Below are 72089 nucleotides of genomic sequence, written 5' to 3' on the forward strand. Positions count from 1 at the left end.
TTATGTACCAGTGTGTGGATCTCTCCAGTGTCCCAGAATGTTGAGCAATGTAGTCTTTGTTAGGTTATGGATGTTTTACTCCCTGTAGATTGAAGATACAAAGGGATCCTCTCATGCTACCATACTGAAGATGTCTCAGCCATTATTTCTTGAAATAATCTCTTTCACTTCCTCTCTCACTTCTCCTTCTGGGATTTCTGTAATGCATGTATTGGTCCCCTTTATGGTGTCCCATAAGTTGTGTAGGTTCACTTTCTTGACTCTTTTCTTCTTTTTACTGCTCAGATTTGATCATTTCAAATGATCTGTCTTCAAATTCACTGATTCTTTCTTCACCCTTTCAAGTCTGCTGTTGAACACCATTAATGAATTTTTAAATTCAGTTATTACATGGGCCAGCTGCAGTGGCCTAGTAGTTGTTTGGTGTGCTCCACTTGAGCAGCCCAGGTTTGATTCCTGGGCATGGCCCTATACCACTCATCTGTTAGCTGCTATGGTGTGATGGAGGCCCACATAAAAGAAGGAAAGAGGAAGATTGGCTCAGATGTTAGCTCAGGGCAAATCTTCCTAAGCAAAAAATAAATAAAGTGAAATCAGTTATTATAAATTTCAGTTCCAAAATTTGTGTTAGGTTGTTTTTTTAAAAAAATAATTTCTATCACTTTGTTGATATTCTCCTGTCCATATAATGTTTTTCTGATTTCCTTTAGTTCCCTGTCCATGTTTTCCTTTAATTCTTTGAGCACAGATAAGACGTTTGTTTTAAAGTTTTTGTCTGATAAGTCTGATGCCTTTGTTTCTTCAATGATTATTTTTGCAGATTTATTTTGTCTTTTTCAGTGGGCCATACTTTCCTATTTCTATGCATGCCTTGTGATTTTTGTTGGAAATTTGGCATTTGAAAAAAATGCCACCTCTGCCAGTCTGAAAATACTGGCAGAGAAAGACCCTTACTATATAGCAGTGCATGTTCTGAGACTTGGGATCATCCCAAGGTGAAAGCTTAAGGGTTTCTCAGGTCTTCTCTGGGCACACATCCTTCCTGGGCCTGTGTGTGTGCTTTATTCAATTTTCCCTCCACATGCATAGTTGTTTTTAAATGTGTTAATTATCCAAAGAATCTCATTTCAGCTTCTTCTTGGGCCCTCAGATGTTCTATTGTATTCCTTTGCACATAATCTTCAGCCCCAGGCTCCCACAGGTCTGCATTCTTCCTGCAGCTTTCATGCACTACAGCACCTGCCGATGTCTCCCATACCTTTTGCCAGCCTGGGATCTAAACTATACTGCCTTTCCCTGGGTGAGAAACAGGTGAGAACAGAAACCAGTCACTTGGGCAGCCCACAGAGAGGTTAGAATGTTTGAAATAAGTTCTACTGTGCTCCATTTGGCCTGAAGGAGGAAACTGGGAATTGGGCTGCTCATTCTAAACTGCACTACACCATCCTGTGGAGAGAGTGTGACAAAGGTGAGTAAAAAAAGGTCAAACATTTCCTACCATTTTTAATGTGAGTTTTTCTTGATTGAGTGTTTTCTTGGTTGCTATAAATCTTTGAGTGGTTTTCAGGTCTCCTACATAGTTATTTAATCAATATCTAGATTTTTTTTTCAATCTTTCCATGAGGGAACAGGCTCTGGATCTTCCTAGTTCACCATCTTGCAGATGACTTGGTCAGGATTCTTCTTTTTGAATCATAATACAAAAATTCAGAGCTAGAAATGTAGGTGAATCTGATATTTAGATGGTGTATCAGTCAGGGTTACCCAGAGAAACAGAACCAATGGGATATATAAAACATATATAGCATATTTAATATATAAGATAAGATATAATATATATAATATGTGACATATGTTTGAAAAATTTGTCTCAAGTGTCTGTGGGGGCTGGCAAGTAAAAAACCTCTGAGGTAGGCCAGCAAGCTGGAAACTTAGGCAAGAGTTTATGTTGCAGCCCTCAGTCTGAAATTTATAGGACATGCTGACTATCTGGAAAGTCAATAGAAACTGATGTCGTAGTCTTGAGGTAGAATTCTCTCTTCTCTTGGAAGCTGTGCTTTTTGCTATTAAGGCCTTCAACTGACTTGATAAGACCCACCCATAATTTTTTTTAATGGATGCATTTTTTGGGTTTTCTTTTTTTTTTTTTGCTGGGAAAGATTAGTCCTGAGGTAATATCTATTGCCAATCTTCCTCTTTTGTAAAATTTCCTCCCCAAAGCCCCAGTATGTAGTTGTATATTCTAGTTGTAAGTTCTTCTAGTTCTTCCATGTGAGCTGCCCCCACAGCACGGCTACAGATAGATGAGTGGTGTGGTTCCATGTTCAGGATCCAAACCTGGGCTGCCAAAGCAGACAGCACCAAACTTTAACCACTAGGCCACCAGGACTGTCCTGACCCACCCATATTTTTGAGTATAATCTCCTTTACTTAAAGTCAAGCAATTACAGATGTTAATCACATCTACAAAATACTTTTATAGCAACACAAATTAGTATTTGATTAAATAACTGAGTGCCATCTTCTAGTCAAATTGACAGAGAAGACAAACCCATCGTAGTCCATCTTTGTCAACGTGGCACCCATACACATCTTTGGAAACCATACATAATTTTCAAATAAAGACATAGCAAAGTCATACTTCCACCAAAGATGATACAACCATCATTCATACAACTTAAACACACTAACTTTCCCTGGTAGGAGATGCAAAGTCCTTGAGTGATGTTCACTCTACTCCTTGATATCCTGTAACCAAAACACCATGATGTAAAGTTAACTATTACTAATATACCTTATGTTATATTATAAGGGGTTAAGGATGAGAAGAAAACAAACATATGAGCTTAATATATGCATACATATACATATGCACACAAAAACAAACCTAGACAAAATAAGGAAGAAACATTCACAACAATTACAGTCTTCATTCTGCAACTGGTCACATGGTTGTAACTGGTTTTATAACAACCTTCTCCCACCAACCATTCCATATTTCCTTTGCCCTTAGCAAGCATCCCAACTGATCATGATTCTTTGTGCCTGGTTGGGTGACCCAAACCTTCATTCCTGAAGAGTCTGGGGCATTAGAAGTCCTATCTGAATTGATTGTTGTAGTTTTCCATTGACTTTAAGTACAAGACAAGGTAGTATTAAGAGATGCCCCAGGGGATCTCCTCTATTTCAGATATACACTTCCTTACCTCCATTGTGTAGCAGCAGCCCAATTTCTCATGATCAATCACACCAGTCAAGACAGTAACTCCCTTCTTTGTAAGTTGATTCAGGAGCATAAGGAACCCAAAGTGTCTGAACAGCAATATTAACTCCAGTTCAATGGAATCATTACTGTGTCTCCTGGTGAAAGCATTTTTCCCTTTGGAACTGACACCTCTAGACCAGCATAACATAAAGCCATAGGGATAGGAAGCAAAAATTTTGCTAGTGCATCACTAAGGGTAATAGCAAGTGGTGCTACTCCCATTTCTATTCCCTCAATTCCTGTACTTGTGAATCCTGGCTATGGAAGAAAAAACTATATGTTGAACGCTGATCCACAGCATATACAGCCTCCTGCAAAACATTGCATGAAACTTGCAAAAATTTGCTGGGAAATAAGTTGCTTCTTCAGGAACAATGCTGTGTGGAATACCATGACACTAGATATGGCGTTCTGTAGTATGGAATTTTTTTTTTTGCAGAAGCATTTCATGCAGGGAAGGTAAATCCATATCCAGAGAAAGTGTCTATTCCAACAAGAATCAAACAGTGCTCTTTCCATTGAAATCAACCTGTCACCAGATTGCTGGCTAATCACCACAAGGAGTGATGCCATAATGGGGATTCAGTGTTGGTCTCTGCTGCTGACGGACTGGGCACTCAGCAATTGCTGTAGCCAGGTTGAGCTTGGTGAGTAGAAATCTGTATGCTGAGCCTAAGCATAATCTTCACCCCTGCCACCACGGCCAGTGTATTCATGAGCATGTCAAGCCAGGAGGCTGACAAGTGTCCAGAGAATGAGCCATCTTATCCAAGTTATTAAAATCCACCTCTACTGAGGTCACCCTGTGGTGAGCATTCACACGGAACACAAATACCTTCACATTTTTTTGCCTCAGAGAGGTCTATCCATACACCTCTTCTCCAGATCTCCTTGCCATCAATTTTCTAATCATGTTCCTTTAGAGTCCATGATCATCCAGCCAAACTGTTGGCCATCAGCCCATGAATTGGTATACAACTACACTGCTTGTCATTTTTTCTTCCACGCAAAATGAGCAACCAGCTAAACTACTCAAAGTTCTACCCATTGAAAAGATTTTTCTTCACAACTACTTTATTTCAGGGATGTCCCAGAAATGGGCTGAAATGTTGCAGCTGTCCACTTTTGTGGTGCTTGCATAACATGCAGAACTATCTGTAAGCCAGGCCTGAGTTTTCTGTTCCTCAGTCAACTAATTGTAGAGAACTCCTTCATGAGGCCATTGGTCCAGACAGGGAAAGAGAAGTTAGTGCAGCAGGAGTTGGGGCACTGGGGATTGGAGCCATTTCCTCATGTAACTTACCAGTTTTTTCAGGGCCTGCTTGAGCCCAGTCTCATATATACCACTTTCAGTTAATGATGGAGTACTGCCATACACATCCAACTGTATGGTTTGTTGGGTTAGACAACAATCAGTTCACGATGAGCAGCTTAGATGGGAGACTAGTTCTCTGTAGGGAACAGTAGGACTTTGCTTTAAAAACCTAAGTGTCTGCACCATGATTCATCTATACGGATCTGCAAAAGGCTCCAAACAGTATCTCTACCTACCTCTGACAATTCGAGCACCATTGGAGCTAAAGGATCATATAGCACAAGTGGCAGAGAAGTATGTAACAGGCTTGGACCTGTTGTAGTGCCTTCTCTTATTCTGGGCCCCAAATAAAGCTAGAAAACTTTCAGGTCACTCAAAAAATGAATCAGAGTAGCACACACAAATGGGGAATATGTTGCGTCCAAATCTAAGGAGGTCTACCAGGCATTGAGACTCTTTTGAAGCTGTGGGAGAGGTCAGATGCAACAACTTATCCTTCTCCTTCAAAAAGATATTTCAGCATGCCCTAGAACTCTGGACCCCCAAGAAATTTCACCGAGATGGAAGAACACTGAATTTTTCTGGGATTTACTTCCACCCTTTGACAAGCAAATACTCTACTAGTAAGTCTATAGTAGTTGCTACTTATTGTTCAGTAGGTCCAATCAGCATAATGTCATCAATGTAATGGACCAGTACAATGTCTTATGGAAGGGAAATGAAATCAAGACCCCTGCAAAATATATGACATAGGGCTGGAGAGTTGACATACCCCTCAGGTAGGCCAGGGTGGCTATATCACTGGCCTTGCCAGTTGAAAGCAAATGGCTTCTGGAGCTCTTTACAAAACAGATATGGAAAGAAAGCATTTGCTAGATCAATAGTTGCTTTCCAGATAACAGAGGAAGTGTTAATTTACTCAAACAGTGAAACCACATCAGGTACAATATCTCAATTGAAATCAACACCTAGTTAAGCTTACAATAATCTAATGTCATTCTCCAAAATCCGTCTGTTTTCTGCACAGATCAAATAGGCAAATTGAACGAGCATACGGTGAGAAACACTCTCCTGCATCCCTCAATTCTTTCATGGTGGCACTAATCCCTGAAATTCCTTTAGGAATGCAGCACTGTTTTTGATTAACTATTTTCCTAAGTATGACAGTGCTAGTGGCTTTCACTTAGCCTTTTCTACCATAGTAGCCCTCTCTCCAAAGGTCAAGGAATCAATGTGGAAATTCTGCTGCTTGCTGGGTAGGTCTATTCCAATTATGTGTTTCAGAAATGGAAAAATAACCTCAGGATGGGTTTGGAGATCCACTGGGCCCACTGTGAGATGGCCTTGAGCTAAAACTCCAGAGATATCTGACCTCCATAAGCCCCTACTCTGACTGGTGGAACAAAGTGAAGTTTCAGGTCACTTGGAATAAGTGTCAGCTCAGAGCCAGAGTCCAGTTATCTCCTAAAAGTCTGACTATTTTCTTTACTCCAGTGCACAAACACTCTGGTAACAGGCCACAGTTCCCTTTAGGGAAGGCTAGGAGAAAGATTAACAGTATAAATTTTTGGCAGTGTAGCAGGATCCTTCCTCAAGCAGACCTGGTCTCCCTTTCATGCAAGGGTTTCTGAAGCTGCAAAGGGGCTCTACTCTGGAAATTCATTGAGGAGGCTCGCTGTTTTGATGATTCAAGTTAGACCTCCATTCACTTGATCTAGAATTCTTCTGCTTATACAGATCAAATAAGAATTTAGTAGATTGCCCATTTATTTCACTTCTAGGGAAGTTCTGATCAGCTAGCCAATGCCACAGGTCTCTGCAAGTTAGACTAATCTAATTACTGCTTTGGCTATGCTGTCCAGTACAGTAACCACACCCAGCTTGAATTTGGCAGTTAAGTGTCCCTTCTTGCTCTATGCCACCCAGGGTTCCCATTCTCCTCATTGCATTTAAGGATCCCAGTTTAGTGGCAGCAGTTCTCACTGTAATTCCTCACCTATAGAAAAGAATGAACCCAGAGCTCTTCAAGCATTTTGGGGCTCCCCTCACAAATTCATTTCTCACACTCATTGTGAAAGATGTGTCCTCTGGATCTTCACAGGGGTGGGTGAGCAGGTCTTACATGATAAATCCACACTAATAGTGTAACTCCCAGAGTCTTTGGACATCTTCCTCTACAGTATACCAAAGCAGTTCTGGCATTTCAATTTCCTCTTATTTCACATTTCAGCCAACCAAACAGACTCTTAAGGTCCTTTCTAACTTCTTGACTTACAACATTGAATCTAGAATCTCTGCTTAGTGAACCCATACTAATAAACCCAGCCTGATCCAACATTATGTTTCTTCCAACATTATACCATACACTTAATATCCATTCCCACAGATTTCTGTCTGCATCAATTAGAAAATTCATACAGTTCTTTGAAAATAAAGTGCACCTCCTCGTGGTTTACATTTTCTCCCTCACCTTTCAGGGCCTGCTGGCACTAGTTATAGTCTAGGAGCAAATAGGAATTGTGGGGTGGGTCCTGAGGAGGATCAGCAGTGTCTTACAAGGCAGCCACCTCAGGGGAGGCTATTGCAGTGCCCTTAAGCAGAGCAGGTTAACCTCCTCAGGTGGAGGTTGAAGGGCTGCTTCTACTGACAAAGAAGTCTCAGCAGAATTTAGGAGTTCAATGCCTCCCTCTATACCAGGATCTGCTCATATTTCCCCACTCCAATTTTCATTCTATTCCTTTCTAGTCAATGCCCTTACTATAGCAGACATGATGCAAAGTTGGGAATTCCATTTGTGTTGTAATTCAGCCACTCACAAAATGAGTCTCTGGATTTGGTTTTCAGAAGTTTCAGATCTGTGGCTACAGGAGAGAAGAGCTTCTTTTAGGGCAGATGGAGAAACTTTGAGGTGATTTATGTGAACCATGAACTGGGAAATTGAAGCCCTGAGCTCATCCTCTTCTTTCTCCAGTTTGTCCAACACAATTAGTAGCAATCCAGCCAGTCTGACTATACTCATTAGTGTTCTAAGATATCAAATACATGACCACCCAGAACCTTGTTTTTTACAAGGATTTGAGTAGGAGTATCCAGTGGTGATATTCCAGGTATCTCTAATTGCCACATCACACCACAGGCTATCCCTGCCATCTTTACTACTGGAAACAGTCACTAGTGCTTTTAAGTCAAATCAGATTAGAGAACCAATTCTAGAGACTCCAAAACCAATCCAGAAAACTCATTAAGATTCTCTTCCTTTAGAACCACTCTCAGTACAAATCCATGTCAGTAAGCATTCTCCAGAGAAACAAAACCAGTAGAATATGTATACTATGCCCAAAAGAGTTCCACTAAAAAGTGGAAATAGTTTATACAGGATCGTGCTCCCAGGGAAATGCAGGAAGGATGGACGCATGAGCAGGGAGCCTGTCTTCCCCTCGGACTAACTTTGGAACTGCATGAGGAGCTGCTGGATTGTTTCGTCACTTGGACAATATCCTATAAACAGTTCTCAACTGACCTACGAAGAGCTGCTTGGTTTATGGATGATAGTTCCAAGGTGAGCGGACAACATCCTGTTTGGAACATCGCCTCTCTGATCAAGGAAAGTAAAAACAGATCAGCTCAATGAGCTAATTCATGCAGGATTCCTACCAGTGATGGAAGAATTGAACAACTATAAAAGCCCTTATAGTTTGATTTTTACAAACTCATGGACAGGAGACAACAGCCAGGCCATATGGTTAGGCAAAGTGCAATGGAAACCTGGTCTCTTAAAGGAATGCCCATATGGGGAGCACAGTCCGATGGAAATCACTATGGGAATTTCAGGGGTGTGTAAAGTAGGACATGTTGATGCCCCATCACAAGAACCCCTCTGGGTTGGGAAGAGTCTGGAATCAATGAGCAGATAACCTGTTATCCCCCTTGATGTGGCTACCTGAATCCATGACATAAGTGGACATTGAGGGGCTGCAGCAATGCAGAGATGGGTGGAGTCTAGACATATTCTACTTGCATCCTCTGAAGCAAAATACCAAAAAGAACTGTTCTGTCTGCCAACCAGAGACTAAGGAAGGCTATGTGGCAGATTGCCTGGTGGGAATGCCTTGAGCATAGCTAGCAAATCAGACTGATGCTGGTGGCCCACGGGGGCTACAAATGGGTCTTGACAAGAGTAGATATTGACTCTGGACAGGTTTTGTTTACCCAGTGGTAGATACAAATGCTCAGAGCACTATAAAAGAACTAGAACAGAAGACAGTGCACCAATTTGCACTGCTGAGTCATAGTTCTTCGGGCCAAAGAACATGCTTTACAGCCCATAAAGTCAAACAATGGGCAGAGAGACATCCTCCTCAGAGGAATAGTGTGATAGAGAATTTGAATGCACCATTGGAACACTGGTTGTCTAAAATGGGGTGGTGGGGGATACAGAGGCACAAAAGGCTGGCTTACATAACTTCATAAGTGTCTGCTCACACTCAACGTGAGTGGGGCTAAAGGAATATCCCTACTAGAAAATTTCCTCTCTTTTTCCTGGAAGATCCGTGGAGGAAGGGTGGAGGAGAATGCTGGTATGACTGTACAATTCTTCCGAAATGGGGAGGAAGTTGGTATGACTATATCCACCTCGACTCTCTTCCTTCCTGACTGATGCAATGGTCTCAGGTCAGGGATGTTCACAAGAAACAGGAACAGGAACAGAAACAGGAATGATTCCTTAGCAAGAAACTGTAACTGTATTTTTATCCCCTGTGTCAGAATTCCTAAGGGCCCAAATGGGCAGAGGGTGCCTTCACCCCATCTGGCTGACAAATCAGGGCTGACAGTGAATGCAGCTATATTGCCTGGTGGTCAGTTAGCCCCCTAGCTCTGTACCCATGTGACTCCTCTATGAATGGGAGCGCACTGAGGAGGAGGGGCTGCTACACTAGTATTGCTGCCTGCGTCTAGACCAGCACCGCAGCCAAACCTAATGTCCCTTCCAAAGGTGGAAAGGTTAGGTATAAATGGAGAGAAGGAAAAATAGCAGCTGAAGGTAAAGCAATGAATAAATGGGATGTGTAATGAGAGAAACGCAATATTACATTAACACCTCAAAAGAGGCGTGAGCAACAGATGATATTGTCTCTTAGCTCAATTATCCAGATGTCTGAAAAGGTGTAGACATATATTGCTGAGACTATTTCTGCTTCTGGAACCTGACAACATCAAATGGAAGCCTGCAAACCTGAGTGACCTCACCCTGGGAGACATTCTCATACAAGAGGATGACGGACTGGACTAATTGTTCATGACTGAATGGGAACCAGTAGTCTGCCAGCATCTTCTAAGTGTTATGCTTCTTTTGCTATAAGGAATCTGTGGTCAAAGACCAGAGAGTAGCCTGTAGTGTAATCAAAAAATATTTAGTCTTTGTCCCTGGTTCCTGGCATAGAGCTCCTAAATCCTTGGAATCTCCTGAGTGATGAGTGACTTTCATATGCTAATGAGATGTCTGAGGTCCTAGATGGCTTCAGGATGGGGGCTGGTCACTAGAAAGACCCCAGTGATGAGGGCTGAGCACTAGCAGTGCTGTGGGGCTTCTTACAAAATACTCAGACCTCTCCCCAGACCAACCATCTCAGAATATTAGGCACAATACCAAGGAATTGCTTAATTAACAAGCCCTACATGTAAGGCTGATGCCCAGCTATTAGGGAATCCTGATCTACATTCCTTTTTTTTGGTTAAGGAAGAGTGTCCCTGAGCTAATGTCTCTGCCAATCTGCCAATCTTCCTCTATTTTATATGTGGGACACTACCACAGCATGGCTTGATGAGTGGTGTGTAGGTTCGGGTCCTGGATCCAAACCCACGAACTCCGGGCCACTGAAGCAGACCATGCAAATTTAAACACTATGACACTGGGCCTGCCCTTATGCTCCACATTCTTGCTCCTAAATGTGTGATCTGAAGACAGCATCAGTACCAACCTTGTTATAAATACAGACTTTCATGCTCTGTTCAAGATTCTCTGAATCTTAATCAGATGTCCAGGGGATTCCTGTGCACAGGAAGTTGGGACTCTTAGGTCTCCATGCCTTCTAAACACGGAACCAGAAGTGTGCAGTCTGCCCTGGGTATGTAGTCTGATAAGATCCCTTAGCACTGGGGGGTCCAGGGTTCAGTCCTTGTTCCTTTCTCTTCAATAGCCATCACTCCCTTGGCGACCTCATCTGTTCTCAAGGTTTTAGATATCATTTACATGGTATCACCTCCCAAATCTATTTCTGCAGCCCAGACATTTCTCCTAATCTCCAGACCCATCTGTCCAACTGCCAATCTGCTATCTCACTTGCATTTCTAATAGACATCTCAGCTCCACCATCTCTTAAAGTGAATGCCTGTAAATATGCTCCTTCCAGAATCTTTCTCATCTTTGCTGACAGCAACTCCATCTTTCTACTCACACAGTCCAAAATTCTGGGTGTCCTCCTTGACTCTTCTTTCTCATTCCCAGATTAATCTATTAGGAAATGTTACAAAGTCCATCTTCAGAATGTCTCCAGAATCCAATCTCTTCCCACTATTTCCACCACTCACAGCAGTGGAAGCCATGGCCTCCTCCAGCCTGGAACCCTGCCCTGGTTCCTGCTGCTTCCCTAGGGCCTCCCTCACCCTTTGCCTCCCAGTTCTGTTCTCAGCACAGCAGCCACAGTGATCCTTTAAAGGAGAAGTCATACCACGTCCCTCTCCTGCTCTAAACGGTCGTGTAACTCCCCATCTGCCTCAGAGCAAAGGTCAAACCCTTCTAACATTCTCCAGGCCTACATGGTCTGGCTGCACCTCTGTCTCATCTCAATTGCTCTCTCCTGCAGCCACACTGGCCTCCTTGCTCTTCCCAGAAAACATAGACACACTGCTGCCATAGCGCATCTGCACTGGAGGTTCCCCTGCTTGGAAAGAACTTCCCCAGACATCCTCGTGGATAATTCCTCATGTCCTTCACATCTTTCCTCAAAGGTACCTTCCCAGTGAGGGCTACAACGACCCCCCAAATTAAAACAGCCATATTCCCCGTGCCCACTGCCACCCTCTGGATCGCCTTCCCCATTGCATTTTTCCGTAGCACTTACCACCTTCTGACATAAACACTGTCCTTATTCACTATGCTCATGGTATATAGCCTGTCTCTTCCCACTACAACATATGCTCCACAGGTCCAGTAATTTTTCTGTTTTTACTTCAATGATGTTACCCAGATACAAAAATAGTATGTTACACATCCAGCACACAACCAGTATCAGTTGAATGACTGTTCAGCGTACAGCATCTCCCTTTTCTAGACACAGCATCTTTAACAATGTAACCTGTGTCCACATGTTGTTTTGTGGCAGCTACAGCAAAATGTCCACTCATCCTGACATCAATGCCACCTGTACTTTTCTCACAAGTGCTGCTCTCCCCTCTCCCTCCCTCCATCTCTCCTTCCCACAACAACCCTCCTGCACACCCCAGCACACAATTACAGTTCTCTCTTCAGAAAACAATGATCCTTAACTTGAGTCCTATTTTACAACCAAGTATGAACCTAGACTCTGCTTCATACATCGTGAGTTCAGACTGGAGCCAGCACTGGGGGAACCAGCACTAAGGGCAGGGAGAGAGAGCAGGCCGCAGAGTAGAATTCCAACAGGAACTTGCCTAGGATGAGAAATGACAGGGTCGCTCCTCTCTAATTCCAGAATCTGGCTCCTTTGAAAGGTTGGGGTCAGGTGGAAGTGACAATCAAGCCCTAGAAGAAGGACAGAGCTGGACAAGTCTGAAAATTCATCTCTGGACAGCAAAGATGTCTGTGTGCAAGGCCGCCTGGCCTTGTGGGGACAATGACAGACCAATTGACTCCTGCTGCTGTCAGAGATGGGGGACACCCAGAGGAGATCACAAGAACTTATACAGAAGAACAAGAACAGGCACAATCCGCTACAGAAACAAAGGAACAACAAAAAAACACCCAAAAGGGGGGATAAGGGCCAGACCCAGGCCTGAGCCTAGGCTGACCCGGCCACATGAAGCCCGCCCTACACGCGGTCCTGTAGACACAAGGCCCAGGTATGTCCGAATCCCTGCAGTCATAGGTCCTGCTGGGACAAGATTCTCCTGAAAGGACAAGGCCAAAGAAGCAGAGAAGATGTCCCAACCAAGGAGTCACCATGTCAAAGGCCACAATGCACTGAACATTGACTGGGCACAGGCCTCAGTCTTATGCTCAGCTCCTCACAGCCTTCTCCTGTCCCCAGCTGCAACAGACTCACCACAGCGAACAGGCAGATTCTGGAAGGTTCTCAGACCTCCATTTATTTCCCCTCTCAAATTTTAGGAATCTTCTCCTTTAATTAACCCACCAATCGCTGATGGCAAAAATCTGAAAAAATAAGTTCTTATCCAGATGCTTATTTTCAATGGGAAAGTAAGAAGTTGCAGCTCAGTGCAACATGAAGTTAAGACAAGGATGGAACCAGCCCCACCTCTGCCGGGACAGGAAAGTCAATCAGGGGACAGAACACAGGGCAGTGTGGGAGGGGGTCATGGGGGAGACTAGTCTCCTTAGCTGCTCACGTTATGCTAATAGGAACACAGACACCCTCAGATGCCCTTTGCAGATACAGAAGTCAGAGATTCCTGAAGTCACAATGGGGGTGGGACAGGAACAAATCTTGCATCACTCTGTCCCCCACAGGCAGCTGTTTCACTCTATAGAATAAAATAATTATGAACAATTTAAGTCACTCGCTGTAATTAGTGACATTCTGAACAGCCCACCACATGCCCAGAATGTCCCAATCAAAGAATCTCCATAACCTAGTCCAGGCCCCTCCGCCCCAACATCTCCCCACTTCAGGCCTCCAGGGGCTCACCTGCCTTGAGAGACACATCAGAGACCTGGGCACTGTCACTGCCTGGAGTAGAACAGAACATGATGTGGTCAGAGCCCACAGGAGATGAGACTAAAGGAGGAACTATGGGGTGGGTGAGCTCCCCCATTCGCTCCCGTCTACACCATCGCATGAGTCTCAGGGATGACACGTCCTTCATACTTACTTGCAGCCACAACATAGCTTGTTCCTTTTCCACCTGTGGGAAGAAAACATCCTGTGAGAAACCAGGGAAGAAGCAGGGCCATGAGGTCCTAAAGGAACCCCCAGTCCTGAACCCCAGAGAAGTTTCCATAACTGTGATTACAAACCCAGGGCAGGATCAGGAAACACGAGGAAAGTACATGGGTGGAGACTGGACTAACCACCCTCTTGAGCTGTGACCTATGACTTCCCCTCACCTTCTCCTCTGTCCTGTGACTGTTGAGAATCATGTCCCCATCACCAGATTCATTAAGGTGATACATTTATCCTTCATTCTCACATGTGTTTACTAAAGAGTAAGTGTTAGCAAACAGGGTCCCAGACTAGGAAAGCACATGTGCCTGTGGATGGGACTATTCATCGACCAGGCAGGACAAACTTCTACCTGGGCTTCAAACAGCCCAGTGGGACAAGAAAACTCAGACCACACCCCTTCCCTACCTGAGCACTTCTTCATCCACATCACAACTCCAGCCACCACAGCTCCAAGGAGAACCAGGCCAGCAATGAGGCAAATGATGGGAATGGTGGGCTGAGGCAGTGGCTCTGGGAAGGGAAGGGAAAGTGAGGGCCCTGATCCCCAGGCCGCAGCCCCAACCCTGCTAAAGGTCTCCAGAAGGGCTCCTGATTTCCCTGAGAAGAGGCTCTGAGCCCATGCCTCCCTCCTTACCCCATCTCAGGGTGACGGGCTCAGGTAGCCCCTCGTGCTGCACATGGCATGTGTATGTCTGCTCCTCTCCAGAAGGCACCACCGCAGCCGCCCACTTCTGGAAGGTCCCGTCCCCTGCAGGCCTGGTCTCCACAAACTCCGTGTCCTGGGTCAGGTCCTCTCCATCACGCTGCCAGGACAGGGTGATCTCCGCAGGGTAGAAGCCCAGGGCCCAGCACCTCAGGGTGACCTCATGGTCAGAGATGGGGTGGTAGGTCACCTGTGTCTTTGGGGGATCTGAGGAGAAGGACCAGAAAATTCAGGAACTTTGCATCCATTTGGGCCACTGAAGCAGCGCTCATGTGACCATCCTATGAATGGACAGGACAACAGGAGCAGGGGAAGGGATCACAAAACCTAGACACCAGTTTGAACACAGGGACCTGAAATAACTTCCACTCCTTGAAAATTTCTGGAATCAAAGTGAAACAGCCCAAGATAGATCCTGAGCTGGGTGGAGGTGAAATGACTCAGAAAACCTGGTCAGACCTCAAACACATATGGTGTGAGGACGAAGAACAAGGCCTGAGAGAAAAAGTCTCAGAGCTGCTGCCACAGTCAAAGGGGACCGCTTGTCAGTTATTTCAGAGATAGCTTCCTCCTCCATCCCCTGAGAGCCTGGACTGCTTAATGTCTCTGAGAGAAAGGCAAGCCCTCTGGGGAGTCACTCTTTGGCACTGGGTCTGAACACCCTGGGGCACTCAGTCTCCTGACCCATGGGCTGGGCACATTCATGTGTGGATCCCATTTTCCTCCTCTGTCTGCGGGATGGCAGACCCAGCCCAAGGGGAGATCAGGAGGTCGCGCAGCCCCTCCTACCCGCGCGCTGCAGCGTCTCCTTCCCGATCTCCAGGTATCTGAGGATCCGCTCCACGCACGTGCCCTCCAGGTAGTTCTTCCAGTACTTCGCCATTCCGGTCGCTTCATATTTGCGCTTGCAGATCTGAGCCACTGAGTCCGCCGCGGTCCAGGTGCCCAGGTCCTCGTTCAGGGCGAGGTAATCGGCGCCGTCGTAGGCGGATTGCCCGTACACGCGGAGGAGGCGCCCGTCCGGCCCCACGTAGCAGCCATACATCCACTGGAGGGTGTGAGACCCTGACCCGCCGCCGCCCCGCAGGGATTAGACCCAAATTAAAAATGAAACCGCGGAAAACTTACCGCCAGCTCTTCCCGGGTCGGGGGTTGGGCGGGTCCCGCAGCCTCGGGGTGAATCTCGGACCCGGACACTCGGGGAGACCCCGACCCGTCCGTGAGGATGGGGGTTCGGGACCTGGAGCCGGTCCCGTTTCGCTCACCAGCCTCGCTCTGGTTGTAGTAGCCACGGACGGCGTTCAGGCTCGTTCGCAAACGCTGTGCGTGGTCCTTGACGCTCTGCGTCTCCCGTTCCCAATATTCCGGCCCCTCCTGCTCCATCCACGGCGCCCGCGGCTCCATCCTCGGACTCGCGGCGTCGCTGTCGAACCGCACGAACTGCGTGTCGTCCACGTACCCGACGGCGATGAAGCGGGGCTCCCCGCGGCCGGGCCGGGACACGGCGGTGTAGAAATACCTCATGGAGTGGGAGCCTGGGGGCGGGGAGGGGCTGAGACCCGGCCGACCCTCCTCGTGGTGCGGGTCCCGGGTCTGAGGGTGATGAGGCTGGGAGTGAGGGAAGGGGCTCCTGAGATGGAAAAGGAGTGGCAGACGGAGAAAGCCAGGGACTTGGGGTGAGAAGCCGGCGGGGCAGACGAAAGGAGGGCTCAGGATAGCGGGGGCCGAGGTGGGGAGTCTGGGCATGGGTCTGGGGAGACGCCCCTTCCCGGGGGTCCTGCGCCCCCGGCCGCGTGGTCCCCTCGCTTCGCCCCCGGCAGAGGCCGTTTCCTCCCGACCCCGCACTCACCCGCCCAGGTCTCGGTCAGGGCCAGGGTGCCCGAGAGCAGCAGGAGGAGGGTTCAGGGCGCCGTGACCCTCATTCTTAGGGTCTGAAGAGAATCTGCGTCCCGGACGGTGGTGTAAACTTTATAACCTGGAACGATGGAAACGCTGATGGGCTTCTCTAGAAACTGGACACGAAATGGGAGTCAGAACTGAGGCTGCATCATGAGTCTCCAGGCAGGAGGCTTGACACAGATGTGAGGGAGAAGTGAGTCTCAGGGAGATGCGGATTCCCCAACACTGAGCTTCAGACAACTGCCCATACGCCGCCCTCGGGGCCTGGGACCCTGAGAACCATATTGCCCTGTCCCCTCTCCTCCTGCACCGAGAGCTCTTTGTCACATCGTCTCCCTGAGTCCTGGCCCAGCGGCTGTCTGAGGAAACCAGGGAGAGACCCCCAGGCTGGGCTCAGCCCCTTTTCCTCCTCTTACTGGAATCCCTCTCCCTGAAATAGACTCCTTACATTCCACCCCTGACCTCTCCCCTGGACTCTTCTAGAAGAAAACTCACCCCCAGAGAACTTGATGCCAGAGAGTGAGCTTGCCCTGGGAATGGAGGGGGAGGGACTGGGGTTTTCTCTTTAAACCTGGAGAAGTTGTGCCTGAAAACAACAGATAGAGGTTCTCATGGAGACCAGCTTCCTTTTTGTTTATTAACCACAGTGGGTAACAATCTTGAGAACCCTGAACATCAGGATTCTAATCTGTAAAAGCAGTGATTTAGGCCCCTTCGTACAGAAATGTCTCTGCACAGCCCCGCAGTCAGACTTGGAAAGCTCGTAAATTTTACTTTCCAGTCAGTATATCTGTGACCCCAGGTTGTTGTATTTTAAAATGATCTTCATTCCCTCGTTTGTCCCTGTGAGTCCCTGACATGTCCTCAGTACAACGAAGCACAAGGAAGCACAGTTTGTTGTTGTGGATTAATTTTCTCAAAGTTGCAAGTGCTTGTGCAGTCAGAATGCCATTCACCAGAGCCCCTGCACTGCCTCTTTTTATGAGTTCTTCACATGTGAGCAGTGTGAATATTTTATTGGGACACATTTTTTAAACTGATTAACATAAGGGGCATTAGTTTTTAGGCAGCCCCATAGGATACAGTAAACACCAAATGCAAAGGCTACCCTGCTGGGCTTGTAGATATATTTACTAAAGATCTATAAAACAATGTTTAAATCTGAGGATTTCACTGCTTTAGAATTCTTTACCTCTGCTTCTTTCCTCACCCCTGCTTCTCCAGCCCTTCTCTCTGTCCCTCTCACCCCTCAGACCCCCTTCTACCCTTCGTCTCCACCACCCTCTCAGGCCTGAACTGTGGCACAAGTGCCATGCACTCACATGCCACCCATGGACTATTGTCCCTGCAGGGGTCAGGGATCCTGCTAGCGTGAGTCAGGATGCGTCATTTCTTCACTAAAACACTCCAATGGTTCCGTCTCACTCTTTGGAAGCCTCTAGAATGTAAAGTGCATGAGCACAGGGGCTGTGGGCTATTTAGGTCAAAGTTGTATCCCCAGGAGATAAAGCTGTTCCTGGTACATAGTAGGGATTAAATTAGTTGTCACTGAATAAGTGAATGAAATATGATTGTGTTAAAGTTTAATTATGTTATTGAAATTGATAAAATGAAAAACAAAAAATTTGGAAAGATTTTATTTTATGGGACTAACATGCTTATCAGTTCATAAATTCATTCCACTGGAAAAAATGCTATGTGCTTATCTGTTGCACAGCGAGCTTGTGTATTACTTTCTGTTACTGCGTCACAAATAACCATGACTTAGTGACTCAAAACAACACCCACTTGTTTGCTTACAGTTCCTTAGTCAGAAATCCATGCATGGTGTGTGTGGGTTGTCTGTTCAGGGTTTCACAAAGCTAGGTTCTCATCTTGAGCTCAGAATCTTCCTCTAAGCTTATACAGAACTTGTTAGCAGAATTCAATTTTTTCCAGTTGTAGGACTGAGGACTCTCTTTCCTTGACAACTGTCAATGACAGGCTGTAGCAGGACTGCTCCCAACACCTACTGGTCACCAGCATTCCTTGCCATGCGGCCTCCATTTTCAAAGCCCACAATGGAGAAAACCCCTCACGTTGCATCTCTCTCACCTTTGAATCTCTTTGCTCAGGAAGAACCCAGTGCTTTTAAGGGCTCACCTGATTAGGACAGTCCCACCCAGGACAATCCCCTTGTCTTATGATCAACTGATTTGAGATCTTAGTTACATCTGCACAATCCCTTCTCAGCAGCATCTATGTTAGTGTTTGGTTGAATAACTGGGGGGAAGGTGAATAACCAGAAGGTAGTTGTTGTGGACCATCATAGAATCAGCCTAGCACAGCCTGGTTCTTCCTTTGTGTTTAATTGGGTCATGGTTAGAATGTGAATTTCAAATAAAGAGATTGTTGTGAATGGTAATAAAATGCATCCTGTTCGAATGACTCAATCTAAGGAAATAAGAGCCTAGCAGAAAATGGACTATCTCATCTATGGGACGTTTTATACAAACCACACAGTAACCACTACACAAATAACAAGAATAAAGACACAAATTCCAAACAAGAAAAAAGCCAATATAGAAAACTACCTACCTGAATTGGTAGTCCAAAAATCATGAGACGAGAATCAAAGGAAATGCAAGAGAACTGGAAAACAAGCGATAAAATGGCAGCATTAAGCCCTCACATTTCAATACTCACTCTAAATTTAAGTGGATTGAACTCTCCAATCAAAAGACACAGAGTGGCAGGATACATTAAAGAAGAAGACCCAACAATATGCTGCCTCCAGGAAACACATCTCAGCCTCAAAGACAAACACAGACTCAGAGTGAAGGGATGGAAGATGATACTCCAAGCTAATAATGAACATAAGAAAGCAGGTGTTGCCATACTTATATCAGACAAAGTAGACTTCAAAGCAAAACAGTTAAAGAGAGACAAAGAGGGGCAGTTTATAATGATAAAAGGGACACTCCACCAAGAAAACATAACACTTATAAATACATATGCACCCAACACAGGAGCACCAAAGTATGTAAAGTAACTATTAACAAAACTAAAAGGAGATATCAACAACAATACAATAATAGTAGGGGACCTCAACACCCCACTAACACCAATGGATAGATCATCCACACAGAAAATCAACAAGGAAATTGTAGAATTAAATGAAAAAGTAGACCAGATGGACTTAATAGATATATATAGAACACTCCATCTGAAAACAGCAGGTTGCACATTCTTCTCAAGTGCACATGGAATATTCTCAAGGATAGACCATATCTTGGGAAACAAAGCAAGCCTCAACAAATTCAATAGGGTTGAAATAATATCAAGAATCTTATCTGATCATAATGCTATGAAACTAGAAATCAACTACAAGAATAAAACTGGGAAAGGGGCAAAAATGTGGAGATTAAACAACATGCTACTGAACAACCAATGTATCATTGAAGAAATTAAAGAAGAAAGAAAATATTATCTGGAGACAAATGAAAATGAAAACATGCCATGCCAACTCATTTGGGATGCAGCAAAAGCAGTCCTAAGAGGGAAATTCATTGCAATACAGGCTCACCTCAGTAAACAGGAAAAATCTCAGACAAAGAATATCAAATGACACCTAACAGAATTAGAAAAAGAAGAAAAACAAAGCCCAAAGTCAGTAGAATCAGGGAAATAATAAACATTAGAGCAGAAATAAATGAAATTGAAACAAAAAAGACAATAGAGACGATCAATGAAACAAAGAGTTGGTTCTCTGAGAAAATAAACATAATTGACAAACCCTTAGCCAGGCTCACTAAGAAAAAAAGAGAGAAGAGTCAAATAAATAAAATTAGAAATGAAAGAGGAAAAGTCACAACAGATACCACAGAAATACAAAAGATCATAAGAGAATACTATGAAAAACTATATGCCAAAAAATTGGACAACCTAGAAGAAATGGATAAATTCTTAGACTCTTACAACCTCCCAAAACTGAAGCAGGAAGAAATAAAGAATCTGAATAGACCAATCACAAGTAAAGAAATTGAAACAGTAATCAAAAATCTCCCCCAAAATAAAAGTCCAGGACCAGATGGTTTCTCTGGAGAATTCTACCAAACATTCAAAGAAGACTTAATACGTATTCTTCTCAAACTATTCCAGAAAATTGAGGAAGATGGAGCACTTCCTAACGCATTCTATGAAGCCAGCATCACCCTGATTCCAAAACCAGACAAGGACAACACAAAGAAGGAAAACTACAGGCCAATATCACTGATGAACATAGATGCAAAAATCCTCAACAAAATTCTGGCAAACCGAATACAGCAATACATTAAAATGATCATACACCATGATCAAGTGGGATTTATACCGGGGACACAGGGATGGTTCAACATCTGCAAGTCAATTAACGTGATACACTCATTAGCAAAATGAGAAACAAAAACCACATTATCATCTCAATAGACACAGAGAAAGCATTTGACAAGCTCCAACATCCATTTATGATAAAAAAAAAAAAACTCTCAATAAAGTGGGTATAGAAGTAAAGTACCTCAACATGATCAAGGCCAAATATGACAGACCCACAGCCAACATCATACTCAATGGGGGAAAACTGAAAACCATCCTTCTGAGAACAGGAACAAGACAAGGGTGTCCACTCTTACCACTCTTATTCAACATAGTACTGGAGGTTTGGGCCAGACCAATTAGGCAGGAAAGAGAAATAAAAGGAATCCAAATAGGCAATGAAGAAGTGAAACTCTCGCTGTTTGCAGACGACATGATCTTATATATAGAAAACCCCAAAGAATCCATTGGAAAACTATTAGAAATATTCAACAACTACAGCAAAGTTGCAGGGTATAAAATCAACATACATAAATCAGTAGCATTTCTATACTCTAACAATGAACTAACAGAAAAAGAACTCAAGAACACAATCCCATTCACAATTGCAACAAAAAGAATAAAATACCTTGGGGTAAATTTAACCAAGGAAGTGAAAGACCTATACAATGAAAACTACAAGGCTTTCCTGAAAGAAATTGATGACGACATAAAGAGATGGAAAGATATTCCATACTCATGGATTGGAAGAACAAACATAATTAAAATGTCCATGCTACCTAAAGCAATCTACAGATTCAATGCTATCCCAATCAGAATCCCAATGATATTGTTTATAGAAATAGAACAAAGAATCCTAAAATTCATATGGGGCAACCAAAGACCCCATATTGCTAAAGCGATCCTGAGAAAAAAGAACAAAGCTGGAGGCATCACAATCCCTGACTTCAAAACACACTACAAAGCTACAGTAATCAAAACAGCATGGTACTGGTACAAAAACAGGTGCACAGATCAATGGAACAGAATTGAAAGCCCAGAAATTAAACCACACATCTATGAACAGCTAATCTTTGACAAAGGAGCTGAGGATAAAGAGAGGACTTTACAAGATGGAATAAGTAATAGGTCATTGGTATACAGATGAAAATTATTTTGTTAGTCCAGCCCTCCAGGAAGCAGACAGCAAGATGAGATTAAACTCAGCAATATTTTATGAAAGGAGAGAATATGGAGGGGGAGCCAGAAAATGCTGGGAGATGCAGCAGACTGAGATGCAAGTCTGATCCCGAGTGATGGTCAGAAGGAGAGAAAGGAGAGAGGGTTTGTTGGACTATCCTAGACCACTGGGCGATCTAAGTGGATGGAGCAAGCCCGCAGGGGCTCCTCAGCCACATTCAGCTCTCAGAGGAGCCCCATGTCTCCCAGCAGTAGCCTGCCTTAGTGTCCCTGCTGTGACTAGTCATTCTGGAAACAGCCCATGGGAAGCAGGGCCTCTGTGCAAATGCTGCCTTGGATTTCAGAGCCCAGGAGGGGGCCTTTGTGGCTTTCCTGGGGGATGTGACCTAAAACCTCCTACCTGAGGGATCTGGGCTCTTGGAACTCAAACCCTTCTCAGGCTGGGGGGCTGCACGTGTTCAGTCCAGTTACAGCAGAGGGAGAACAAGGAGGTGCCAAAGTCTGTCACTCGGGTTCCACAGGTATTCCTCCCGCCCCAATGTTTGACACAGCCCCACCCCTCCTGTGGATCAGGGTCCATTACTTCTCCCTCCAGAAGATGTGACTGCTCTCCTCACCTGCTGGTCATGTAAGTGAGCATGAGTGAGGCCATCTTGTTATGCTAAATGGCCCCAGCCCCTCCTCTGTGTGACTACATGCTGCTCTGCACCTACTCCAAACAAATTCACAGGCTCTCCTCATTCATGGCCTCCACTTACATATGCACTCCCCAATAGCTTCATAAATTAAAACTTTGTTCTGTCCTGCCTGAAGGAAACCCCTTCATTACTGTCCATTTCCCCTATATAACTGCCTCAAGATTCTGTAATCTTTGAAGATGGGTTTTTGAGACATTAGACACCATCCTGTGATTTACTGGCTAATCTAATCTAGTTAAGCTTCCTTTCTCTTCCCTTAATTCAGTGTGATTAATTGGCTCCAATGGTGGTGAGCAGAGTGAGGACATTGTTCGATATCAAATCTGGAGACCCAGATGGGACCCTAGCCTCTGCCTGTGGCTAGTCGACTTGGAGGAGGTGGTTTTGCTATTTTTCCCTGTGGCTGTCTGGTGGCTTTTGCTTTCTCTTTTTTTCCACCTGGGGAATTCCCCTTGTGGCTTCCTCACTTGCAGACTACCTCTAACGCTTCAGTGATCCGGAAACCAAGGATTGGATGGTAAACTGACGAGCTTGTGTCTGCAGCTAGGTGAGGTGTACAAAGTGCACTCCTGGGTACTATATTTTCCTTTTTCCTTGTCTTAGGGCCTTGGTCCGGCCAAGATCCATCTGGTTTAGGTGCCATTGTTTAAGAATAAAGGAAAGTACAGACTGCCTAGCATATTATCTGGAAGACTAGTCTCTGGTTTTTCTGTGGTATGCACGCCTCTATGGTCTGTTCTCCTGAGTGTGTGTGTCATTCCTCTAGTCTGTGTGCCAGTTCTTCCCTGGGTCAGAATCCCACAGCATCCTTCCAGTGCTTGTTACGTCATCTGTGGGGACGTGAAGTTTGCGAGCTTTACTGTCAAGTGTCAACACGGAATTGTACGCCTCAATGTGGGCACTGATGTTTGTGTGCTAACCCTTGGGAGGAAGTCGTGAGCGCACGACCCGACCATCCTTTCCCCTCCTTTTCTGTCTTGTCCAGTACCTTCATTGCTGTCATTGTGTGGAAGTTATGTTTGAGCTTAAAGTAAACCAGACTTGGGCTTTTTGCAAAATAGAAGATTTTAAAACTTTCTGCCAGGCACCTGACCCCCTATAACCAGTTGGGAAATTAGATCTTTAGCCCACCTTAAACCATTACCTCTTGCCTCTTTGGCTTGCTTTGCACTAGAGCAAAACTGTGCCTTTGGGTGGAGTGGGATTTGACTGTGTGCCAGTTTTTCTCCACAGGCGCCACTCCATCCATCACCCCGCATAAAAAGGCCCACTAGGGTGCATGCTGGCAAATGGGGCTGGCTTCAGTTATGAGCCCATGACAAAGAAAGGATTTTTTACTGTGATGTGGCCTGGCCCAAGTATACACTGGCCTCAGGAGAAAAGAGGCCCCCAAACGGATCACTCAATTAGGATACCGTCTTGCAGCTAGAATTGTTCTACAAGAAGGAAGGAAAGGAAGGTAAAGTCTCCTATGTTCAAACCTTTATGTTGCTATGTCTAGATCAGGGAAGGAGGGACAATGGACCGAGGAGTCCCCAGGCTCCGCCTCCTCCTCCCTCTTTTCCCAGGCCCATTGGTTGCCCGGTGGGAAATGCCTGAAGGATTGCCAGGTCTAAGAGAGGGACTCTCTCCTCAAACCCAGGAAGGGACACACTTCGCTCAGGGGCCCCTTCCCGGAGCAGGGCAATTTCCACTGTGACAACATCCCATAGGCATAAAGGGACAAGGGCAACTGGCTGGCTTTGTTGGGATGCACTCTCCTCTCTGTATCTCAGATCTTTTTAACTGAAAAAAAATTTGTATGTCTGAATGTCATGTTCTTCTCCTGGGACAAAACGTTCTATGTAAACTGAATGCTCAAGTGACTTTGGCTCCAGGCCAGCTAGAGGTGCAACTGTCACCAGAACAATCATCTTTACGGTTCCAGATGGCCCTGCTAGATGTTCAAACACGCTGCCTGACCCACTGCCACCGGAGATTCTCAAGGAGGTAAGACCAGACGTGTGGGCAGAGGGGAAGCCTGGGAAAACAAAGCATGTCCCGGCAATTCGTATAGCCTGAAACACTATCTACTAAAAACAGGAGGCTCAGAAAAGCATTCAGCCAGTTCTGCAGAAATTCCTGGTGGCAGGATTCATCAGACCTTGCCAGTCTCCATATAATACTCCTAATCTCCCGATCAAACAAAAAAAAAACAATTCAGAGAAATATCAGTTTGTTCAGGACCTTTGTGTCATAAATGAGGTAGTTTAGGACCTACACCCTGTGGTGCCCAGCCCATACACCTTGCTAACCAACATTCTGGGTGAATTTGGCTAGTTTTCACTTTTTTACTTAAAAGACGCATTCTTCTGCATACCGCTCGTGGAAGAATCACAACAACTCTTTCCCTTTGTGTGATGTGACCCAGATAATCATGCCACTCAAGAATATTGTCGGACAGTACTCCTCCAGGGCTTCAAAAACTCCCCTACACTATTTGGGGAGGCCCCAGCTAAAGACCTGAGCCACTTACAATTATAAGAAGGATTACTGTTATAGTACGTGGATGACATGCTGATAGTGAGCACCATTTGTGAGCAGTGTCTGGCCAACACAATAAAGACCTTAAATCCTTTGGCTGAATGTGGGTACAAGGTGTCACAAAGGAAAGCACAGAGCTCCAAACAAAAAGTTCCATACTTAGGGTTTGCATTATCAAAAGGCAGAGGGAACTGCTTCCAGACCAAAGACAGGGCTATGGCATGCTGAGCCCTCCCACTAACTGGAAACAGCTGCGAGGATTCTTGGTCATGGCTGGTTTCTGTGGGATTTGGATTCTGACTATGGTCTCATACTAAAATCCCTCTATGAGATTCTAAAAGGGCTAGAACAGGAGCCACTAGAATGGACAAAGGAATGTCAGGTGGCCTTTGATACCATCAACACAAAGTTACTTTCAGCCCCAGCCTTGGGGCTTCCTAACTTGGACAAGTTCTCCAGCCTATAAGTACATGGAAGGCAGGGAACAAGCTTGGGGGTTTTAACTCAAAAAGTGGCATGACACCCCCCCCCCCACCCCACCACCAATGGCTTATTTTTCCAAGCAATTGGACAAGACTGTCAAGGGATGCCTCCCCCCCACACTGCCCCCACCACCTCAGGATAATGGTTGCTACCTGTGACATCTTGCAGAAAGCTGAAAATTTTACCCTGGGCCAACCCACCACAGTATATGTGCCATATCAAGTACTGACATTATTGGAATAAAAAGGAGGATGCTGGCTCGTTTCAGGATGGATGGGCAAATACCGGGCCATGCTTTTGGACAACCCAAATGTATGGATGCAAGTATCATCCTCCCTGAACCCCGCCACCTTGCTCCCTAATGAGACATCAGAACACTTAGAACATGACTGCTTACAAGTTATGGAGACAGTGTATTCTAGCTGAGCTGATTTGTTGGACTGTCTGCCTGAAGAACCTGACTTGGAACTCTTCACAGATGGCAGCAGCTTCAGGGATCAAGGTGAGCAATGTGTGGGGTACACAATTATAACCTTACAAGAGACTTTAGAGGCAAAGCCCTGCTCACAGCGTCATCGGCTTAAAAGGTGAAAATAATCACCCTCATGCAGGCTCTACATCTATCTCAAGGAGAAAAAAATGTCATACTCTTGGGGAAATCTGAAAGGAAAGAAAGTAGCCTCAACAGCAGGAAAAAAGGAAATCAGACACGGCCCTAAAATCTTGAAACTGCTTGGTGCTGTTAATGAGCCTGCTCAGGTAGCTATCACACATTGCCCTGGCCACCAGAGGGAAAATCTAATGGGTCCAAACATACATGAGAGGGCCTCACTTACCAAGGAATATATAACAGGTGACTAAACATTATATCCTCTCTACGAAGAACAACCCCAAGACCACTTCCACATCCCACATCGGGGCACCCAGCACAAAGGACATTGGCCCGCTGGAGATTGGCAGATAGACTTTATCCAGATGTCCTGGGCATCTAGGAATTTTAGGTTTTTATTAGTCTTTGTGGACACCTTCACCAGGTGGGTAGAAACTTTTCCCACTCAGACTGAGAAAAGATCAGAAGTCACTCACATGTTGCTAAAAGAAATCATTCCTAGGTTTGGTCTGCCTGATACCTTGCAGAGTGATAATGGACCAGCTTTGTCTTCCAAATAACCCAACAAGTGTCTGGAAGCTTAGATAGATATTATACTCAATCAACTGCAAAGATGGAGAAAATAAATCACTCCTTAAAGAAGACCATTGCCAAAGTCTGTTAGGAAACACAACTAACTTGGGATAAGGCTCTGCCCCTTGCCTTGCTATGGGTTAGAGCAGCTCCCCGAAGTGAACTTACATTGAGTCCGTTGAAAATTGTATGTGAGAGACTCTTTCAGGCATCTTCCCCTGGGACTGAATCTCTGGACGTTTTAAGGAATGTCATGATTGCTAATTATGTTCAATCATTAAGCTGTGTATTAACTTCTATCCATGAGTTTGCTTCTCATAGGTCTGCATATCTGTCTCACATCCCTCTACACATCCAATATAATGATCATATTTTGCTGAAAACTTGGAGAGACCAGGGATCCGGAAAAGAGTTGTCACTCAAATGCATGGGCCCCTTTGAGATTCTTCTCACCACTCACTCGGCACTAAACTTACAGGCATAAAACCCTGGATACATCACTCCTGGATAAAGGCAGCCCCCAATGCACAGGGAAGTATCCCACCTGGATTGAGGGGAAAGTGAGTGGCAGAACCCCTTCGAGAACTAAAATATGTGTTAAAAAACAAAGCTTTGATCTCTTCTATCTAACCCTTCTTCTTACATTTGGATATTAATCTTTCTTAAATGCCTATCTTCCATAAACTCCAAATTGATCAAGTCAACGACACAATAGCTCCCCTTGAGGGACCCCTCTGATGGATTCAAAAGCAAAGTAACTCTTTTCCATGCTATGGTCCCCCTACAACATCCTCATTCAGCAGGAAGTAGCTAGAGAAAGTACGATGCCCTGTCTCTCCCTTGACCATAAGATTATGGATTACTACAGATGGGGGTGGGTGGGGATTGTAAGTGAGCATAAGTGAGGCCATCTTGTTATGCTAAATGGCCCCAGCCCGTCTTCTGTGTGACTACTCACTGCTCTGCACCTACTCCAAACAAATTCACAGGCTCTCCTCATTCATGGCCTCCACTTACATATGTACTCCCCAATAGCTTCATAAATTAAAACTTTGCTCTGTCCTGCCTGAAGGAAACCCCTACATTACTGCCCGTTTCCCCTATATAACTGCCTCAAGATTCTGTAATCTTTGAAGGTGGGTTTTTGAGACATTAGTCACCTGTCTTCTGGCTGGTGGCTGGTGGTTAGATTTGCTGGCTAATCTAATCTAGTTAAACTTCCTTTCCCTACCCCTAATTCATTGTGATTAATGGCTCAAACTGTGGTGAGCAGAGTGAGCCCATTGCTCGGTATCAATTCTGGACACTCACATGGGACCCTATTCTCTGCCAGAAGCTAGTCAACTTGGAGGAAAGGGTTTTGAGATTTTTCCCTGTGGCTGTCTGCTGGCTTTTTCTTTCTCTTTTTTTCCACCTGGGAAATTCCACTTGTGGCTTCCTCACTTGCCGACTTCCTCTAAGGCTTCAGTGATCCGGAAACCAAGGAATGGATGGTAACGTTTCTCTGCTGTGGATGGCATGGCCTTACTCCAGAATCCCAGCTGCCAGCATGGGATTCTTGCACTGGTATTTGCCTTTAGCTCCACACGGCATCTTGTCCACCACTGACACCTCCAACACCATCAGGTCTGATGGATGGTGACTGATTACACCACAGCCTGGAACTGCTGCAGTGTCCTTTCATGTCCAAGCCCCACTCAGAGCTGGCATCCTTCTACGTCACCCAGAATATGGCCAAAAAATGTACCCAGCTGTGGGATGTGTTTTCAGAATCCAAAATAGGCCTACCAGGCAGTGTGCTTCCTTCTTTGCAGTGAGGGATGCAAGATGGCACCAATTGTCTTTGACTTTGGAGGGGACATCCCTACATGCCCCTAACCACTGGACCTCTAGAACTGAACTGAGGCGGCCGCTCCCTGAGTCTCTGTCAGGTTTATCCTCCACTCTCTGGAGTGCACATGCTTTACTGAGGCCTCCAGCATACTTTCCACGTATTGCTCATCCAGCCCAATCAACACGAGGTTATCAATGAAATCAACTAACGTGATATTCTATGGGATGTCCAGGAGTCCAGATTTCTTAAGACAGTATTTGAGAGGAATGCAGAGTTAAAGGATCCCTGAGGCAAACCATAAATAAATGTTGTTCCTTCTATGTGCATGCTAATCATTCCACCTCCACATTTCCAGCAGGAATAAAAAAGAGGACACTCACCAAATCTACAGCCACATACCATGTGCCCGAGGCCTCACTAACCTGCTCTAGCAGTGACATCACATCTAGCACAGCAGCTGCATCAGGACCACTACGTGGTTGAGTCTGAAGTAGCTCATGCATTCTTTAGACCACATCAGGTTCCTGCAGGGACAGATTGCTGAATTAACTGGAGATAATACCACCACGGCCCCTGCATCCGTCAGGTCTCTAATGGTGGTGCTAACCCCTACAATACCTGCAAAACCTCTGCAATACCTGCCCTGGGACACAGTATTGTTTCTGATTTGACCAGGATGGGGCCAGTTTCAGAGGTTTCCTTGGTTTTCAGCACAAAGAGAGACCTTATTCCACAGACCAGGGACCCAGTGTGGAGGTTACTCCAACTTTCAAGCATATCAATGCCAATTATGCCCTCGTGGAAGGGGGATGATTGCCTGGTGGATCCGTGGACACAGGGGTCCCATTCTGAGCCACACTTTGTCCAGGATTCCATTTATTACCTGGTTTCTATAGGCCCCACTGGAATAGGGGGACATGATTGATGCTGTGGGTATCAATGCAATTTCTGGGGCAATATATGATAAATATATGATAAAATAATAGTATCAGTATTTCCAGACCTTAGGCCACCCTGCAAGAAGATGAGGAGGAGAAATGGACGTCAGAGAGTGGGAAGCATGAAGTGGAGACCTTGGAAGGGCTGGGTTATTGGCAATGACAAGGTCTACGGGTACAAGGGAGTGGCGGCACAGGGAGAGCAGAGTAGAAGGTCATGGAGGAGAGGAATTCAGGGAACTGAGAGGCCAGGGAGTGAGAGCGTCCTCTCTGCTGTGTGGTTTCTATCACTGCCATAAAAATTCCCACAGACCTAGTGGCTTTAAACAACACCCATTTATTATCTCATGGTTACGTACGTTACAAGTCCAGGTTCTCACTGGGCTGAGATCAAGGTGTCACAGGTTGTGTTCCTTACTGGGGGCTCTGGAAGAATCCACTTCCAAGCTGCTTTACGTTGTTCTCTCAATTCACTTCACTGCAGATGTAAGGCTGACGTCCTCATTTCCTTGCTGGCTGTCAGCTGGAGCCACTCTTAGCCCATAGAGGATCGCTTCAGTCCTCTAACATAGGCCCCTACAACACACCAGTCTTTCTCCCACTTGAGACCTCTCTGATTTCCCCTCTGCCACGTCTCCTCTAGGGCATCCCTCTGATTTCAGGCAGAGAAACTTCTCTTCCTTTAAGTATTCATGTCATTTGTTTGGGCCCACACAGATAATCCACAATAATCTCCCTACCAGGATAATCCCTCTATTTTAAGGTCCTTAAACTTAATTTGCTGTTGTTAGTGCCATCAAGCAGGTCTGACTCCTAGCAACCCTACGTACAGCAGAACAGAACCCTGCCTGGTCTTTTTGAGCAATCCTCTCACCTTCTGGCTCTGTAGTACACAATGTTCACAGTGTTATTCATAGGGATTTCATGGCCACTTCTTGTCAGAAGTGAGTGGCCATGTCCTTCTTCTTAGTCTGTCTTAGTCTGGAAGCTCCGCAGAAACCTGTCTACCATGGGTGACCCTGCTGGAGTTTGAAATACTGGTGGCATAACTCTAAGCATCACAGCAACATCCAGCTGCCACCGTGTGACAACCGACATATGGGTAGTGTGGTTCCCTGACCGGGAAATGAACTTGGGCTATCACAGAGAGCACCGAATCTTAACCACTAGACCACCAGGGCTGGCTTAGCCTTAATTACATTGCCAAAATCCCTTTTGAGATGTAAGGCAACCTATTCATAAGTTCCAAGGATTAGGGCATGGGCATCTTTGGGCAACACTATTCAGCTTACCACATCTCATGTTGAAATCACCAAGGATCAAGGCAATAGCACTGCTGGAGACGGTCACAGTGAGCCAGGACCTAAGGGTGGAGGAATGAGGGGAATGGTCTGGAAGTCCACAGGGAACACATACAGTGAGGGGATTGGGGGCGCTGATCTGATGACAGACGATTCACATCTGAAGATGTTTGGAAAAGAGGGAGGAACAAAGGTCTGAGAGCAGCAATGAAGAGCATGGGCCCCACTCATCTCCAGGTCCAGGGATGCAAGGTCTGTGGGAGAGGAAACACCTCGTGGGAGAGGACTCCAGAGGGAACCATGTCCTCAGGGAGACTTGGGTTTCTGTCGAGCTGTGAGGTGAAGGGAACATCGTGAGAGAGGTCTTCGGAGATTTTGCGGATCATGGGCTGAGAACTGCAGGGGGCGCAGTGGACAGGTTTCAGGAGTTGGCGAGTGTGTTTGAGAGGAGACAGAATAGTGGTGTGCAGAGCCTTGTGGAGCAGAGAGTGAAGGATATTTGGGGGACCAGGAGTGACTGACACAAACAGAGAAAGGGACATAGTGATATTAGTCCTCGTGGATTCAAGGCAGATGATGGGGGTGAGTCCGTGAGAGATGAAGGTGAGGAGGAGCAGCGGTTTGGGGTTCTCACTTGGACTCTGTCAAAGGAGATAAGGAGACTCGGGGTGATTGGGTCTTGGTTCTAGTGTGTGGACCATTTCTCGACCCCCTGATTATGGGATGGAGCACCTGAAGGAGAGCAAGGGCCTATAGGATGTGCATATGTTCACTCTTCCCACCCTGAGGGAGGCGAGTGTGCTCACACCTGGTCTCAGGTCTGCCTGACACCTGCTGTTGGAGATGTGACTTCTGGGGCACCACGTGTGACCCCTGGCACAGGGGTCCCTCTTCTGTCCTACTGGGGGGACAGAAAGCCTAGGGCAACTGTGCTCCTAGTCTCAATAGTCCCAATGTGCATGTCCACACTATGGAATATTATGTAGACACTGAGATGTTGTTCCCAAGTAAGAGATGATTTTATTCACAAAACTGAGAAATAGGCAGCAGAAGAAAATCTTTCCACTTTCCAGAGTTCTGGAGTGTTGACATCAAGGGGCTGGAGAGGGGTTGCAGGGAGGAGAAGGAAACCTCAGAGACAGCACAGGCGACCCTGAGCTCTCCTCTTCTCCAAATGAAAGACATTCGGAGGACAATTAAAAGAATTTTATATTATTTGACATTTTTCTGTATTAGGGAAATATAGTTATTTTCTTCAGTGTAATAATAATATTGTATGAATAAAAAGGTTATTTTTTAATAGATTAATATCGAACTCTTTAGGGATGAGAGTCATGATGTTGGCAACTGATTTTCAAGTATTTCAGTAATGAGTATAGCAATATTATTTATTACATACATAAAGAAAATACTGGAAAACATTAAGATGATTAAAACTAGAGTGATCATTGTACTATACTTTCAAACTTGAAATATGTTTTAAATTTTTTACAATAACTTGGAGAAAATTTTTAAAATGACAATGGATAATGACATGAAAAATGCTCACAAAATAATATTGAATGAAAATTAGGCTTCAAGAGTATGCATGTGTGAGAATGTGTGTCAGTGTGTGCCAATGTGTGTGTATGTGTGTTCTGTGTATGAATATGTCAGTGTGTGTGACATTATCTGTGTGTTGCGTCTGGCAGTGTGTGTGAGTGTGTCAGTCTGCGTGTGCATTCTCACATTCATCCAGTCAGTCATTCAACAAATATTTTTAAAATCAACAACCAGGCACTTCCAGGGCAGTGCAAACACAGCCATGAACAGTCAAATCCCCATCCTTGTCCTCAGGAAGCTCATTTCCTAGAGGAGGGACAGACGATAAACAATTAAATAAGCACATGTAAAAACGTGTGATAGTGAACAGGGTGTGAACAAAGGCAAAGCAGGGCAGGGGTGGAGGGAGGCTGAAGGTGCCACGTGCGGGGGCGGTGCAGGGAGGGCCTCTGAGTGAGGACGTTTGGAGAGAATGTCAGGGAGGGAAGAGCTGCCTGGGAGACACGTTTTCAGGCTGGGGAACAGCAGTGAAGGCTCTGAGTGTGAACACCCTGGGCGTGCTGGAGGAACCATACAGTGGAGGGCCTGCATCTCGGCCTGATGCTGGCCCTGATATCATTTCCCCTACACTAAACCCAGCATATATGGGGTTAAAACCAAAGCACTTTTTCCCTGCTTACTCCCTGGCTCCCTGGCTCCAGAATCACTATCTGCCCTGGAGACAAACAGCCATGGTCGCCCACCTGAATTCCTTATCATCTCTTCTTCCTCCCTACAAGCAGCGCTGAAGGTCTAATGCAGGCTAGTGAAGAGCTCTGACCAGCAAGGCCAGGGACTCCCCCTGCCTGTCTACAAGCAGCCACATCCTCACAGCCCTTTAAAACCCCTCATCTCCCCTCTTTCGGGAAGATGAGACTAAAAGAGACAAATATGAGGGCTCACTGTCGTCTCCCGGCTGACGTCACCTGAAATAAAAGCCCTTCCTTGCCATAAGCCTGGCGTTTCAGTTTTTCTTGGGCCCCTCTTGTGTGGTGGGTAAAGAACCAGTGTTTGTAGGCGGGAACAGGCTCATCACACGGCCGCATCTGTGTAAATTGGACGTTAACTGGAAAGTGTCGGGGAAATGAAAGAGATTCCTAGTGTAACATATTTTGAAAAGATCATTCAAGACATTCCAAAGGGTTTATGGTGGGAAATTTTCACCGCTCCCCATGCTCCCCCAGGTTCCCTGCCAGAGATGACCATGTTACCACTTTCTCCTATATCCTCCTAGAAAAATTTATACACATATTGTTATTGTTGCTACATCAAGGAGGAGTACTGAAAAGAAATAGAGTAGAAGAAAATGTTTCCACTTTTCAGTGTCCCAGGTGTTGTCATCAAGAGCTGGGAGAGGGGAGGCAGGTAGGAGATGGAAACCTCAGAGAGGGCACAGGGCTCCTGAGCTCTCTTCTCCTTCAATCCGTGTCCATCCCTGACCTTGACACCTGTGGAGTCCAGGGCTGCTCAGAAGCTTCTTCCCCCCATTGATGCCCAGACTCGCGGTCATCCATGTCTGACCAACTTAAAGCCCAGATCCTCCCAGGCAGGTCAGTCACAATCTGAGAGCAGAACAGTGGCGTCCCCATGCGGCCACGATGCTGAGGACAGAGACCCAGCTCCCTTGTCTCCTGCTCAGCCAGGACCTCTGCAGGGTCTCCCTGGGCCCCCAGTAGCACAACAGGACTCTTCACACATGGGGGTGCCCCTGTCCCGTGTTGGGTTCAGGGTGTGAAGTGTTTTGCAATATCCACACTGACATAGATGTTCCTCCCCCAATGAGTCACTGTAGACTCTGCCTCAGGGCACAGGGAGGTCTCCAGGCCATAACAGATGGTTCCCAGGCGCAGAACGTACGCCCAAAACAAACTGGGTGCCCTCAGTCTCCCAGGATGAGACCCAGGACTCCTGAGTCCTTATCACTTGTTCCTGCAGCTGCCTCTGGGGCTGGACTCTGTCCAGTGAGTCTCATAATATGGGATGGGGAGGGGGAGAGAAGGCGTTAGGTCCAGGAATGAGAGGATGTTCCTGGGGAAGTGAGGACAGGGCAGAAATAAGGACATCAGAGGGGTAGAGGTTACAAGGAGGAGAGACGAAGGAGCCAGGGAAGGGAGGGGCGTGGGAAGGACTGGCCTAGGGGACACCTGTGGGCTTGTGTTTGGAGAGGGTTTTCTGGGTACTGGACCATAGAGAGCAAAGGGCAAGTGCCTGTGCTGCCGTTGTAGGGACCAGCCCTGATCCCAAATTCCCAGAATTTCCAGGCTCTCACTCCCCGCACTAGGACATCACAGCCAGGTCTGAACTCAGCCCAGAGCAGCCAGTGGTTCTAGCCTTCAGTGGTCCCTTCCTCCTCTTTGAGAACCAGGCCAAGGGGCCCCTGAGCACCAGCTGATGAACATGTGGTGGGGCTACAAGGATCTCAGCAAAAGGACCCAGGCAACCAGCTACCCATTTCCAGTAGTGGTCCCTACACCTTCTACAGCTCGCTGCCCAAGGACTCTGGGGATACCATCCCTTTCCTCTCTGGTGACACTAGACCCCGCATCTCTAGACTGGACTCCTCTGGCCCTGCTCTCTGCTGCCCCAAATCCTGAACTTAGGAGCTCTGCAGCCCCAGCACTAAATCTCATTTCTACCCTGACAACTTACCAAGGAATTTGGGGGTGCTATAGACTGAATGTGTTCCCCCCACAATTTTATATTGAAACGTAATCCCTAATTTCATTGTGTTGGGATGTGGGGCCTCTGGGAGGTGATTAGATCATGAATGGAGCCCTCATGAGTAGGATTAACATCCTTATAAAAGAGACCCCACAGTCCCTTTCACCATGTGAGGACACAGTGAGAAGACGGCCATCTATGTACCAATAAGAGGGTTCTCACCAGACACCCAGGCTGCTAGCACCTTGATCTTGGTCTTTTCAGCCTCCAGAACTGTGAGAGATAATTTTCTGTTGTTTATAAGCTGCTCAATTTATGGTATTCTGTTAGAGCAGCTGACAGACATGGGCTCCACAAGCCAGGGGAGGGTGTCCCAGAGCCCCACATGTCGCAGCTAAGCCATAGCTGTGATCTGGGCAGCAGTCACCCATGACCCCACAACCTACACAGACCCCTTCTGGCCCAAGAGACATCTGGAGCAGTTGGTGGCCAGGCACCTCCCATCTGCTGTGCTCTTGGTGAGACATGAGTTTGGGCAGTGTTGAGAACTGTGTTGTCCAGGGGTTCCAGAAACCAAGACCAAATGGTAGGATCCAAACACACACACATCACAGGAGACCCCAGTTATGGACTGAGTTGTGTCCCCCAAAATTTGTATGTCAAAGCCCTACCCCCAAATGTGATTGTATTTAGAGATAAGCCTTTAGGGAGAGAATTAAGGTTAAATGAGGTCATAAGAGTGGGGCCATGTCTTACAGGACTGGTGGTTATGAGAAAGAGACACCAGAGATCTCTCTCTGCACACAGAGGAAAGGCCATGTGAGGACACAGCAAGAAGACAGCCATCCACAATCCAACAGGGAGCCCTCATCAGAAACCAAATCTCCTGGCACTTGGGTCTTAGATTTCTAGCCTACAGAACTGTGAGAAAATAAACTTCTGCTGCTTAAGCTCCCAGTCTGTGGTATTTTGTTACGGCAGCCGGAGCAGAGGAAGACAACCTCCAAACCAACACCATAAACTCTCCCTTTCAGTCTCAGACTCAGCTCTAAGGAACGTGGGCCCAGCATTTACTCATTCACTCGCAAATATTCCATGAGAGCCTCTGTACCAGGCATTGTTCCAGGCCTGGGGATCATTTAATCAGAACAGACAAAACACCTGCTCTCCGGATGCTTACAGTCTGACAGGACAGACAGACCATAAATGAAAACATCATAATAGTAATACATTATATGGGATGTGTTCCCATTATCTATTGCTGGGTAACAAACAATCCTAAATACACAAATAACCTTTTTGTTCTCTCTCATTCTGTGGGTTGACAGGGCTGAGTCAGGCAGCTCTTCTGCTCCATGTGACATGGGCTGGGACCGCAGTCATCTGGAGGCCCAGCAGATCCAGAACATTCAAGAGGGCTCCGTCATGGGGCTGCAGGTGGTGCTGTCTGTTGGCTGGGAGCTCAGTGGGGCTGTTAATAGGGAGACCTACGCTCTCCTCGCTTGCTTCTCCATGTGGCTTAGCTGCTCCCAGCTCAGCACCTGGGTCCAGGAGGGAGTGTTTCAAGTGGACAAGTCAGAAACCACAAGGCTTCTTACATCAGAACCTCAGAACTCAAGCTATGTCACCATTCCATGTTCTAGTCGTCCAAGCTGGACATTGATTCAAGAAGAAGGGAATTAGGCCCCACCTCTAGAGAGCAGATTCCAGGTCACATTGCAAAGGAGCATGTGGGATGGGGGATAATGCTGTGGCCATCCTTGGAAAAAGAAATCTTCATCGTGTGTTAGAAAGTGATAAAGAGAGAGGGAGAAAAAAAAACAATGCGAAGTCGACAGTCAATGCAAGGTGATGGGAGAGGTGGCACTTTTAAATGATGCCATCAGGATGGGCCTCATTGAGACGACAGACACTTGTGCAGACTTGCAGCAGGTGAGGAACTGAGCCATGCAGACATTTGAAGGAAGAATATTTCTGGATCGCCTTCTGCGAGTACCCGGGCTCTGCACGGAGCAGGCCCTACAACTGCAGTGGGAGTGGAAGTGCGCACACTGTGGAGAGACTCCTGGCACAGAAGTGGGCTTCCCCCCTCCCTGCCTGGGCTTTCAGAAGTCCTGGGGCTGGGGGGAGGGAGGAGGCGCTGCTGGGAGGGAAGATGAGGAGAGAGGGAGGAAGCGAAGGTGGGGCCCAACCTCACTCCATCTCTCTACTGTCTCTCACCAGTGTCCTCCAAGGTGGTGACTGACAAGGAGGACCATCACACTGTGAGAGGCTGAGCATTTGACTCTTTCCCTGCCAACACCATGCGGACCTGGCTGCAGGAAGGGAAGGAGATGACTGTGGACTCAGGACCCAGGGGAAGCTGACATGGGGCGGGGCTGGGGGGAAACAAGACACACCAGAGCTGGGGAGCTGTGGGGGTCCTCCCCAGAGAGGAGCTGAGATACACCTGTCTGATGGATGACCTGGGCCTAAAGGGCCCCCTGGTGTGACCTGGGGTTTGAGAGGACAGAGGGTGATGGTGGTGGTGAATCTCATCCAGGTCCTGCCCATGCTCTCTGCCCCTGTACCCCATGCTTCCCTCCTAAATTGAGATGCCAGCAATGTCCCTCAGTTCCCCTCTGATCACTCACATCTCACCGTCATGAGGAAGTCCTTCTTACTCTAACCTCCTTCTTTCCTGCTGTTCCGTCCCTCCCCGCACTCCCAGGCTCTGACCTCTCTCTCTCCTCCTCTGCCCTCCTGCGGTAGGAATGGCTCACTTCCCACTAAGGGGCAGCTCTAGGGGATAGGCTGGGCTCAGAGGTGAGGCTGAAGGCAGGAAGGGCTCCTGGGCCAGGGGTGGGGGAGGAGGATGGGCACAGCCAGAGGAAGAGCTGAAGAGCTGGGGGAGGCAATGAAGGAAGATGTTTCCACATCATCATTTTCTTCATGGTCCAAGGCAGCCATCCTTCCCCCAGGCCCAGGGACATGGAAACAGCAGCAGGAAGAGGAAAATATTCCACATGGAAGAAAAATACAAGAGATTTCTCCAGATGCTCTTTATTTCTCTTGCCTATTCTAGTCAATTTTCTATGACCAAAGTTTTTGTTTTAGGAAAGTCTCCAAATATTAAGAAATTAAATTATTAATGTCTCAGCACTTGAGACTGAAAAAACAGCAGCTTTAACAAAGAAAGGTATGTATGGAGAACTGGCCATAGTGTGTTGGGTCCTTAGGCTGTACTGAACAAACTCGAACGTGGTGCTGAAGTGAGAGCCACCTGTTTGCCTGTGTGAGCTTGGACGGCTCTAGAACCTCTGTGTCCTCTTTAGAAAGTGAAATCACCTGAAAGAGCTCCCTATGAACAAAGCTGGAAAAATTTGGGCAGTAAAATAACAATAGTCTTGGATTATAACCAAAAATATAAAATAAATATTGATTCACACTGAAATAGATAAGCGATTGAAAATTTTTAAATGGGGGAGAAGGGACAAATCTTCCTTACAGAAGAATTCCAAATAATGTCTCTCATGAACATAGATGCAAGAGGATCCCCTGCCAGGAGGTGGAGCTTACTTTCTCTCCCCTTGAACGTGGGCTGGACATGGCGACTCACTTTTAAAGAATAGAATATGGAGAGGGAAAAGTTACAGAAACTTGGCAGACGTAATTTAATCAGAGGTAAATGTCATGTTGACATCATGTTCCCCCTGACATGAGGTGATGAGAAGGGCACTTCACTTCTATGGTGTTCTTCCCCCAAACCCAGAACCCCAATCTAATCACGAGAAAACATCAGACAAACCCAAACTGAGTGACATTCTACAAATTATCTCCCCAATAATTTTCAAAACTTTCAAGGTTACGAAAACAGGTAAAGACCAAGAAACTCAACAGATCAGAAGAGACTAACAAGACATGATAACTTCATGCGTATTAAGCTATCCTGGATGGATCCCGGAACAAAAAATAAAAAGGACAATAGTGGACAAATTGGTAAAATCCAAATAAATTCTATAGTTTACTTAGTAGTATTACACCGATGTTAGTTTCTTACTTTCTTAGTCTTGACATGGTTTTGTAAGATATTAACATTAAGGGAAGCTGGGTGAAGGGTATATGGGAAATCTGTGTTCTAGCTTTATAACTCTTCTGCAAACTAATATTATTCAAAACATAATTTTAAAAACTGAAATGAAATAGACAATCCAAATAGATCTAGATCTACATAAGAAATTGAATCAGTAATTAATAACATTCCAAAACACCAGGCCCAGATAGGTTCACTGGTGAATTCTACCAAACATTTAGGGAAGAAATTATAACAATTCTCGACAATCTCTTCCAGAAGATAGATGCAGAAGGAACACTTGCTAACTCATTCTAAAGGCCAATATTACCCTAATACCAAACCCAGACAAAGACATTGCGAAAAAAGAAAACTATGGACCAATATCTCATGAACATAGACGCAAAAATCCTCAACAAAATATTAGCAAATATAACTCACAAGGTATAAAAACAACGATATGCCATAACCGAGAGGGATTTCTCCCAAGTATACAATGCTAGTTCAACATTAGAAAATCAATTAATGTAACCCATCACATCAACAAGCTAAAAAGGAAAATTCACAGGACCATCTCAATAGATGCCGAGAAAGCATCTGACAAAATCAAACACTCATTCATGATAAAACCTCCAAGCAAACCAGGAATAGAGAGGGAACTTCCTCAATCTGATAAAAAAAATCTACCAAAAACCCACAGCTAACATCAGACTAGATAGTGAGAAGTGGAGCGAGAAGCTTTCCTGCTAAGATCAGGAACAAGGCAAGAATGTCCCCTCTCACCACTACAAAGAGATAGTAACGAAAACACTACAGGACTGGCATAAAAACAGACACGTAGACCAATGGAATAGAATCACGAGCCCCAAAATAAACCCTCACATATGTATACAGTCAACTAATTTTTGAAAAGAAAGCTAAGAATGCTCTATGGGAAAAGCTTAGTCTGTCTAATAAATAATGTTGGAAACAGTGGATAGTCACATGCAGAAGAGTAAAATTGGATCCCCACATGACACTATCCACAAAAATCAACTCAAAATGGATTAAATACTTAAATGTAAGACCTGAAATTGTAAAATTCCTGGAAGAAAACAGAGAGAAAAATCTCCTTGACTTTAGTATTGGCAATAATTTTTAGATATGACACCAAAAGCAAGAAAAGCAAAAACAAATAAGTAGACTTTCTCAAACTAAAAAGATTCTGCAATGCACAAGAAACAATCATCAAAATGAAAAAGCAGCCTACAGAATGGGGGAACCTATTTGCAAACTGTCAATCTGAAAACGCGTTAACATCCAAAATATATAAAGAACTCATACAACTCAATAGAAAAAAGGAAAAAAAAAACCATCAAATTAGAAAATGAGCAGAGAATGTGTATAGACATTTTTCCAAAGAGGACTTACAAATAGCCAACAGGTACATGAAAAGATGCTCAACACCATAATTGTCAGGGAAATGCAGATCAAAACCACAATGACATATCACCTCACACCCGTTAGAACAGCTATTATCAAAAAGACAAGAGATAACTCTTGGTCAAGATGTGGAGAAAAGGGAAATCTTGTGCACTGCTGATGAGATTGCAAACTGCTACAGCCACTATGGAAAACAGTATGGAGCTTCCTCAAAAAATTAAAAATAGAGCTACCATATGATCCAGCAGACACACATCAGCGCATATCCAAAGGAAATCAAGTCAGGATCTCAAAGAGCTATCCACACTGCCATGTTCATTGCGACATTATTCACAATAGCCAACACATGGAAACAGTCTAAATGTCCCTCGATGGAGAATGGATAAAGAAGATGTGGTATACATATAAAATGGAATATTCTTCAGCTATGAGAAAGAAGGACATCCTGTCATTTGTAACAACATGGATGGACTTTGAGGGCATTATGCTAAATGAAATCAGTCGGGCAAAGACAAATACAGTATGATCTCACTTACATGTGGAATCTAAAGAGGCTAAACTCATAGAAACAGAGAGTAGAATGGTGGTTGCCAGGGCATGGGCGAAGGAGGAAATGGGGAGATGTTGGTGAAAGGGTACAAACTTCCAGTTATAAGATAAGTAAGTTCTGAGGATCTAATATGCAGCATGGTGACTATAGGTAACAATAGTATAGTATATATTTGAAAATTGCTAAGAGAGCAAACTAAATGTTCTCAATACCAAAAAATAGATATATATAATTACATCAGGTGATGGAGGTGTTAAGTAACTCTATCATGATAACCATTTTGGAATACAGACATGTATCAAAACATCACGTCGTACACGTTAAACTCACGCAATGTTACATGTCAAATTTCAACAAAGCTGGGGAAGAAAAGATCTCCTTTCTAAGATGAAGGAGAAGTTTTTGCATCTCGCCCATCCTACAGCCATTAACATGGCACAATGCCTAGTGGGCCTCTTTGCATTTGGAGGCAACATATTTCTCATTTAGGTGAGTTATTCTGGCCCATTTGTGGAATGACCTGAAAGGCTGCTAGTTTTGTGTGGGGCCCAGAAGAAGAGAAGGCTCTGCAACAGGTCCAGGCTGCTGTGACGGATGCTCTGCTGCTTGGACCATATGAGTGAGCAGATCCAGTGGTGCTTGATGTGTCAGTAGCAGATACAGATGCTGTCTGGAGCCTTTGGCAGGCCCCTATGGGTGAAGCACAGTGCAGGCTCTTAGGATTTTGGAGCAAAGCCCTGCCATCCTCTACAAATAACTACCCTCCTTTTGAGAAACAGCTCTTGGTCTGCTACTGTGCCTCAGTAGAGACTGAACACAGAATCATGGGCCACCAAGTTACCGTGCAACCTGAGTTACCCATCATGAAATGGGTGTTATTTGATTCACACAAGCCATAAAGTTGGGCATGCACAGTAGCACTCTATCATCAAATGGAAGTGGTATATACACAATTAGGCATGAGAAGGCCCTGGGGCCACAAGTTCCATGAAAAATTGGTCCAAATGGCCACGGTTCCGCCTATCTTCTGTACTCCTGCTACAATACCTTCTCTCTCCCAGCCCACACCTAGGGCTCACTGGGGAGTTCCCTACACTCAGTTCACACAGGAAGAGATGGCTCAGGCCTCGTCCATAGATGATTCTGCACCATAGGCAGACACCACCTGAAGGTGGACAGCTGCGACACTACAGCCCCTTCTGTACTCACCCTTGAATAACAGCAGTGAAGGAAAATCTTCCCAGTGAGCAGGACTGACAAAAGTCACCTGGTCATTCGCTTTGCTTTGAAGTAGAAATGGTCACATACACAACTGTATACAGATTCACCGACTGCAGTCAGTGGTTTGCCTGGATGGGATGTGGAAGGAACATGATTGGGAAATTGATAACAAGGAAAATTGAGGAAGAGGTATGAAGATATACCTCTCCGAATGGGTAAATAATGTGAAGATATTTGTGTGCCATGTGAATGCTTACCAAAGGGTCACGTCAGCAGAGGAGAATTTTAATAATCAGGTGAGGAAACCTGTCAACCTCTTTCCCTAGTCACTCCCATAACCGTAAAATGGACTCGTGAACAAAGTGGCCATGGTGGTAGGGGCAGAGGTTATGAGTGGGGTCAGCATCATGGACTTCCACTCACCAAGGTTGAGGTGGCTAGTACCAATTCTGAGTACCCAATCTGCCAGCAGCAGAGACCAAGACTGAGTCCCTGATATGGCACAATTCCCTGGGGTGTCACCAAGCTTCCTGGTGGCAGGTTAATTCCATTGAACTGCTTTCATCATTGAATGGGAAGCATTTTCCTTACTAGAATAGACAATTACTCTTCATACAGGTATGCTTTCCCAGCAGGCAATGCGTCTGACAAAACTACTATGTGTGCACTTACAGAATGCCTTATTCACCATCATGGCATTCCACACAGCATTGCTTCTGATCAAGGAACTAATTTCACAGCAAAAGAAGTGTGGTAATGGGCCAATGCTCATGGAATTCAAGGGGCTTATTACATTTTCCTCCGTCCAGAAGTAACTGGCTACAAAGAATGGTGGAATGGCATTTTGAAGACTCAGTTATACCACCAGCTGGGTCGCAATACCTTGCAGGGCTGGGGCAAAGTTCTCCAGATGGCTTATATGCTCTGAATCAGGATCCAATATCTGCTGCTGTTTCTCCCATAGCTAGGATTCCTGGGTCCAGGAATTGAGCATTGGAAATGGGAATGGCAACACTACGACCCCTAGTGAGCCACTAGCAAACTTTTTGCTTCCTGTTCCTACAACTTTGTGCTCTACTGGCCTAGAGGTCTTAGCTCCAGAACGGGGAATGCTTCCACCAGGAGACACAACAAGGATACCATTGAACTGGAAGCTGAGACTTGCATCTGGCCACTTTGGGCTCCTTGTGCCTCTGAATCAACAGGCAAAGAAGGGAGTTACCGTGCTGGGTGAGGTGATTGATCCTCACGACAAGGGGAAATTGGACTACTGTTCCACAACGGAGGTCAGAAAGGGTATGTCTGGAACACAGGAGAACACTTAGGGCATCTTTTAGTATTATCATGCCCTGTGATTAAGGTCAATGGAAAATTACAACAACCCAGTGCAAGCAGGACTACTAATGACCCAGACTCTACAGGAATGAAGGTTTGGGTCACCCTACCAGGCAAAAGACAGTGACCAGCTGAGATGCTCGCTGAAGGCAAAGGAAACACAGAGTGGATGGTGAAAAAGGTAGTTACAATTAGTAACTATAACCAAGTGATCAGTTAAAGAAACAAGGACTAGTATTTCCTGTTCATTTGTTACGAATAATGAAAAGGTTATGTGTGTGTGTGTATAATATCTTTGTTTTCTTTCCTCTCCTTCCCTTATCATGTAGCATAAGATGCATTGACTTTATATCATAGTATTTAAGTACTGTTAATTTTACATCACGGTATTTACAAAGAGAAGAATAAACATCACTCAAGCACTTTACCTTCTCTTCTGGGGAAGAAGTTAATGCATTTTCAGTTGTATGCAGCATAGCTGAATCATGGTAAGTGAAATGATAACCTTGTCATTATCATTATTTGGAGATTAAGTGCAGATTAAGGAGATGCATATCAGTACCAGATTGACAGGGGGTGGGTAATTTTATATGTCAGCTTGATGGGGTCACAGCGTGCCCAGATGTTTGGCTAAACATTATTTCTGCATGTGTCTAGAGGGAGTTTCTAGATGACATTAGTATTTGAATTGGTGGGCTCAGCAAAGGAGATTGCCCTGCCCAATGGGGGTAGGCATCATCCAATCCATTGAGGACCTGAATGGAACAAAAAGTGGAGGGAGGGAGAATTCACCCCTTTTTCTGCCTCATTGCAGGAGATGGGGCATCAGTCTTCTGCGGTCAGAATGGGATTTAGACCCCCAGCTCCCCTGTTCTCAGGACTACTGACTCAAACTGAATTACAGCACTGGCTTTCTTTGGTCTTCAGCTTACAGATGGTAGATCATGGGGCTTCTCATTCTCCGTAATTCCATGAGCCAAGTCTTTATATCATATTATATATATCCTATTGGTTATGTTTCTCTGGAGAACACTAATACATATGATACTTAAACAATGGAATGAAGAAAACAAACATTGATGAGGTTAAAACAAAGGTCTATTATAGCACAACTGAAGGTTGGTTGAACCAAGGGGACTCTTGCTGGTTCCCCAACATCAAAAGGACCCCAAATAAGATGGCTCCATTTGTCCCAGTTTAGAGAACTTTTAAAAGCAGGAAGGCAAAGATCACAATGAGAACCCTGACCTTCAGTAGTCAGGCAGATTAATCAAGGTAAAGATGACAAAAGAGCCAAGGCTATCTGGCTTGATGCCTCGCTGGGATCCAGAGCCTTCTACACAAGAGTGGGTCAAAGGGTCAGGGGTGGAGAGAGAAGTTTCCAGGACTCCTTTACACAGGAGCCCCATGCACTGTGGCACCAAAACCCATTGGTGAAGCCCTAACGTGGGCTACAGTGAGATTGAGAGAATACACAAATGTAAGAGTTGATAAGATAAAGGTGAAAATTTGGATGAAATTGGAATGTTTAAACAGGCTTTAAGTGAACAAGTTGTGTCTCCCTTACCTGACTGTTTTATGGGAATGGAAATTCTGTCTGACTGGGAACACTTTCTCCACTTAGTATTGTAACACAGAAGGCATGTAAACCCACCCTTCAAGCCATATTAACTGGACATGCTCTGTGGAAACCCAACAGTGTAGAACAGAAGCTGGAGTGCAGTGCAGACACACTCTCTGCACAAGAGCCCTGGGTGGAGCGGGCACTGGAGCTTCTGGCAAAAGCCCCTGAGCATCTCCCAGTGATGACTAATGGGACTTGGAAGTAGAGAGTTTCCATTTGAGGGGCAGTTACTAGCTTGCTATTGGACATTAATTGAAACTACCCTTATGACTAAAAGATGTAAAATAATCTTAAAACTGAAATACCCATGTTGTGTTCGACAAAATCAGAGAAACACACTGATGAAGGGGACACTGCCCAACAGAGTTCCACTAAAAAGTGGAGACAGGTTATACAGGATCGTGCTCCCAGGGAAATACAGGAAGGATGCACGCATGAGCAAGGAGCCTGTCTTCCCCTTGGACTAACTTTGGAATGCATGAGGAGCTGCTGGATTGTTTCATCACTTGGACAATATCCTAAAAACAGTTCTCAACTGACCTAAGAGAAGCTGCCTGGTTTATGGATGGCAGTTCCAAAACCCAGTTTGGAACATCATCTTTCTGATCAAGTAAAAACAGATCAGCTCAATGAGCTGAATTGCATGCAGTTTTCCTAGCAGTGATGGAAGAATTGAACAATGATAAAAGCCCTTAATGTTTGATTTTTACAAACTCATAGACGGTAGTCAACAGCCAGGCCATATGGTTAGGCAAAGGGCAAGGGAAACCTGGTCTATTAAAGGAACGCCCATACGGAGCACAGTCCTATGGAAATCACTATGGGAATTTCAGGGGTGTGTAAAGTACGACATGTTGATGCCCATCACAAGAAGGCCCTCCTGGGTTGGGAAGAGTCTGGAATCAATGAGCAAATAACCTGTTATCCCCCTTGATGTGGCTACCTGGATCCATGACATAAGTAGACATTGAGGGGCTGCAGCAAAGTAGAGATGGACTGAGTCTAGACATATTCCACTTGCATCCTCTGAAGCAAAATACCAAAAAGAACCGTTCTGTCTGCCAACCAGAGAAAATAGATGGCTATGTGGCAGATTGCCTGGTGGGAATGTCTTGAACATAGCTGGCAAATCAGACTGATGCTGGTGGCCCAGGGGGCTACAAATGGGTCTTGACAGGAGTAGATATTGACCCTGGATTGGGCTTTGCTTATCCAGTGGGAGATATAAATGCTCAGAGTGCTATAAAAGAACCAGAACAGAAGACAGTACACCAATTTGCACTGCTGGGTCACATTTCTTCAGGCCAAAGAACACACTTTACAGCCCATAAAGTCCAACAATGGGCAGAGAGACATCCTCCTCAGAGGAATAGTGTGATAGAGAAATTTGAATGCACAATTGGAATATTGGTTGTCTAAAATGGGGTGGTGGGGGATACAGAGGCACAAAAGGCTGGCTTACACACCTTCACAAGTGTCTGCTCACACTCAACATGAGTGGGGCTAAAGGAATGTCCCTACTAGAAAGTTTCCTCTCTTTTTCCTGGAAGATCTGGGGAGGAGGGGTGGAGGAAGATGCTGGTATTGATGAGGATTATTTTAGGCTGGTTACTTTTAAAACTGCAGATGAGAAGGGGGCTGGTTACTTTTAATAAAAGCAGCTCTGAGGAGCTGAGTTTGCTTGCCCTTTCTTGGGAAACATTTACATTTGTAAGGGAAATCTCCATCTGTAAAGATGCCTCCCTCTCTGTGCCAGGAAGAAGGGGGATGACCTTATCTCTAGAAACCCTTAATCAATGCCAAAGGCAAGAACTTAAGTCGTTTACTGTCTGGCAACTTCATGTAACTGACCTCCCCCCCACCCCAACATCCTTCTTTGTCTTTAGCTGAAGATAATATTTAAGTGGGCAGCTTCTGGCATTTACTTAATCCGGTTTGATTCTTATCTAAAAGTTATAGGACCACCCAATAACCAGACCCCACCTGTCCTGATACCATTTTAACAACTCTTTTTACATATTCTTTCCTTTGTCTTGTAAAGAGAAAACTGACATACCTATGCCTTAAATTTAGCCCTACCCTCAACTCATGTTTGCAGCAATGTCAGCAGCAGCAGCAGTGGCAGCAACTCTGCCCATGGGTCCTGTTCCCATGCAGCAACTCTGACTGCCCATGGGTCCTGTCTCCATGCAGCAACTCTGACTGCCCATGGGTCCTGTCTCCATGCTATTCCACACTCTTCTCTAAATAAACGAGCACTACTGCCAGATCTTGAGAGTCCAAGAAATCTTTCTTTCGACTCCTCAGCTCACCAACCCCATGTTAGTATGACTCCATAATTCTTCCAAAATGTGGAGGAAGGTGGTATGACTATATCCACCTCAACTCTCTTTCTTCCTGCCTGATGCAGTGGTCTTGATGCGGGGTCGGTGAGCCGAGGAGTCAAAAGAAAGATTTCTTAGACTCTTAAGATCTAGCAGTAGTGCTCTTTTATTTACAGAATAGTATAGAATAGCATGGGGACAGGACCCTTGAGCAGGCAGAGCTTCTGCGTGGGGACAGGGCCCATGGGCAGTCAGAGATGATGCTGGCATGTTGCTGCTGCTGCTTCTGCTGCAAAGTTGGGTAGAGATTAAGGCTAAATTTAAGGCATAGGTATGTGAGTTATTTCTTTACAAGACAAAGAATATGTAAAAAAGTTGAAATGGTGTCAGTGCCCCTAGGGTCCAGCCATTTGGCAGTCCCACAAATTTTAGATAAGAATCAAACCGGATTGAGTAAATGGCAGAAGTCACCACTTGAATTTTATCCTCAGCTAAAGATAAAGGAGGATTTGGGGGGGGGGGGGGGCGGTCAGTTACATGAGGTTGCCAGACAATAAACAACTTAAATTCTTCCCTCTGGCATTAAGAGTTTCTAGAGATAAGGCCATCCTCCTTCTTCCTGGCACAGAGAGGGAGGCATCTTTACAGATAGAGGTTTCCCTTAGAAATGTAAATGTTTCCCAACAAAGGGGCAAGCAAATTCCACTCGCCTGAGCCTGCTTCTCATCTATAGTTTTAAAATTAAGCAGCCTAAAAATCCTCATCAGTCTCAGGTCAGGGATGCTCACAAGTGCCAAAAACAGGAATGATTCCTAAGCAAGAAACTGTAACTATATTTTTAAACCCCTGTGTCAGAATTCCTAAGGGCCTGAAGGGGCAGAGAGTGCCTTCACCCCATCTGGCAAAATCAGGGCTGACAGTGAATGCAGCTATATTGCCTGGTGGTCAGTTAGCCCACTGGCTCTGTACCTATGTGACTCCTCTATGAATGGGAGCGCACTGAGGAGGAGGGACTGCTACACTATTATTGCTGCCTGCGTCTAGCCCAGCACCGCAGCCAAACCTAATGTCCCTTCCAAAGGTGGAAAGGTTAGGTATAAACGGAGAGAAGGAAAAATAGCAGCTGAGGTAAAGCAATGAATAAATGTGTTCTGTAATGAGAGAAACACAGTATTACATTAACACCTCAAAAGAGGCCTGAGCAACAGATGACATTGTCTCTTAGCCCAATTATCCAGATGCCTGAAAAGGTGTAGCCATATATTGCTGAGACTATTTCTGCTTCTGGAACCTGACAAGATCAAATGGAAGCCTGCAAACCTGAGTGACCTCACCCTGGGAGACATTCTCATACAAGAGGATGAGGGACTGGACTAATTGTTCATGACTGAATGGGAACCAGAAATTTGCCAGCATCTTCTAAGCGTTATGCTCCTTTTGCTATAAGGGATCTGTGGTCAAAGACCAGAGAGTAGCCTGTAGTATAATCAAAAAATATTTAGTCTTTGTCCCTGGTTCCTGGCACAGAGCTCCTAAAACCCTTGGAATCTCCTGAGTGATGAGTGAGTGTCATATGCTAATGAGATGTCTGAGGAGTCCCAGATAGCTTCAGGATGGGGGCTGGTCACCAGAAAGACCCCAGTGATGAGGGCTGAGCACTAGCAGTGCTGTGGGATTTCTTAAAAAATACTCAGGCCTCTCCCCAGACCCACCATCTCAGAACATTAGGCACAAGACCAAGGAATTGCTTAATTAACAAGACCTACAGGTAAGGCTGATGCCCAGCTATGAGGGAATCCTGATCTACGTTACTTTTTTTTTTGGTGAGGAAGATTGTTCCTGAGCTAATGTCTCCGCCAATCTGCCAATCTTCCTCTATTTTATATGTGGGACACTGCCACAGCATGGCTTGATGAGTGGTGTGTCAGTCTGGGTCCAGAATCCAAACCCAGGAATGCCAGGCCACCGAAGCAGACCATGCGAACTTAACCTCTGTGACACTGGGCCAGCCCGTCTGGTCTGAAGACCGCATCAGTACCAACCTTGTTATAAATACAGACTTTCATGCTCTAGTCAAGATTCTCTGAATCTTAATGAGATGTCCAGAGGATTCCTATGCACAGGAAAGTTTGGGATTCTGGTCTCCATGCCTTCTAGACATGGAACTAGAAGTGTGTAATCTACCCTGGGTATGTAGTCGGATCAGATCCCTTAGCACTGGAGGATCCAGGGTTCAGTCCTTGTTCCTTTGCCTTCTAGCCATCATTCCCTTGGTGACCTCATCTGTTCTCAAGGCTTTAAATATCGTTTATATGGTATCACCACCCAGATCTATTTATCCAGCTCAGATATTTCTCCTAATCTCCAGACTCAACAGTCCAACTGCCAATCTGCTATCTTACTTGCATTTCTAATAGACATCTCAGCTCCAACATTTCTTAATGTGAATGCCTATAAATATGCTCCTTCCAGAATCTTCCCCACCTTTGCTGACAGCAACTCCATCTTTCTACTCGCACAGTCCAAAATTGGGGTGTCCTCCTTGACTCCTCTTTCTCATTCCCGATTAATCCATTAGGAAATGCTGCAAAGTCCATGTTCAGAATGTATCCAGATCCAGTCACTTCCCACTCTTTCCACCGCTCACAGCAGTGGAAGCCGTGGCCTCCTCCAGCCTGGAACCCTGCCCTGGTTCCTGCTGCTTCCCCAGGGCCTCCCTCACCCTTTGCCTCCCAGTTCTGCTCTCAGCACAGCAGCCACAGTGATCCTTTAAAGGAGAAGTCGTACCACGTCCCTCTCCTGCTCTAAACTGTCATGTAACTCCCCAACTCACTCAGACCAAAGGCCAGAACCCGTCTGACATCCTCCAAGTCTACGTGGTCTGGCCGCACCTCTGTCTCATCTCGACTAGCTGCCTGCTCCAGCCACACTAGCCTCCTCGCTCATCCCAGAACACACACACTCCTGCCCTAGAGCTTTTGCAGTGGGGTTCCCCTGCACGGAAAGAACCTCCCCCAGGCATCCTCGTGGATAATTCCTCCTGTCCTCACCTCTTTCCTCAAAGTCACCTTCCCAGGGAGGGCCACAGCGACCCCCAAAATTAAAACAGCCATTGGCCCAGTCTCCATCCGCATCCTCTGGATGGCCTTCCCCACTGCATTGTTTCCACAGCACTTACCACCTTCTAACATGAACACTGTCCTGATTCACTGTGCTTACGGTGTATAGTCTGTCTCTTCCCACTACAACATATGCTCCAAAAGGCCAGCGATTTTTCTGTTTTTACTTCAATGATGTTACCCAGATACAAAAATAGTATGTTACACATCCAGCACACAACCAGTATCAGCTGAATGACTGTTCAGTGTACAGCATCTCCCTTTGCTAGACACAGCATCTTTAACAAGGTAGCCTGAGGCCACATTTTGTTTTGTGGCAGCTACAGCACAATGTCCAAGCACTCTGACATCAATGCCACCTGTACTTTTCTCACCAGTGCTGCTCTCCCCTCTCCCTCCCTCCATCTCTCCTTCCCACAACACCCCTCCTGCACACCCCAGCACACAATTACATTTCTCTCTTCAGAAAACAATGATCCTTCACTTCAGTCCTATTGTACAACCAAGTATGAACCTAGACTCTGCTTTATACATTGTGAGTTCAGACTAGAGCCAGCACTGGGGGAACCAGCGCTAAGGGCAGGGAGGGAGAGCAGGCCGCAGAGTAGAATTCCAACAGGAACTTGCCTAGGATGAGATTTGTGGGATCCCTCCTCTCTAATTCCAGAATCTGGCTCCCTTGAGAAGGTTGGGGAAAGAGGGAAATGACAATCAAGCCCTAGAAAGAGAACAGAACTGGACAAGTTTGAAAATTCATCTCTGGACAGCACAGGTGCCCGTGTGCAGGGCCATCTAGCCTTTTGGGGACAATGACAGACCAAATGACTCCTGCTGCTGTCAGAGATGGGGGACACCCAGAGGAGAATGACCAGAACTTATACAGAAGACCAAGAACAGGCACAAGCCACTACAGAAACAAAGGAACAACAAATACACACCCAAAAGTGGGGCTGAGGGCCGGACCCAGGCCTGAGCCCAGGCTGACCCGGCCACACGAAGCCCGCCCTGCACGCGGTCCTGGAGACACAAGGCCCAGGTGATGTCCAAATCCCTGTGATCATAGGTCCTGCTGGGACAAGATTCTCCTGAAAGGACAAGGACAAGGAAGCAGAGAAGGTGTCCGCACCAAGGACTCACCACATCAAAGGCCACAATACACTGAACATCGACTGGGCACAGGCCTCAGTCTTACGCTCAGCTCCTCACAGCCTTCTCCTGTCCCCACCTGCCACAGACTCACCACAGCGAACAGGCAGATTCTGGAAGGTTCTCAGAGCCTCCATTTATTTCCCCTCTCAAATTTTAGGAATCTTCTCCTTTAATTAACCCATCAGTCCTTCATGGGAAGAATCTGAAAAAACAAGTTCATATCCAGATGTTTATTTTCAATAAGGAAGGAAGAAGCTGCAAGTCAGGGCAACACGAAGTAAAGACAGGGATGGAACCAGCCCCATCTCTGCTGGAACAGTAAAGTCAGTCAGGGGACAGAACACAGGGCAGTGTGGGAGGGGGTCACGGGGGAGACCAGTCTTCCCATCTCCTCACATTACGCTAACAGGAACACAGACACCCTCAGATGCCCTTGGCAGAATGAGAAGTCAGAGTTTCCCGAATTCACAATGTGGGTGGGGAGGGGACAAGAACAAATCTTGCATCACTCTGTCCCGGACAAGGCAGCTGTTTCACGCTATAGAAGAAAACAATTATGAATAATTTAAGTCACTCGCTATAATTAGTAGCATTCTGAACAGCCCACCACATGCTCAGAATGTCCCAATCAAAGAGTCTCCATAACCTAGTCCAGGCCCCTCCACCCCAACATCTCCCCACTTCAGGCCTCCAGAGTGTCACCTGCCTTGAGAGACACATCAGAGCCCTGGGCACTGTCACTGCCTGGAGTAGAACAAAACAGAACATATTCAGAGCACAGAGGAGATGAGATTAAAGGAGGAACTCTGGGGTGGGTGAGCTCCCCCATGGGCTCATGAGACTATCAAAGGGTCTCAGGCAACACACTCACTCCATCCTTACTTGCAGCCTGAGCATAGCCCCTTCCTTTCTCACCTATGGGAAGAAAACATCCTGTGAGAAACCAGGGAGGAGGCAGGGCCATGAGGTCCTAAAGGAACCCCCTAGTCCTGGACCCCAGAGAAGTTTCCAGAACTGTGATTACAGACCCAGGGCAGGATCAGGAAACATGAGGGAAGCACATGTGTGGAGACTAGACCAGCCACCCTCGTGATCTGTGACCTGTGACTTCCCCTCACCTTCTCCTCTGTCCTCTGACTGTTGGGATTCAGGTCCCCATCACCAGATCCATCAAGGTGATAAATTTGTCCTTCATTCTCACAAGTACTTTACTAAAGAGTAAGCGTTAGCAAACAGGGTCCCAGACTAGGAAAGGACAGGTGCTTGTGGATGGGACTGCTCATTAACCAGGCAGGACAAACTTCTACCTGGGCTTGAAACACCCCTGTGGGACAAGAAATCTCAGACCACACCCCTTCCCTACCTCAGTGCTTCTTCCTCCAGATCACAACTCCAGCCACCACAGCTCCAAGGAGAAGCAGGCCAACAATGATGCCCACAAAGGGGATGGTGGATGTAGGAGGCGGCTCTGGGAAGGGAAGGAAACCCTGACCCTACTGAAGGTCTCCAGAAGGGCTCCTGATTTCCCTGAGAAGAGGCTCTGAGCCCACGGCTCCCTCCTTACCCCATCTCAGGGTCACAGGCTCAGGCAGGCCCTCATGCTGCACATGGCGTGTGTATCTCTGCTCCTCTCCAGAAGGCACCACCACAGCCGCCCACTTCTGGAAGGTCCCGTCCCCTGCAGGCCTGGTCTCCGCAAGCTCTGTGTCCTGGGTCACGTTCTCCCCATCACGCTGCCAGGTCAGGGCGATCTCCGCAGGGTAGAAGCCCAGGACCCAGCACCACAGGGTGACCTCATGGTCAGAGATGGGGTTGTGGGTCACATGTGTCTTTGGGGGATCTAAGGAGAAAGATCAGAAAATTCAGGAACTTTGCATCCGTTTGGGCCACCGAAGCAGCACTCATGTGACCATCCTGAGAATGCACAGGACAACTGGAGTGAGGCAAGGGATCACAAAACCCAGACACCAGCCTGGACACAGGAACCTGAAATAAGCTCCAGTCCTTGGAAATTTCTGGAATTAGAGTGAGTCAGCCCAGGCTAGGAGGCAGGTCTCTGAAGAGGAGTAAAGGGATTTCTGGTCCTGACGTGGGTGGAGGCGAAATGACTCAGAAAACCTGGTCACACCTCAAACACGGTTAGGGTGTGGGGCCTAGAACAAGGCCTGAGAGACAGAGTTCCAGAGCTGCTGCCAGAGCCAAAGGGAACCACTTGTCAGTTATTTCAGAGATAGCTTCCTCTTCCATCCCTGGAAAGACTGGACCTTTTAACGTCCCTGAGATAAAGGCAAGCCCTTTGGGGAGTCACTCTTTGCCACTGGATCTGAAAACCCTGGTCGACTCAGTCTCCCGATCCATGGGCTGGGCACATTCTGGTGTTGATCCCATTTCCCTCCTCTCTCTGCGGGATGGCAGGCTCAGCCCAAGGGAAGATCAGGGGTCCCCACCGCCCCTCCTACCTGCGCGCTGCAGCGTCTCCTTCCCGATCTCCAGGTATCTGAGGAGACACCCCAGGCACGTGCCCTCCAGGTAGTTCCTGCGCTGCTCCGCCACACCAGCCGCCTCCCACTTGCGCCAGGTGATCTGAGCCGCCGTGTCCGCCGCGGTCCAGGAGCGCAGGTCCTCGTTCAGGGCGATGTAATAGGCGCCATCGTAGCCTTCCTGCCAGTACCCGCGGAGGAGGCGCCCGTCCGGCCCCACGTCGCAGCCATACATCCTCTGGAGGGTGTGAGACCCTGACCCCACCCCGAGGTCAGCCTTGGCCACGCCCCTCCCCCCGCAGAGATTAAACCTAAACTGAAAATGGAATCGCAGGAAAGTCCCCGCCGGCTCTTCCTGGGTAGGGGGCCGCGCGGGTCCCGCAGCCTCGGGGTGAATCTCGGACCCGGAGACTCGGGGAGACCCCAGCCCGTCCGTGGGCATGGGGGGTCGGGACCGGGGCCCGGGCCCGCGTCGCTCACCGGCCTCGCTCTGGTTGTAGTAGCCGCGCAGGGTGTTCAGGTTCACTCGGAAATTCTGTGCGGTGCCCTTGATGCCCTGCGTCTGCTGCTCCCAATACTCCGGCCCCTCCTGCTCCATCCACGGCGCCCGCGGCTCCATCCTCGGATTCTCGGCGTCGCTGTCGAACCCCACGAACTGCGTGTCGTCCACGTAGCCGACGGCGATGAAGCGGGGCTCCCCGCGGCCGGGGCCGGGACACGGCGGTGTAGAAATAACTCACGGAGTGGGAGCCTGGGGGCGGGGAGGAGCTGAGAGCCGGCCGACCCTCCTGCCTGCGCGGGTCCCGGGTCGGAGGGTGATGGGGTCGTGACACGGAAAAGGGGCGGCGGACGGAGAAGCGCGGGGACTTGGGGCGGGAAGGCGGCGGGACAAGAGAAGGGAGGACTCAGGATAGTTGAGGCCCAGGTCGGGGGTCTGGGCCTGGGTCCGCGGTGACACGCCTTCCCCGGGGGTCCTGCGACCCCGTCGCGTGGTCCCCTCGCTCCGCTCGCCGCAGAGGCCGTTTCCTCCCACCCCGCACTCACCAGCCCAGGTCTCTGTCAGGGTCAGCGCCCCCGAAAGAATCAAGAGGAGGGTTCCGGGTGCCATGACCCTTATTCTTAGAATCTGAGGAGAATCTGAGCCCCGGAGGGTGGTGGAGACTTTATAACCAGGAACGACAGACACGCTGATGGGCTTCCCTAGAAAACGGACACGCAATGGGAGTGACAACTGGGGTCGCGTCATGAGTCTCCAGGCAGGAGGAGCTGACACAGGTTGTGAGAGGGAGCAGTGAATCTCAGGGAGACGGGGACTCCCCAACACCGAGCTTCCCCGCCCCAGACTCTGCCCTCGGACCTGGGACCCTGAGAGCCACGTCCGGGGACCTGGGACTTTCCCTGACCCCTCTCCTCCTGCACCGAGAGCTCTTTGTCACACCGTCTCCCTGAGTCCTGGCCCGGGGGCTGTCTGAGGAAACGAGGGAGAGACCCCCAGGCTGGACTCAGCCCCTTTTCCTCCTCTTACTGGAATCCCTCTCCCTGAAATGGACTCCCTGCCTCCCACCCCTGACCTCTCCCCTGGACTCTTCTAGAAGAAAACTCACCCCCAGAGGACTTGATGTCAGAGAGTGAGCTTGCCCTGGGAATGGAGGGGGAGGGACTGGGATCTTCTCTTTAAACCTGGAGAAGTTGTGCCTGAAAACACCAGACAGAGGTTCTCATGGAGAACAGGTTCCCTTTGGTTTATTAACTACAGTGAGTAACACGATCTTGAAAACCCTGAACATCAGGAATCTAATCTGTAAAAACAGTGATTTGGGCCCCTTCGTACAGAAATGTCTCTGCACAGCCCTGCAGTCAGACTCACAAAGCTCCTGTTACTTTCCAGTCAGTATATCTGTGACTCCAGGTTGTTGTATTTCAAAATGATCTTCATTCCCTCGTTTGTCCCTGTGAGTCCCTGACATGTCCTCAGTACAAAGAGGCACAGTTTGTTACTGTGGGTAATTTTCTCAAAGTTGCAAGTGCTCATGCAGTCAGAATGCCATTCACCAGAGCCCCTGCACTGCCTCTTTTTATGAGTTATTCACATCTGAGCAGTGTGAATATTTTATTGGGACACTTATTTTTTAAACTGATTAACATAAGGGGCATTAGTGTTTAGGAAGCCCCACAGAATATAGTAAACACCAAATGCAAAGGCTACCCTGCTGGGCTTGTAGATATATTTACCAAAGATCCATGAAACAATACGTATGCTTAAATCTGAGGATTCCACTGCTTTAGAATTCTTTCCCTCTGCTTCTTTTCCTATGCCTGTTTCTCCAGCCCTTCTCTCTGTCCCTCTCACCCTTTTTCTCCCCTTCGTCTCCACCACCCTCTCAGGCCTAAACTGTGGCAACGCCCTACCTGCCACCCATGGACTATTCTCCCCACAGGGGTCAGGGATCCTGCTAGTGTGAGTCAGGATGTGTCATTTCTTCACTAAAACACCCCAATGGCTCCGTCTCACTCTTGGGAAGCCTCTAGAATGTAAGACACATGAGCACAGGGGCTTTGGGCTGTTCAGGTCAAACCTGTATCCGCAGCATATACAGCCATTCTTGTACATAGTAGGGATTAAATAAGCTGTCGTTGAATAAATTAATATGATTGTATTAAAATTTAATTATGTTATTCAAAATGATAAAATGAAAAATAGAAAAAAATTTGGAAAGATTTTATTTTATGGGACTAGCATGCTTATCAGTTCATAAATTCATTCCACTGGAAAAAGTGCTATACGCTTATCTGTTGCACGGTGAGCTTGCGTATTAGTTTCTGTTACTGGGTAACAAAACCACGACTTAGTCGTTCAAAACAACACCCACTTATTTGCTTACAATTCCTTAGTCAGAAATCCATGCGTGGTGTGTGTGGCTTCTCTGTTCAGGGTCTCACAAAGCTGTGTTCTCATCTTGAGCTCAGGATCCTGCTCTAAGCGTATACACAGCTTGTTAGCAGAACTCACTTTTTTCCAGTTGTAGGGCTGAGGACCCTCTTTCCTTGACAACTGTCAGCGAGGAGCCAGAGCAGGGCTGTTCCCAACACCTACTGGTCACCAGCATTCTTTGCCATGCGGCTTCCATGTTCAAAGCCCACAATGGAGAAACTCCCTCACGTTGAATCTCTTTCACCTTTGAATCTCTTTGCTCAGGAAGAACCCGGTGCTTTTAAGGGCTCACCTGATTGGGACAGTCCCACCCAGGACAATCCCCTTGTCTTCAGATCAACTGATTTGAGATCTTAGTTACATCGGCAAAATCCCTTCTCAGCAGCATCTATGTTAGTGTTTGGTTGGATAACTGGGGGGAAGGAGAGTAACCAGAAGGAGGTTGTTGTGGACCATCATGGAATCAGCCGAGCGCAGCCTGGTTCTTCCTTTGTGTTTCATTGGGTCATGGTTGGAAATTGAATTTCAAATAAATAGATTGTTGCGAATGGTAATAAAATGCACCCTGTTTATTAACCAGAGAAATTCTTCTTAAATCTTAAAACCAAATGATGGGTTTAATATTTAATACAGTCGTCCCGCTTATCCACAAGGATACCTTCCAAGACCCCCAGTGGATGCCTGAAACCAGGGATAGTATCAAACCCTATATACTGTGTTTTTTCCTATGCATACTTTTGTACTTTTGGGCCATTATGAAGTAGAACAAGGTTTGCTTGAACACAGGCACTATGATACCAGGACAGTTGATCTGATAACTGAGACGGCTACTAAGTGAGTAATGGGCAGATAGCATACACATCGTGGATACACTGGACAAAGGGATGACTCACATCCCAGGCAGGACAGAGCAGGATGCTGCAAGATGTCATCAAGCTACTCAAAATGGCATGCAATTTAACATATATGAACTGTTTATTTCTGGAATTTTCCATTTAATATTTTCAGACTACAGTTGACAGCAGGTAACTGAAACCGTGGAAAACAAAAGTGCAGATAAGGGGGAACTAGTGTAATTAATTTACAGCAAGCAAAAGTTAAAGTGCAATAATTCACTCTCTCTTTGGACTGAGTATGAGTTATGTACTGCAGGATAAGAAATTACCCAAAATTTAGCAGCTCAAAACAACAAACAGGTATTATCTCCCACAATTTCCCAGAGTCAGCAATCCAGGAGAGGTTTACCTGGGTGCTTCTGGCTCAGGGCCTCTCTCAAGGTTGAGAGAGAGGCTGGGACATTCCCATGAAACATGGCTCACTCATGGCTGGTGGAACAGGACTCAGTTCCTTGCTGGATGGTCCCAGGAGGTCTCAATTCCTAGCCATGTCGACTTTTCCACAAGGTGGCTGATGACTACATAGCTTGCTTCTCTCAAAGCAAGTAATCCAAGAGAGAGAGCAACCAAGATGGAAGCTACCATGTATTTGATGTCCTAGACCCAGAGTCACACGTCATTCCATCAGCCTTACTCTACCAGTTAGCAATGAGTCATTAAGTGCAGCCCACACTCAAAAGGAGGGAATTGAGCTCCACCTCTAGAAGGGAGGAGTATCAAAGAATTTACATACATGTTAATACCAACATTTAAATTAGATATTGTTTCAGAATTTTGTAAATCAATACTTCTTTTATCTGATTTTTTTTTTAGAACTTTCCATTTCTCTTTTGGAAAATAATGATTAAAAGTTTGACACAGAGAAAGGAGATACAACAATATTTGTAAGTTTGTCTTGCAAATGCCTTTAATAGTAGTGTTCCCTTCAATAAGTTGCAACAAATTTGAGAACACATAATAGCTACATAAAATACTGTACTTTTAATAAGTGAGTGCCATAATAATACCTTTGAAATAATAACTATCTTTGTTTCCCTTTAGAAGTTTCAAGTTTAGTTTGGTAAGAATGTCAAAAATATTGGTTAAAATACTGATTTTCTTACAAATACCTTTTTCTTGCAAATACCTTTAATAATAGTGTTCCCTTCAATAAGCTGCAACAAAGTTAAGAACATATAGTAGTTACACCAAATACTGTACTTCTGAGAAGCGAGTGCCGTAATAATAACACCTTTAAAATAATAAATATCTTTGTTTTCCTTTAGAAGTTCCACACTTAGTTTCAGAATGTCAAAAATATTGGTTAAAATACCGATTTTCTTACTCAAGATCATATTCAAATATAGTTTCCTAATGAAATTGCTTTTCATTTAGAAAAATGTGAATCTCATACCTCAGTCTGTACACCTAGCTTAGCATCAGGACAACAATGTTGGTGGGATGCAGTAGGCAGGAATGCTTAACTCCAATCTGGGAACAAGGTTTTCTAAACACCAGCTGTTCAGTAGGCATCCTATAAGAAATTTAACGTCTTTCCCTGTGTTTTGGAATGAGATTTGATACAAGTGATTTGGACACCAACGTCCTTCTAAAAAGCACCGTTCATATGTGCCTCTAATTTTTTTTTAAAGCAGCTCCATTGTGTCTTCCATTCACGTTTCTTTCTATTCTGTCACTGGTTGGGTATCCCTTTATAAGGTTTTCCGGTTTAGTTTATATTGATCAACAATGTGCTTTTCCATTTCTGTAAAAGCAGTTAATTTAGTTCTATGTGAGGTTAAATGTAAGTAACACATCAAATCCTTCTCAAGATAGAATTACAATGACGTCAGATTGAACACAGTAGACCAGAAAATCTACAGAGATGCCAGTGAGCAAAAGATCAAATGGCCTATTTCTAGCTGGTGCTGATTTTTTATGGCATCTTGGCCCTCTCTCTCAACATGGCTCATAATGTTGGCTGTGGCTTTGTTCCAATGTGGGTGTTCTTGCTAAGGATCCTTTCAATCAATTTTGGTGTTTTCTTTTCTCCTGCATTTTTAAAAAATTAATCAGAAATGGTTCCCAAGCTGCCATTTGAAAAATGCCAGTTCACAGATCTATGACCAGACAAATACCTGGGCGCCCATCAGTGCTGTAAGAAACAGAAGCTGTGAAGCCACTGTCACCGTCTCCCCAATCCCGTCCTCCAGATGTAACCTCTACCCTGACCCTCATGTTTACTATTCCCCTGAGTTTCTCTAAAGATTTTACAATAAGTGTACATATCCCCAAACCTAATAGTGTCTAGTTTTGCCCGTTTTTGAACTGCCTGTAGTGAACTCGGACTGCATGGACTCTTCATGACTCAGATTTACGTAGGAGAGTTATCCCTCGTGTGAGGCTGTCATTCATCTATTTTTACTGCTGAAGTTTTACATTTTATGATTATACCACAATTTTGTTATTTTCCTTTGATGCATATTGTGTTATTCCAGTTTTTGCTGTAAACATTAGTGAACGTGTCTCCTGGGGCACAAACACAAGCAATTCCCCAGAGTGTATGATGACGAGTAAAATTGCTGGATTATATGGGGTGTGTACTTTAACCACAAGAGATAATGCTAATTTGATTTCCAAAGTGCTTGTGCCAATTTAACTTTTATGTGGAATGTAAGAGTTCACCCTGCTAATGTGATTGTTCTGAAAATAAAAAGCTCAGCTGAAGAGGAGGAATTAAATGTTGAAAGTGAGGAAGATGGCGGTGTGACCAGACGTTGAACTCGCCTCCTCCCACAAACACAACCAGGTTACAACAATTTTAGGAAGAATCACCCTGGATTGAAAACTGAAAACTGGATAAAAAGAACCCCCACAACAAGGGACAGTCCTGACGAAAGGAGAAGAGGCAGTAACTCCGGCCAGAGAGGGAAAATAGCCACCTTTGGGAGCAGCGGAGCTTCTCAGCTGGCCAGGCGGGAGCCACCCTAAGGTACGCGCCCTCCCTGGAGGAGTGAGGTCCGGAGCAGGGGCAATACTGCTATAACCATCCTTCGGACTCAGCCCAACTGAGAGGGGGGTCTTACTGTCTTGCTTTGCTGGCTATTAACTGCAACGAGGACACCTCTGAAAAGCTATTGGCCGAAAGCCGAAAAGATCCAGGTCTTAAAGGGCCCACGCACAAACTGACTCATTGCGGCAACCTAAAATCACCAGAGAGAAGGCTGACTGTCCTTTGGGGAAATGAGACTCACCTGGTGGGCTCTGGGGGCATCTTGGTGAGAGGAGGATCCTCTCCAGAGACTGAGACATTGGTGGGGGCCGTTGTTCTAAGCTGGTCCAGGGGGGTCCTGATACAGACACAGGTGGGGGCCATTGAGGTGTGCGTCCCTTGCGCTGTTAGCCCAGGGGTCTGCCACACCCACTAGAGCACAGATTTAATCCAGTTCAGCCAGGGCAGGCAACCTGCCCTAGGGACTGGCCCCACCTAACAGCAATCCCTCAGGCTACTTTTCAGCCTGCATTGACTGAATGCCTTGATCCTCTACAGGCAGGCAAAGGTGTCTGCCTCTGCGGGGTAGGGCTTGTGTGAGGACCTGGTCAACAGTGTGGGGCATTGGGGCAGAGGTGGGGGCCTCTGCAGTGTGGCGGTGGGGTACGCTCCAGGGGGTTGAGAAGTGTGCACGGACCAGGACTGTGCTGACAGTGTATGTGGTCCAGAGTGGGGTGAGGCTTATCAGCGGCAGAAGACTTGTGTTTCACAAATAGCCATAAAAACCATCAGCCCCACCTTCCAAAGCCTGAAACAACTGAGTGCCTCCATGCCAAGGGCTAGCCCTACTCAGCTGCACTCCTAAGAGAACTGACATCAGCCTTGTTGGCCTCAGGCCTATCACAACTGTACGCCCCTGAGCCTAACAACCAGCTACACTGGGTACCCACCCAATTAAGAGGACAATTGCAATAAGAGTGTGCTAATAGGCGGGACCAAGATGGCGGAGTGAGTGGTCTTCTTTGTCTCTCCCCCATCGAATCTACAACTAATTGAACATTCACCAATTAACAAAGGATATCCAGATAGCATCTCAAGACGCCTAAGAGTCTTGTACTACTATACATTGGAAGCCAGACGGACTTCCCCCTGGGAGAAGGTGGAAATAGGTGAAAACTCTCCGACCCCCGACCCCCAGACAGCCTAGTTCCTGCAGGAGGCTCTCTTCCAGCGGACTCCCCCATAGCATCGTCACACACGAAGGGCGGGAGTGTGCACTCACCAGCGGAGCGACGGTGGAAACAGGTGACAACAACCCTACTCAAGCCCCCCGTGATTACATCTAAGCCCAGGGGGAATCCCCAGGCTCCTGCACCCACCAGCAGGGAAGGTCTCTGCTTGCCATTAGCAGGGAGGCCCCGCCCAGAATCGAGAACAAAGGGAAGCTTCTGGCAGGCAGATTCCCCGGCACAGCACCAGACCGCAAGCTGCTGCTGGGCCCACAGTCTCCAGCGCACGGGTCAGTGCAGGGGGCGTCCGGACTTCCCATGGATGTGCTTGGGGACACGGTGGGAGCTCCAGCGCCCGGCTCTGTGGCCCGGGGGTAGGCTCCGGGGTCCCGCATCTCCCTGGCAGGGAAAGCCTCTGCTTGCCATTAGCAGGGAGGCCCCATCCAGAATCCAGAACAAAGGGAAGCTCCTGGCGGGCGGATTACCTGGCACGGCACCAGACCGCAAGCTGCTGCTGGGCCCATGGTCTCTGGCACACGGGTCGGTGCAGGGGGCACCCGGACTTCCTGTGGACGTGCTTGGGGGCTGGGTGGAGCTCCAACACCCTGCTCTGCGGCCTGGGGGCTGCTCCAGGGTCCCACACCCCCCCAGCAGGGAGGTCCTCTGCTCCCCATTGGCAGGGAGGCCCCGCCCAGCATTTGGAGCACAAGGAAGCTCCCTACAGCAGAATTCCCCACAAAGCAGCAGCTTACAAGCCACCGCCAGGTCCACAGACTCTGGCCGTGTCCCAGACGAGGCAAGGAGCTCCCAGAGATCCCGTGAGAGTGGAGTGGGGCAGAGTGGAGCTCTGGTGAAACAACTACGTTGCCCAGGGTGGAACTCCAGGTTCCTACAGCAGCCTCAGCAAAAGCCTCTGCACAGCACTAGTGGAGAGGTCCCGAGTGGCAATCGCAAGGTGGGAAGGCCCTGGGGCAAAAGTAGCACAGCTAGGTGAGCTAACAACAGACTGCAGAAGATACCCATAGCTCTGCTGGGACCTATAGTGGACAAGTGTGATCTTGTGGGCTCTGTTAGGGACAAAGCAGCGATTATAGGTGATCTTGCTCCTGGCTGCTGGGAAAGCCCACAACACCGCTGCAGACCACAAGGAGGGAGCGTGTCTAAGTGGGCTGCAACAGTAGGCACCAGCAGCCCAAGGCCCCCTTGAGATTGCCCCCACCACCAACAAGGGACCCTACAGGACCACTGTGACTATGAGGAGGGGTCCAGGTCCAGTCAGTAACAGCTGACAGGGTTCCTGGTTGGTGCAGTCTAAACAGCTGCCCCCAACCACACACCAGTCGCAACAAGTGGAAGCAGCGACTAAACTCTATCCCTATGCGGAGGCACAAATCCACGCCATAAAGCAGTATGAAAAAATATATTAAATCTCCAGAACAGAAGGAAAATGATAAGCACCCAGAAAACAATCCCAAAGACAATGAAATCTATAACCTAAATGACAATGATTTCAAAACTGCCATTATTAAAAAACTCAGCCAGTTAAAAGATAATTCAGATAGACAACTCAATGAGATCAAGAGCTATGTCACAAAAGAGCTTAACACTATAAAGAAGAACCAATTAGAAATACTGGAGATGAAGAACACAATGGAGGAGATTAAGAAAAAATCTGGACTCTCTGAACAGTACGGTTGATAATATGAAGGACAGAATTAGCAATTTGGAGGATAGGAATATAGAAATGCTGCAGACAGAGGAGGAGAGAGAACTAAGACTAAAAAGAAATGAAGAAACTCTCCGAGAATTATCCGACTCAATTAGGAGATGCAACATAAGCATTATAGGTATACCAGAGGGAGAAGAGAAGGAGAAGGGGGCAGAAGGCCTGTTCAAAGAAATAATAGCTGAGAACTTTCCAAACTTGGGAAGAGAGATGGAACTTCATGTGACAGAAGCCAATAGATCTCCAAACTTTATTAATGCAAGAAGACCAAGCCCCAGGCATATAGTAGTGAAACTAGCAAAAGTCAACAACAAAGAGAAAATACTAAGGGCAGCCAGGCAGAAGAAAATAACTTACGAAGGAAACCCCATAAGGCTATCAGCAGATTTCTCAGGAGAGACCTTACAGGCTAGAAGAGACTGGAATGAAATATTCAAAACTTTGAAGGACAAAAACCTGCAGCCAAGAATACTCCACCCAGCAAAAATATCCTTCAAATATGATGGAGAAATAAAAACTTTCCCAGATAAACAAAAGTTAAGGGAGTTCATTGCCACAAAACCTCCTCTTCAAGAAATGCTCAGGAAGAACCTCATTCCTGAAAAATCAAAAAAAGGAAAGGGGGTCACAAAATCCAGAACAAAGGAGATAAGCAGAAGGACAATAACACAAAGTAACAGCTCTCCATCAGGACAAAATGCAAAAGAACCGGAAAACAAGTTATAAAATGGCAACAGTAGGCACCCACGTTTCAATAATCACTCTAAACGTGAATGGATTCAACTCTCCAATCAAAGGCACAGAGTGGCAGGATGGATCAAAGGACAAGATCCAACAATATGCTGCCTCCAGGAAACACACCTCAGCCCCAAAGACAAACACAGACTCAAAGTAAAGGGATGGAAGACAATACTCCAAGCTAATAATGAACAAAAGAAAGCAGGTGTTGCCATACTTATATCAGACAAAGTAGACTTCAAAGCAAAACAGATAAAGAAAGACAAAGAGGGGCAGTATATAATGATAAAAGGGACACTCCACCAAGATGAGATAACACTTATAAATATATACGCACCTAACACAGGAGCACCACAATTCATAAAGAAACTATTAACAAAACAAAAAGGAGATATCAACAGCAATACAATAATAGGAGGGGACCTCAACAACCCATTAACACCAATGGACAGATCATCCAGACAGAAAACCAACAAGGAAATTATAGAATTAAATGAAAAATTAGATCAGATGGACCTAATAGATATATATAGGACACTTCATCTAAAAACAGCAGGTTACACATTCTTCTCAAGCACCCATGGAACATTCTCAAGGATAGACCATATCTTGGGAAACAAAGCAAGCATCAATAAGTTCAGGAGGGTTGAAATAATACCAAGCATCTTTCTGATCATAATGCTATGAAACTAGAAATCAACTACAAGAATAAAGCTGGGAAAGGGCCAAAAATGTGGAGACTAAACAACATGCTACTGAACAAACAATGGATTATTGAAGAAATTAAAGAAGAAATCAAACATTATCTGGAGACAAATGAAAATAAAAACACACCGTACTAAATGACTTGGGACGCAGCAAAGGCAGTCCTAAGACGGAAATTCATTGCAATACAGGCTCACCTCAATGAGCAAGAAAAATCTTACATAACCAACCTCAAACGACACCTAACTGAATTAGAAAAAGAAGAACAAACAAAGCCCAAAGTCAGTAGAAGGAGGGAAATGATAAAAAATTAGAGCAGAAATAAATGATATTGAAACAAAAAAGACAGTAGAAAGGATCAATGAAACAAAGAGTTGGTTCTTTGAAAAAATTAACAAAATCGACAAACCCTTAGCCAGACTCACTGAAAAAAAAGAGAGAAGTCTCAAATAAATAAAATTAGAAACAAGAGAGGAGAAATCACTACAGATACCGAAGAAATACAAAGGATCATAAGAGAATACTATGAAAAACTATATGCCAACAAATTGAACAACCTAGAAGAAATGGATAAATTCCTAAACTCATGCAACCTACCCAAACTGAATCAGGAAGAAATAGAGAATCTGAATAGACCAATCGCAAGTAAAGAAATAGAAACAGTAATCAAAAACCTCCCCAAAAATAAGAGTCCAGGACCAGACAGCTTCTCTGGAGAATTCTACCAAACATTCAAAGAAGATTTAATACCTATCCTTCTCAAACTCTTCCAGAAAATAGAGGAAGATGGAGTACTCCCTAATACATTCTATGAAACGAACATCACCCTGATCCCCAAACCTGACAAGGACAACACAAAGAAGGAAAACTACAGGCCATTGTCACTGATGAACATAGATGCAAAAATCCTCAACAAAATTTTGGCAAACCAAATACAGCAATATATCAAAAAGATTATACACCATGATCAAGTGGGATTTATACCAGGGACACAGGGATGGTTCAACATCCACAAGTCAATCAACGTGATTCACTACCTTAACAAAATGAGAAACAAAAACCACATGATCATCTCAATAGATGCAGAGAAAGCATTCGACAAGATCCAACATCCATTTATGATAAAAAGCCTCAATAAAATAGGTATAGAGGGAAAGTACCTCAACATAATAAAGACCATATATGACAAACCCACAGCCAACATCATACTCAATGGACAAAAACTGAAACCCATCCCTCTCAGACTAGGAACAAGACAAGGGTGCCCACTTTCACCACTCTTATTCAACATAGTACTGGAGGTTTTGGCCAGAGCAACTTGGCAGGAAAAAGAAATAAAAGGAATCCAAATAGGCAATGAAGAAGTAAAACTCTTGCTGTTTGCAGACGACATGATCTTATATATAGAAAACCCCAAAGAATCCATAGAAAAACTATTAGAAATAATCAACAACTACAGCAACGTTGCAGGGTATAAAATCAACATACATAAATCAGTAGCATTTCTATATGCTAACAATGAACTAACAGAAAAAGATCTCAAGAACTCAATCCCATTCACGATGGCAACAAAAAGAATGAAATACCTTGGGATAAATTTAACCAAGGAAGTGAAAGATCTATACAATGAAAACTACAAGACCTTCTTGAAAGAAATCGACGACGACATAAAGAGATGGAAAGACATTCCATGCACATGGATTGGAAGAATAAACATAGTTAAAATGTCCATACTACCTAAAGCAATCTACAGATTCAACGCTATCCCAATCAGAATTCCAATGTCATTCTTTACAGAAATTGAACAAAGAATCCTAAAATTCATATGGGGCAACAAAAGACCCCGAATTGCTAAAGCAATCCTGAGAAAGAAGAACAAAACTGGAGGCATCACAATCCCTGACTTCAAAACATACTACAAAGCTACAGTAATCAAAACAGCATGGTACTGGTACAAAAAGAGATGCACAGATCAATGGAACAGAATTGAAAGCCCAGAAATAAAACCACACATCTATGGACAGCTAATCTTTGACAAAGGAGCTGAGGGCCTACAATGGAGAAAAGAAAGTCTCTTCAACAAATGGTGCTGAGAAAACTGGACAACCAGTGAAAATCAACCATTCTTTTTCACTATTTACTAAAATAAACTCAAAATGGATCAAAGACCTAAAGATTAGGCCTGAAACAATAAGTCTTCTAGAAGAGAATATCGGCAGTACACTCTTTGACATCAGCTTCAAAAGAATCTTTTCGGACACTGTAACCCCTCACATGAGGGGAACAATAGAAAGAATAAACAAATGGCACTTCATCAGACTAAAGAGCTTCTTCAAGGCAAGGGAAAACAGGATTGAAACAAAAAAACAGCCCACTAATCGGGACAAAATATTCACAAGTTATTTATCCGACAAAGGGTTAATCTCCATAATATACAAAGAACTCACACAACTCAGCAATAAAAAATCAAACAACCCAATTACAAAATGGGCAGGGGACATGAACAGACACTTCTCCAAAGAAGATATATGGATGGCCAATAGACACATGAAAAGATGCTCATCATCACTAATCATCAGGGAAATGCATATCAAAACTACACTAAGATATCACCTTACACCTGTTAGAATGGCAAAAATATCCAAAACCAAGAGTGACAAATGTTGGAGAGGCTGTGGAGAAAAGGGAACCCTCATACACTGTTGGTGGGAATGCAAACTGGTGCAGCCACTATGGAAAACAGTATGGAGATTCCTCAAAAAGTTAAGAATAGAAATACCCTATGACCCAGCCATCCCACTACTGGGTATCTATCCTAAGAACCTGAAATAAGCAATTCCAAAAGTTCCATGCACCCCTATGTTCATCGCAGCATTATTCACAATAGCCAAGTCATGGAACCAACCTAAGTGCCCAGCAACTGATGATTGGATAAAGAAGATGGGGTATATATATACACTGGAATACTACTCAGCCATAAAAAAGGACAAAGTCGTCCCATTCACAACAACATAGATAGACCTTGAGGGTATTATGTTGAGTGAAATAAGCCAGACAGAGAAAGACGAACTCTGTATGACTCCACTCATAGGTGGTAGTTAACATATGGACAAAGAGAAGTGATCAGTGGTTGCCAGGGGGGAGGGAACTAGGGGTGAAGTGGTGTACCTATAACATGACTAATAATGATGTACAACTGTAATTTCACAAGGATGCTAACTTTCATAACCTTAATAAAAAAAATTTTTTTTAAATAAAAAAAAACAAAGTTGAAAGTGGGGCCAGCCCCCAGTGGCCTGATGACTGAGTTTGGCATGTTCTGCTTCGGTGGCCTGGGGTGGGTTCCTGGTATGGACCTACACCATGAGTCTGTCAGGGACCATGCTGTGGTGGCAGCTCACATACAAAACAGAGGAAGATTGTTGACAGAAAATTTTTTATTTTTTCATTTATCCTCAGGAAGATTTGCCCTGAGCTAACATCTGTCACCAATCTTCCTCTATTTTGTACATGAGCCACCACCACAGCATGGCCACTGACAGACTAGTGGTGTAGGTCCGTGCCGGGAACCAAACCCAGGCCACCAAAGCAGAGTGCACCAAACTCAGCCACTCGGCCACCAGGGCTGGCCCAATAAAAACATTAAAAACAGAAAAAAGTTGGAAGCAACTGCTTTGGCTGCAGAATCACCTAGGCATTTTTTCAGATTCTATTAATAACCTTATTTACTTTTATTCCATGTATGTTGGCATTATACTTTTAGCATATAGGTCCAGATAATTCTTCCTTTCAGCATAACCACATGGTGTTGTTTTATATGTTTGAATTCTTCCATAATAAAAAGGAAAAAAGGAGGAGGAAGAGAGAGAAGAAGAAAAGACAAAAGAAAAGAGGGAACAGGGGAGGAATTGGAAATAGCAAAGACAGAGGACATTTCCGAGGAAATCAAAGGATGTAGACTAATAGAAATTAAGGAAGAGTTATTAGTTATCTATTGCTATGCTACAAACTACTCCAGAATTTAGTGACTTAAAACAATAAGTATCTTTTACCTCAAAGAGATAATACAAAGACAAGCAAAAGAGAGCAGATAAAGAGAGGAATTTACAAGACGGAATAAGTAATGGGTTGTTGGTTTACAGATGAAAATGATTTTGTTAGTCCAGCCCTCCAAGAAGCAGACACCAAGATGGGATTAAACACAGCAATATTTTATTAGAAGAAACACCCAGCAGAGAATATGGAGAGGGAACCAGAAAATGCTGGGAGAGGCAGAAGACCGAGATGCAAGTCTGGTCCCAAGTGATGGTCAGAAGGAGAGAGGGTTTGTTGGACTATCCTAGACCACTAGGTAATCTCAGTGAATGGAGCAAGGCCGCAGGGGCTCCTCAGCCACATTCAGCTCTCAGAGGAGCCCCATGTCTCCCAGCAGTAGCCTGCCTTAGTGTCCCTGCTGTGACTAGTCATTCTGGAAACAGCCCATGGGAAGCAGGGCCTCTGTGCAAATGCTGCCATGGATTTCAGAGCCCAGGAGGGGGGCCTTTGTGGCTTTACTGGGGGATGTGACCTAAAACCTCCTACCCGAGGGATCTGGGCTCGTGGAACTCAAACCCTTCTCAGGCTGGGGGCTGCCCGTGTTCAGTCGCAGTTACAGCAGAGGGAGAACCAGGAGATGCCAAAGTCTGTCACTCGGGTTCCACAGGTATTCCTCCTGCCCCAATGTTTGACACAGCCCCACCCTCCTGTGGATCAGGGTCCATTACTTCTCCCTCCAGAAGATGTGACTGCTCTCCTCCCCTGCTGGTCTTGTAAGTGAGCATAAGTGAGGCCATCTTGTTATGCTAAATGGCCCCAGCCCCTCCTCTGTGTGACTACTCCCTGCTCTGCATGTACTCCAAACAAATTCACAGGCTCTTCTCATTCATGGCCTCCACTTACATACATACTCCCCAATAGCTTCATAAATTAAAACTTTGTTCTGTCCTGCCTGAAGGAAACCCCTTCATTACTGCCCATTTCCCCTATTTAACTGCCTCCAGATTCTGGAATCTTTGAAGACATTAATTACCTTCTTCTGCTTTGCTGGCTAATCTAATCTAATTAAACTTCGTTTCTCAATCCCTAACTCGTTGCGATTAATTGGCTCAGACTGTGGTGAGCAGAGTGGGCCCATTGCTCAGTATCAATTCTGGAGACTCAGATGGGACCCTAGCCTCTGCCTGTGGTTAGTCAACTTGGAGGAGGTGGTTTTGGGATTTTTCCCTGTGGCTGTCTGGTGGCTTTTGCTTTCTCTTTTTTTCCACCTGGGTAATTCCCCTTGTGGCTTCCTCACTTGCCAACTGCCTCTAACACTTCAGTGATCCGGAAACCAAGGAATTGATGGTAACATTTCTCTGCTGTGGATAGCATGGCCTTACTCCAGAATCCCAGCTGCCAGCATGTGATTCTTCCACTGGGATTTGCCTTTAGCTCCACACGGCATCTTGTCCACCACTGACACCTCCAACACCATCGGGTCTGATGGACGGTGACTGATTACACCACAGCCTGGAACTGCTGCAGTGTCCTTTCATGTCCAAGCCCCACTCAGAGCTGGCATCCTTCTATGTCACCCAGAACATGGCCACACAATATAACCAGGTGTGGAATGTGTTGTCAGAACCCAAAATAGGCCTACCAGGCAGTGTGCTTCCTTCTTTGCAGTGAGGGATTCAAGATGCCCCGATTGTCTTTGACTTTGGAGGGGACATCCCTGCATGCCCCTAACCACTGGACCTCTAGAACCGAACTGAGGCAGCCACTCCCTGAGTCTCCGTCAGGTTTATCTTCCACCCTCTGGAGTGCACGAGTTTCACCGAGCCCTCCAGCATACTTTCCACCTATTGCTCATCCATCCCAATCAACACGATGTTGTCAATGAAATGAACTAACGTGATATTCTATGTGATGTCCAGGAGGTCCAGATCTCTTCAGACGATATCGTAGAGGAGTGGAGAGTTAAAAAAGCCCTGAGGCAAACCATATATAAATGTTGCTCCTTCGATGCTAATCATTCCACCTCCACATTTCCAGCAGGAATAAAAAAGAGCACACTCACCAAATCTACAGCCACATACCATGTACCTGAGGCCTTACTAACCTGCTCTAGCAGTGACATCACATCCAGCACAGCAGCAGCATCAGGACCACTACTTGGTTGAGTCTGAAGTAGCTCATGCATCCTTTAGACCACATCAGGCTCCTGCAGCGACAGATTGCTGAACTACCTGGAGATAATACCACCATGGCCCCTGCATCCATCAGGTCTCTAGTGGTGGTGGTGCTAACCCCTACAATACCTGCAAAACCTCCACAATATCTGCCCAGGGACACAGTATGGTTTCTGATTTGACTGGGATGGGGCCAGTTTCAGAATTTTTCTTGGTCTTCAGCACAAAGACAGACCTTACTCCACAGACCAGGGACCCACGGTGGAGGTTACTCCAGCTCCCAAGCATATCAATGCCAATTATGCACTCGTGGAAGGGGGGATGATTGCTGGGTGGGTCCGTGGACCCATGG

General features: G+C 45.9%; 1 protein-coding gene, 2 long non-coding RNA genes and 1 pseudogene across 9 annotated transcripts; 2 read left to right on the plus strand and 2 right to left on the minus strand.

Moving 5' to 3' along the window:
* Nucleotides 1-13179: 13179 nt before the first annotated feature.
* LOC103545234 (patr class I histocompatibility antigen, A-2 alpha chain-like) lies at nucleotides 13180-56067 on the minus strand. Of its 7 annotated transcripts, none has more exons than XM_070585731.1 (11): nucleotides 36352-36652; nucleotides 28998-29099; nucleotides 16839-16929; nucleotides 16294-16419; nucleotides 15710-15979; nucleotides 15234-15509; nucleotides 14376-14651; nucleotides 14147-14251; nucleotides 13668-13700; nucleotides 13484-13525; nucleotides 13180-13319 (listed from the first exon to the last, which is right to left on the minus strand). In XM_070585731.1, the coding sequence occupies exons 5-11, from the start codon at nucleotides 15966-15968 to the stop codon at nucleotides 13315-13317; spliced, it is 996 nt and encodes a 331-aa protein (XP_070441832.1). In that variant the 5' UTR covers nucleotides 15969-15979; nucleotides 16294-16419; nucleotides 16839-16929; nucleotides 28998-29099; nucleotides 36352-36652; the 3' UTR covers nucleotides 13180-13314. The 7 variants fall into 7 exon arrangements, with proteins under 7 accessions (XP_070441832.1, XP_070441836.1, XP_070441831.1 ...); XM_070585735.1 differs by lacking the exon at nucleotides 36352-36652 and adding an exon at nucleotides 30806-30838 and having other exon boundaries at nucleotides 15710-15867; XM_070585730.1 differs by lacking the exon at nucleotides 36352-36652 and adding an exon at nucleotides 30806-30838.
* LOC139077475 (uncharacterized) lies at nucleotides 23786-28895 on the plus strand. Its single transcript, XR_011530042.1, has 3 exons — nucleotides 23786-24011; nucleotides 24430-24541; nucleotides 28210-28895. It is a non-coding gene; the product is annotated as an uncharacterized lncRNA (long non-coding RNA).
* Nucleotides 33746-36001, plus strand: LOC139077478 (uncharacterized). Its single transcript, XR_011530045.1, has 2 exons — nucleotides 33746-33945; nucleotides 35864-36001. It is a non-coding gene; the product is annotated as an uncharacterized lncRNA (long non-coding RNA).
* LOC103545568 (HLA class I histocompatibility antigen, A alpha chain-like) lies at nucleotides 51960-55611 on the minus strand (annotated as a pseudogene).
* Nucleotides 56068-72089: the final 16022 nt, after the last annotated feature.

The sequence above is a fragment of the Equus przewalskii genome, chromosome 19 (genome assembly GCF_037783145.1).
Source record: "Equus przewalskii isolate Varuska chromosome 19, EquPr2, whole genome shotgun sequence".
NCBI classification, from domain to species: Eukaryota; Metazoa; Chordata; class Mammalia; order Perissodactyla; family Equidae; genus Equus; species Equus przewalskii.

Bases quoted from the DNA above. Each gene is read 5' to 3' on its own strand.
- LOC103545234 (XM_070585733.1), bottom strand. From the start codon at position 15,968: ATGAGGTATTTCTACACCGCCGTGTCCCGGCCCGGCCGCGGGGAGCCC. The intron at 15,510-15,709 runs GTGAGCGAAACG...GCGGCGGGTCAG, and splicing joins CTACAACCAGAGCGAGGCTG to GGTCTCACACCCTCCAGTGG. The intron at 14,252-14,375 runs GTAAGGAGGGAG...TTCCCTTCCCAG, and splicing joins GCCCGTCACCCTGAGATGGG to AGCCACTGCCTCAGCCCACC.